This window comes from Benincasa hispida, chromosome 5, assembly GCF_009727055.1.
Source record: "Benincasa hispida cultivar B227 chromosome 5, ASM972705v1, whole genome shotgun sequence".
NCBI lineage: Eukaryota > Viridiplantae > Streptophyta > Magnoliopsida > Cucurbitales > Cucurbitaceae > Benincasa > Benincasa hispida.
In genome coordinates this window covers 50,901,656-50,973,744 of record NC_052353.1, presented here as the reverse complement: position 1 = coordinate 50,973,744, position 72,089 = coordinate 50,901,656, and the positions used below count along the sequence as shown (strand labels likewise).

The following is a 72,089-nucleotide window of genomic DNA, read 5'->3' as shown; positions in this document are numbered from 1 at the left end:
TTTTCAATTAGTTTTTCCAAATTTCCTTCTAGTCGGTTCTACTTAATTTTAAACTTTGTTTAAGTTGGTAGAAATAATTAAAAACTATCACATCATTGTTACAATTATACATTGTTTATAGTACAAATTTGATCCTTATAATTTGGAAAAAAAAATTATAATTTTGTCCCAACCGTTTAAATAATCTTTAGAGTAGAAACTATTTATAAAGAATTTATTAGATTATAGGAACTATTCAAATAAAAAAATAATTATGACTTTTTTTAGATTAATTATAGGGATCAAATTCATTAAAATAGATTTCAAGTCCCATATGTTATAATCCAAAATCAAGTGCAAAATCATTTCACAAACTTGAAAGAAAGTCAAAAAGAGAGAAGTTTGAAACTTTCAAGACTTAATCAAAGAAGCATTACTACGTATTGAATATTTTCCCTTTAACAAACTAAAAATTTTCCTGATGTGGTGGCGTGGGCCAATATGATTCATTCGCTACTCGTATCAGTCCAAAAAATGCTGTCCCTTCTTCCCATTTTACCTTACCTCCCTCAAAAAAGAACCGAACTACGGCCACTTAGCTCACGTCTCGAGGACGATGACGAAAATTTTTTCAATCTTTTTTGCAAAGAGTGCGTGCGGACTGCAGAAATTTGTCAAAACCCATCTTCAAAATCATTTCAAATGGATGAAATCCGCAGGTTTTTGGAGTCCCCTATTTTCATCAGCAACCTATTGCCGTTTTCACGTGTAGCTAAATCCGTATTCCGCAAGTTGGGTCCTCCGTCGGACCCGTATCTGTTCACCCCATTTTGTATGTATGCATTTTCGTCTAATCTGTATTGACTATTATTGATTAGTTTATGTCTTTTCTGTTTTTCCCATTTTCTTAATTTTGTTATTCTGGGAACTATGTGGGTTTTGGGAAATTAGAGGCTTATGTTGATGTGCTTGCCAGCTTGTTATTCCAACGAATGGCTGTGATTGCTTTGGAAAAGTACCCTTTCAGAAGGGCTGCTTGAGTTTCTAGAAGTGTCTTAGTTTGTTGATTCTTCGACGGAGTAGAGTGGTGGAACTGTGACGAAGAAGTGGAAGAATTGCTCTGAGTTGTGCTTCAAAGATCGTTAGTTGATTCTGTTCTTACTTCTTGTTGTTTTGAGTTTTATTTTATGATACCCCTTTTATATATGAAAATCTGGAAAGGATTTTACTGTCTAGTTCTTGTTTGTAGCTTCTTTCTGGGTCGATGAATTTGAAGTCTATGGGGTTGTGTTTCTGGAAATAGAATCATGGGAAGATTTTAGTCCTGTCTCTTTTGTTACTTCGTTTCTGCTGGTGGGTTCCGTGATGAGTAGTAAGTAATGTTGTGATGGTTTTTTGTTGAATTTGGTGGCTGTTGGGCAAGGATTTAGAAAGTCCTCAATTGGGAATTTTATGTTTGGGGATATAGGTGATTGGTTTGGTTAGTGGTAGAAAACAAGAAATTGGAAACAAAGTAGAAAGATGTCCTCAACGTCAACAAATAAGACTGTGTGTTCTAAGACCAGCTGCGACCGGTCAAAACATGGGGCTCATGTGGTTGCACAGACCCCAATTGATGCAAAGCTTCATGTAGACTTTGAAGGTTCCGAAAGGTTCTTTGATTACTCTGCATCGGTTGATTTCAACGCCGCATGTTCCACTAGCAATGTTCATGCCTCCACTGTACAGTCATACCTTCAAAACATTCAGAGAGGAAGTCTAGTTCAACCATTTGGTTGTATGATTTCTGTGGATGGGGAAAACTTGTCTGTCCTTGCATATAGTGAAAATGCCCCCGAAATGTTGGACTTGGCCCCACACGCTGTGCCTAACATCGAGCAGCAAGAAGCTCTAACTTTTGGAACAGATGTACGAACACTTTTTCGTTCCCCTGGAGCTGCAGCTTTACAGAAAGCAGCTGACTTTAAGGAAGTTAATCTTCTCAATCCTATTCTAGTCCATTGTAAAACTTCAGGTAAACCATTTTATGCAATTTTGCATCGAGTAGATGTGGGCCTAATTATAGATCTTGAACCAGTAAACCCGGCTGATGTGCCAGTGACTGCAGCTGGGGCATTGAAATCTTATAAGCTAGCAGCTAAAGCCATCTCAAAATTGCAGTCCTTGCCAAGTGGGAATATATATCTTTTATGTGAGGTATTGGTTAAGGAGGTTAGCGATTTGACAGGTTACGATCGAGTAATGGTGTATAAATTCCACGATGATGAGCATGGAGAAGTTGTAGCTGAGTGCTGTCGATCTGATTTAGAACCATATCTTGGCTTGCACTACCCAGCTACTGACATACCTCAAGCTTCAAGGTTTCTTTTTTTGAAGAATAAAGTTAGAATGATATGTGATTGTTTGGCACCTCCAGTTAAAGTGCTTCAAGACAGGAGATTGACTCAGCCATTAAGTCTGTGTGGGTCTGCATTGAGGGCTCCTCATGGTTGTCATGCTCGGTATATGATGAATATGGGTTCTATTGCATCTCTTGTGATGTCTATTACAATCAATGAGAATGATAGTGAATCAGAGAATGATCAAGAAAAGGATAGAAAGTTGTGGGGTTTAGTAGTTTGCCATCACACAAGCCCTAGGTTTGTTCCATTTCCTTTGCGATATGCTTGTGAATTCTTGATTCAAGTTTTTGGTATACAGATTAACAAAGAGGTGGAGTTGCAAGCTCAGTTGAAGGAAAAACACATATTGCGAATTCAAACAGTTCTTTGTGATATGCTGCTAAGAGATGCTCCGGTAGGGATTGTTACTCAATCTCCCAATATTATGGATCTTGTTAAGTGTGATGGTGCGGCCTTATATTTCAGAAAGAAATTTTGGTTACTTGGAGTCACCCCCACAGAGGCACAAATTAGAAATATAGCTGAATGGCTTCTGAAAGACCATGGTGGAAGCACAGGTTTAAGTACTGATAGCCTTACTGAAGCTGGTTTCTATGGTGCTTCTGCACTTGGTGATGAGGTCTGTGGGATGGCTGCTGTTAGGATTACGTCTAAGGACTTCCTTTTCTGGTTTCGGTCACATATGGCTAAAGAAATCAGGTGGGGTGGTGCAAAACATGATCCTGGTGATGAGGATGATGGAAGAAAGATGCATCCGAGATCATCATTCAAGGCTTTTCTCGAAGTGGTGAAGCGACGTAGTGAACCTTGGGAAGATGTGGAAATGGATGCCATTCATTCACTGCAATTAATATTACGAGGTTCTTTACAAGATGAAATTGAAGAAGAATGCAAGGTGATTACAAATGTCCCACCAGTTGATGAGAAGACACAACAGTTGGATGAATTGCGTGTCATAACAAATGAGATGGTTCGCCTAATTGAGACAGCTGCAGTGCCCATCTTGGCTGTAGATGTCTTTGGCAAGATCAATGGTTGGAACTCCAAAGCCACTGAGCTTACAGGATTGTCTATCCAGCAAGCCATTGGCATGCCCTTAGTTGATTGTCTGGTGAATGATTCTGTTAAGGTGGTAAAGAAAATGCTGTCCTTGGCCATTCAAGGTGAATTTGCATCTTAAGATATTATCTGTTGTTCCATTGATTTAACCGTTAGTTACTTTTGCATTAAGTGTATATATCTTTCTTTTAATACCATAATATGATTTCAATTTGACTCTGGTCAAAGGTTCATTGTGATATATTTGTTGGTCATTTCGTCACAGTAAAAAATAGGATGAGATACAGAAAAGGCAACTAGAATTTGAAGCTAACTCATTAATGATCACGTGTTGGTATAGTTCATTTAGTTATTTGTTTACATGATAAGGAACTAAAGGTTTCACTGTTAAAATGGCATATACAGAGGGAGATTCCCAAAAAGTTAAAAGAGTTTCGGTAAACCCCTCTAATTGGCATGGATGATTAAAAGAGAATAGTCAGTCTAGTACTAATATTCTGCATCCCTCATTTGATGATTTTTTTTGTGGATATTGTCAGGTATCGAAGAGAAGAACATTGAAATCAAACTCAAAACATTTGGAACTGCAGTACAAAATGATCCAGTGATCTTAGAAGTTAACTCGTGTTGTAGCCGGGACCTAAACAATAATGTTGTAGGAGTTTCTTTTATAGGGCAGGATGTTACAAAGCAAAAACTGGTTATGAACCAATACACCCAAATCCAAGGCGATTACACGGGGATTATGCGAAACCCATCTGCACTTATTCCTCCCATTTTTATGACTGATGGCGATGGCCGGTGCTTGGAATGGAATGATGCAATGGAAAAGTTGTCTGGTTTTAGAAGGATAGAGATGACAAATAGGATGCTTCTTGGGGAGGTTTTCACGCTTGAAAACTTTGGCTGCCGTGTGAAAGATCACACATTGACTAAGCTTAGGATAATACTGCATAGAGTAATTTTAGGCCAGGATACAGAGAAATTTTTGTTTAGGTTCCATGATCGTGAAGGAAATTATGTTGAAACGTTGCTCACTGCAAACAAAAGGACTGATGCAGAGGGTAATATCACTGGGGTTTTCTTCTTCTTGCACGTGGCTAGTCCAGAACTTCAATATGCTTTGGAAATGCAACGGATTTCAGAACAAGCTACAGCTGAAAATCTCAATAAATTGGCATATCTACGTCAAGAATTTCGAAAACCCCTTGATGGGATTACATTTATGCAGAATCTAATGAGTTCATCTGACTTAAGCAAAGAGCAAAAGCAGCTACATAAAATGAACACTTTGAGTCGGGAACAACTGCACCAGATTGTTGATGATACTGATATCCAGAGTATTGAGGAGTGGTATGATTATAGATACATCAAAAAGACTTTTCTTTTTCTTTTTTGACTTCAATACATTGTGCTGTCCTCTTGTTGCTATAATCTTTGATTATTTGGGTAATCCCTTGCAGTTACATGGAAACAAACTGTAATGAATTCAACCTTGGCGATGTTCTTGACGTTGTAACGAATCAAAACATGATTTTGAGCCAAGAGCGTGGGGTGAAGATCATTTGTGAATCACCTACTGACGTGGCATCTCTGCACTTATATGGAGATAACATGAGGCTACAGCAAGTGCTCTCTGAGTTCTTGACTAACACACTTCTCTTCACTTGCAAAGAATCATCCATTGTCTTCAAAGCAAATCCAAGGAAGGAGCGCATTGGGAAGGGAATCCACATTGTTCATCTTGAATTGAGGTAAAATCTCATTTTGGTGTATGATCATGCTGTTTATGTTGTTTGATCCTCCTCCTCAACCCACCACCACAATCAACAGCAAGGAATAGTTTTTGCATTATATTAGTGGCATGTTATAGAAGGTAATCTTGGAGATATTTTAGAGACTGTCTTGAAATTTTACATCTTAATAATCCCTAAAATTTCTTAGTTCTCATTGTTTTTTAAAGGTTTAGTCATTTGTAGAATGGTCATGTCCTGTCATGACAGAGAGGTCTTGGAGTTGGCCCCTTCAGGGATAAGTAAAATATTGTCTTCTTTCATGACTGGAAATTTGAAGTTCAAGTTATTCAGACTTATAATGCTTAGATGATAGCACTGAATACGCTAGACGTACCCGAGTTTTGAAAACTGTTTCTGAGTATATGGTCTGATATGCTTCATGATTTTGATGTCAGATCTAGAATAACATCTTAACAATAAATGCATTTTCATGTATACATGTTTACTGAGTACATGGGTTTTGCTTTCTCTACTTGTAAAACATTATCCTTTTTTTGGCGTAGATTTTTTTGGCTTCTTGTTGGAAAATATGGTACCTGAAAAAGAAAAAGAGAATGGCATTCTTGTGTAAACATTAAGATTGAGTATTCTAAGATGAATAGGAGCTAATGTTTATTGAGGTATGGTTGTCATATTATGTAGGATAACCCATCCCACCCCAGGAATTCCTGCACACTTAATCCGAGAGATGTTCGATGACAACAATGATAGCTCGAAGGAAGGTCTTGGCTTATACATAAGCCAGAAGCTTGTGAAGATCATGAATGGCACTGTACAGTATCTTCGAGAGTCCGAAACCTCATCATTCATCATCGTCATAGAATTCCCCTTGGTAGAGCATATTGCTAGATGACGATTGACAATGACAACGACTTTACTCTTCTGCCTTCATTGCGTGATTTACTTAAAGATGCCTTTTTTCTTGATCTCATCCCTCTAGTATAACCATAGGACGAGCCTTGTCGCTACTCCGTATCAGGTTGGGATTGTTTGAGAATATGAGTAGATATTAGAAGGAATGATCAGAGATTATAATAAACGTTCTTGCAGGGAGATTAGTTTCAAGCTTCAAAGAACCAAAAGACATCTTTTTCGACCATTTTTGGGGTGTCACAAATCCGAGAGCTCTTTCGTAGTTCATTCCCGAAATAGTTGACTTAGAAGTTTAGATCAGAAACTCCCAAAATGCAGGGGGATGTTGCAATTTTCAAGTTTAAATGGGATGGGAAGCACCTGAAAATAAGTGAGTAAAATAGAGTTGTAAACTTGTTTGTAATGGATGGGCAAATACCCATCATCTCATCTTCAGCTGAAATAATATGCAGTTTTTGGTTGATTTTCCCACAAAGTTACAATCTCCTCTCTCTCTATGTTTGAAATGTCTTTCTAAGTACTTAAAAACGTAGTTTAAATTAAAAAAAAAAATACGGTTTTTAAGTACTTAGAAAGTCAATTCAAACATATCTTAAAACATTGTCTTTTTCCATTTGAATAGAGAAAAGGGCAGTGATGGAAAATATGATTTAGACACTCTTTTGCCATATAAATGCACAAAGTCTTGAGAGATGGAAATTGAAAGTGTCAAATGGCAATACATGTTTAAGTGGGTTTCTTTCTTTTGCTTCTTTTTCCTTTTCAGATTTGATTTATTTGTAATCATTTAGTTCCCATTTGTTAAGAAATGAAGAAGAAATAGGTTTCATTTTCTCTGTATATTTGTATTGTCTTAGTGGATTTTAACTTTAAAGTTCATGACATGAAGATGAGTTTTAACTTTATAGTTCCAATTTGATTAAATTAAACTTTAGACTGGAGGAGGTGGGGAGGTTACTACCCTTTCAATCCTTTAGTTTAAGAATATATATTTAAAAAATCAAAATCAACTCTAAAAAAAAAGAGAGCATAATATATATATTTTTTTAATTCTTAGTTTGAATTTGGTATTTATTTAGATTATGTTGGGTAATCATTTGGGTTTTGTTTGTTAATTATTTGGTTTTTAGTTTTTGAAAAATGAAACTTATTTCTTCTTAATTTCTTATCATTATTTAGATCTTTCTTAAGTAAAAGGGTTGGACTTTTAGCCAAATCCAATAAACAAAAACTACTTTTTTTTCCTCAAAATTTGGCTTAGTTTTAAAAACACTAGTAAAAAGTAGTTCATAAACTAAGAAATTTACAGGTGGAATGGATGTTTATAGATTTAATTTTCAAAAACTAAAAATCAAATATTTTCTAAATGGGGCTTTAGGTCCCGTTTGGTAACTATTTAGGCCTCGTTTGATAACCACTTTGTTTTTAATTTTTGGTTTTTTAAAAATTAAGTCTATTTTATTCTTATTTCTTATAATGATTTGCATCATTCTTAAGTACAATGGTTGAAAACTTAGTCAAAAACAAAATTTTAAAAGGTTTTTTTAGTTTTCAAATTCTGGCATAGTTTTTTAAACCATTGGGAAAAAATAAATAACAAAGAAGGAGATTTGGAGGTAGAAGTAGTGTCTATAGGCTTAATTTTCAAAAATAAAAAGCCAAAATCCAAATGGTTACCAAACGAGGTTTTAATTTTTAGTTTTTGGTTTTTGAAAATTAAACTTATTTTCTCCCCATTTCTTACAATGATTTGCATATTTCTTAAGTCTAATAGTTGAATTCTTAACCAAATTCAAAAAACAAAAATAAGTTTTCAAAAACTACTATATTTAGTTTTAAAATTTTGATTTGATTTTTTTAAAAAAATATTGGTAAAAAGTAGATAACAAATGAACAAATTTGGAGACGGAAGTAGTGTCTTTGAACTTAATTTTCAAAAACAAAAAACAAAAAACTAAATGGTTATCAAACGAGATCTTAGTTTTTGTTTATGTTTCTTAAAAAAATTAAGCCTATTTTCTCTTAATTTCTTATCATGGTTTTCATTTTTTTTAAGTAAAAGAGTTGAATTCTTAGCCAAATTTCAAAAATAAAAACAAGTTTTTAAAAACTATTTTTTAAGCCATGTTTGGTAACTATTTGGTTTTTAAAAATTAAGTTTGTAAACACTCTTTTCACTTCTAAATTTTTTGCTTTGTTATCTATTATTTACCATTCTTTTCAAAAACTAAGAAAAATTTTAAAAACTAAAAACCCCGTTTTGTAGCTATTTGGTTTTAGGTTTTTTGAAAGCTATGTTTTTTAGTTTTCAAAATTTGACTCGATTTTTTTAAACTATTGGTGAAAAGTAGATAACAAAGGAAAAAAATTGGGGATGGAAACAGTGTCTATATGCTTAATTTTCAAAAACAAAAATAAAAAACAAAATTGTTACTAAAAGGGATTGTAGCTTTTAAAACATTTGTTTTGTTTTTGGTATTTGACTTAGAATTTTCAACTTTTGTACTTAAGAAATATGTAAATCATGGTAAGAAATTGAGAGAAAATATACTTCATTTTTAAAACAAAAAAAAAAAAAAACGAAAAAGTTACCAATGAAGAAAAGTTTTCAAAACTTGACTTGATTTTTTTAAATATTAGTAGAAAATATATAACAAAACGAGAACTTTAGAGGTGGAAGGGACATTTATAGACTTAATTTTCAAAAACTAAAACCCAAATAATAAATGGTTACTAAACGGGCCTTAGTAATTTTAAAAACTAAAAACCAAAGGATAATTGAGAGTTTAAATGGTTTACAAAAGAGACTTGTTTCTTTCATATGTTTCTTCTATTTTTTTTAAAGATATGAATTGAAAATGTCTATTTACTTTTTGAGTTGATGTGGAACACATGTGAATGAAAATTTAATACCTGATTCTATAAGATTTTTGTTCAAATGATCCAATCTTAAGTGTGCTAATGTAGAATGATCGAATCCTAGAAATCAATAAAAACTAATCTTCTGTTTACGTTATAAGACATTTGATAGCCTATAACTTCTTTTTATGATCGTGGCTTCTCGCCCATCACAAAATATTCGAATCCCTAACTCGATTTACATGTGTATCTGGATTTTCTAAAAGATCCCTTCATAGGTCATTTGCAGTCATGGGTGTCCAATCACAGTGAAATTATAGCACAACCCAATCAAGATTTCAATACCAATTGTGATTTCTAAAATTCATTTGTAGTCACGGGTGTCCAACCATCTAAGAATGGATTTCATAAAAATAGCAATTGACATTAAAATTGCAACCAGACTCCACTATAATTTTGCAATGGTTAGGCACTCGTGATTGTGCATGACCAACAAGATCAAGGAGACTTTTTAAAAACACGGGGATTGATGTAGTAGGATTAGGATATTATAGTCAAATCCTTAATTTATTAGGATATTATTAGTTTTTTTTGTTTATTAGAATTAGAATTAATTTCTTTAGTTTATTAGGATTAGAATTATTTTTTTTTTTATTAATGAATAAAAAACTTGTGAAAACAAGAAAACAAGTACTCTATTTATAAATGAAAAGCAAACTATTAATTAATAAAAGAAACTAATCCTAATCCTAATAAATCAAGGATTTGACCATAATATCCTAATCCTACCACATCATTCTATTCCTAAGGGAAAAAACTCGTCATCAATTTTAAAACGAAAATGAAGGTAAAACTAAAAAAGTAAGCCACTTGAATGGAAACAATTTTGAAAAACTAATATCAGCAACGTCCAAATTGCACAAGTTGAGCCAAGATTTATCTTTTGAGACGGAATAAATTTTTCAACAAAATCACCATGAATTAATCCAAGCATTATGTTGTTCAAGAGATCTATTGTCAACATAATCAAGTCGGAAGAAAATCTTAGTTTCAAAGTCTGAAATAAATTTGACTTAGGTTGGGCCATATTTTATTGTAATGGGTTTGAGTATGGGTGGGTCTGAAAGCTCCAATAAAAAAAATGGGCTCTAAATAAAAATTGGTCTAGGGTTGTTTTAGGTTAAAAAATATGGGTAATGGGTCAGTTTGGCAAAAAGAATTTGGGTCGATTTTGCAAAAAAACCCGAGTGGGAAAATTGCAAAATAATTCATCTGGCATTGCTTCATTTTTTTCTCTCTCTCGTGAACAACTGCGAAGGGATGTCAACGGGCCTCCAATGTTCTCCTTCGTTAGCCACGTAATCTTCTTCTTCTTCTTCTTTCTTCATTGGATCTGATAATTCAGCCACCCTAGCCTTGTTGGCAATTTTACCATAATAACCACATTTTTCCGATTCCAAACATGTCATCTCTCACGTTGCTTCACAATCGACTTGAATTAGGTTTTCAAGTTTGTTCAAATAAGTTTGCCCACAGATATTCTCTTCTTCTACCTCTCCCACGACTTCGATTTCAACATCTCTTTTGTTGTGGTGATACTAGAGGGTTGAGTCACTTTCCTCCATTTTCGACATTTATTTCCTTTTCAATTTGAGTCGCATAAGCTCCAATTTGAAAAATAGTTTTGCAGTTGTTGTATTCCTTTTTTTGAAATTATGGTTTGCGAGCTCTTTTGTCCAAGTTTGACTCCCTATTCTCTTCTTCACTGGATAGTTCTTCAAATTATCTTTGTCTCCTCTAATAAGCACTCAATTTTAGTTGTTCTTGAACGTGTATAAGAGGTTTTTGGACGTTCTTGGAAAGATTCAAGGTTGGTAGGTGTTCTATTCTCATTCTTGATCACTAAGATTTCTTTTGACTTCAATTCTTTGGGTGGGATTTACCAAATCTTGAAGTTGTTTCTGCCCTTCAGATAATTGATCCAACTCAAAATAAATTTTCTCTAGTACCTCATGATACCATCGACAGAACCTTCGATCGACTGCAAGCATTTGGTCGTAGTCTTCAGTGGTAGGACGGTGGGTGTCTTTGCTTCTTTGTTTTGGGAAGTTTATGCTGTGGAAGGCTTCTTTCCCTTCATCAAGCCCAATTGATCTTAATGCTCTTATACCAATTTGGTGTATACTAAATGAGAGAATTTTTGTAATGAATCAAAACTTGTGAATATAAGAATACAAGTACTTTATTTATAAATGAAAGGTAAACTAATCCTAATCCTAATTAATAAAAGAAACTAATCCTAATCCTAATAAATAAAAAAAAAACTAATTCTAATCCTAATAAATCAAATAAACTAATCCTATCCTAATAAATTAAGGATTTAACCATAACCATGTTAGGATCCGAATATTTGCATGAGTGAGAAGTCGTGATCGTGAGAAGAAAGTGTAGTTGAGTGCTATATGAAGTAAATAGAAAGTTACTTTTCATTGGTTTGTAGGATTTGATCCTTTCGCATTAGTACATTTAGTATGGGTCACCTGTGCAAAAATTTCGAAGATAATTGATTAAAAGACCCAAATCCCAAGCCAATTTTTGCCCTATTTTTTAAAACTTAAGAATTTTGACATCTTGCTTACATTATTATCAAGTAATTTTACAAAATTACTCTTAGTTTCTTTTTCTCTCTTCTTTCATCTCCCTTCGATTTCTTTTTTTTTTCTTTTTTTTTTTTTTTTCTCTTTCCCTCTTTTCATTTGTTCTTTTGCTTTTCTTCTCTAGCGAGACCACACGACCAGCTTTAGTGAGACCATATGACCAACTCCGGCAAGTCCACGCATTTGTTCTTTGGTCGACTTCTTGTTCTTCGGTCGACTTCTTGTTCTTCTCTCCCTCTTTTTAGTTTGTGTTGTAGAGCGAAACCGAACATTGAAGAGTGAGACTGTGAATGAAGAAAGAGAGCTAGAAAATGAGAGAGTGAGAAAGCCCAATCCACATTCGCGATATTTCATTTTGGTAATTTCATCCCAATTTGATGTGAACAAAAGGTAAAAAAAATCTCATTTTAAAAAAGCGAGACAAATTACCTTCAAAGAAAGAAAAAAAAAAAAGCAAAACATATCTCATTTTCCCCCCTCAAATTTGGCCATTCATTCATCGAACCAATATCTTGAGTCCTACCATTTGTTTATAGAGTAGGGGATTTTTATACGGATCCATAAAGTGCTCGGCTGGTGAAGAGTCAGACAGTGCCTTCTCAATGTTGCAAATGACTTTTGGGTTTAGGCCTATAGGAAAGGTTAAGAGAATGGGAAGTTTTATCCCACATAGATAGATTTAGAATTTCCTAGAGGGTATAAATACCAAGGGATTCTAGATGAGAATCCAAAGTGAGTTGGTGGTGGAAGTATAACCCTTTCATTACACATGTGTCGTTGTAGTTGTTATCCATTTGGTTAGATGGGTGAGTTTGAGTAATTGTGCTTGCACAAAAAAGAATTAAGTTTTTATTACTTATCATTTTATTTATAAATTAAATTTTTATTACTTAATCATTCGAACTATTTACAGTTGGAATTTTGATTTTCGTCTGTTAACAGACCTTTCCTTTCCGTCCTTTGGTGTCCTCCTCTCACACATCATATAATACTATTCAGATCTGTGAGAAAGGACACACAATTGAATTTCATTCCTTCCTCTCCACTCAATTTCTACTGTTCTGAGCAATCTTCTTATCGGTTCTAGTCCTTTTTCCGACGAGTGCACGCTTGAATTTGGAGGTTGTGTTAACCTTAGAGAGAAACCGGCATAAGCAATTAGCACCGAGGTCGCACCATATTTGCTTTTAGGGCAGTGATTCTTCCACGATGCAACAACTTTCATGACATTTGTTTCAACAATCTGAAAGTAAAACACAAATGTCGATCAAGAATGGTAAGGTTCTCCCTGATCTGTCCAAGCTTGAACCACTGGACGAAGCAAATTATCGTCATTGGTCTCAGAAATTATTGATTTTCTTCGAGCAGCTGGAGATTGATTACATCCTCACCACAAAAGTGTCTACCGAAAAGGTGAGCACTGTCTCTGATCTAGAATCTTCTGTCCAACCCATTGATGTCTCTGATCAATCAAAGCAGTCCGCAAATGATCTTGATAAGTACGATAAAGACAACAAAGTAGTCCACAGCCATCTGTTGAATCATATGACAAATTCAATGTTCGATTTATTCGTGGTCCAAAAATCAGCAAAGGTAATTTGGAGTACATTGGAGTCTCGGTATGGAGAAGATGATGCTGGTTGCAAAAAAATACATTGTTGGTAAATGGCTACAATTCCAAATGGCGAACGAGAAACCAGTAGTGGAGCAGATACATGAGTAGGAAAATTTGTGGCGAACGTTCTGGTCGTGGGCATGAAAATGTGTGAGATTCTACAAGCTAATGTGTTACTTGAGAAATTCCCCCATCCTTGAGCAACTACAGAAATCACTTGAAACACAAAAAGAAGGATCTGACACTCCAAAACTTGATCAGTCACATGTGCACCGAAGAAGCCAACAAGCTAAAAGATAAGCTAATTTCTGGAAATCTAAATTCAGTTAATGTTAACTTGGTTGAATCTTCTGTTGTTAACAAAGACAAGTCCAAAAATCATAAGAAGCAATTTGGAAAGAATAATTCTTCTCGGAAAAATGGACATCACAAAACTAATGGTAAGACGATTGAGAAGAAAAAATTGATTCGCTATGTCTATGAAAAACCAGGACATAAATCTTATCAATGCAGTCAAAAGAAAGGAAGGTCAAATCAGCAACCCACACCACAAGCTAATCTTGCTGAACTCATAATTGCTGCTGTTGTGGAAGCAAACCTATGGAAAACAAAATTGACTGGATACTTGATATCGGAGCTTCGAGACATTTCTATTCAAACCGAGAGCTCTTCCATGACTACGAGGACACTGCTGACGGAGAATATGTGTTCATGGGTAACTCGGGCATAACAAGAGTGCTTGGAAAACAGAAGGTTATTTTAAAATTAACCTTTGGAAAAACTTTGTCCTTAAATAATGTATTGTATGTACCTTCTTTACGTAGAAACTTGGTATCTGAGAGTCTGTTGAATCGGGCTGGCCTTAAGATTGTCCTCACAAAGGATGGAGACTTTGTTGGTGAGGGATGTCTAGCTGATAATTTTTTTTGTACTGAATACTATATCCGTTTCAAATATGATAAATACAAGTACTTCCAATTTTGCTTACATAGTTGAGTCTCTTGATATGTGGCATGGTAGACTAGGTCATGTGCATGTTGCATCAGTTAAGAAACTTAAGGATTTAAAATTGATTAATGCATCTAAAACACATGAAACTAGTAAATGTCTTGTTTATATAGAAACAAAGTTTGTCAAGAAACCTTTTAAACTTGTCACATCTAGAATTACAGATTTACTAGAATTGATTCACTCTGATTTGGCTGTTTTAAAAAACACCACAAGTAGAGATGGGAAAAATTACTACATTTCTTTTGTTGATGATTTTTTCTTGATATACTAGAATTTATCTTTTAAAGACAAAAGATGAAGTTGGTAGTATGTTTCTGAAATTTAAAGCGAAGTAGAGAATCAATTAGATAAGAAGATTAAAAGGTTAAGATCAGATAGATATAGTGAATATAGTGATAATACACTGAAAGATTTTTGTGAATCAAATGACATTGTTCATGAATTTATTACTCCTTATTCACCACAACAAAATGGTATAGCAGAAAGTAAAAACAGAACTCTTAAGGAAATGATGAATGTTATGTTGTTAAGTTCTGAATTGTCTGATAACATGTTGGGGGAAGTTGTGTTTTCTGCCTATTTTATTCTTAATAGAGTACCTCACAAGAAACTGGATAAGACATTTTACGAACTTTGAAAAGAATATGTACCTAATCTCTCTTATCTAAAGGTGTAGGGATGTTTGGCTAAGGTTTCATATCCTATGTTCAAGATATCTACGGTAAGATCTAAAACTTTTGATTGTGTGTTTATTGGTTATGCACAAAGTAGCACTGCATACAAATTTATGTGCTTGAATGATAGATTTGTATGTGAATATAGAGATGCAAAATTTTCTGAGCATGTTTTTCCTTTGAAAAAGGGAAACACTGAAACTGCTAGAACAACTAATTCTGAGAATGATTCTGATTCCATGCCTTTCTTGTCTAATAGTATGCATGATATAGCTTCTAGTAATATGTCTGACATTGTAGATGTTAACAACATGGATAGAATGCTTGTTATAGAACTTAGAAGAAGTAAGAGACAGCGAACTGAGAAAAATTTTGGTCCTGATTTTTTAACTACTTTTTTAGTTGAGAGACCAAATGATATTGACTATTAGTTTGCATGTATGTACCTTATAGATGAGGATCCTAAATCTTACCAAGAAGCCTTAAATTCTGTAGACTCTAGCTTATGGAAGGAAGCTATTAAGAGTGAATTGGATTTTCTAATCATGAAATAAACTTGGAACTTAGTAGATCTTCCAAAAAGAAGTAAATCTATTAAGTGTAACTGAATTTTCAAAAGGAAAATGAGGTTAGATGGTTCAATTGAAAGATACAATGGTAGATTGGTAGTAGTAGGGTATACAAAAAACAAGGTGTTGATTATTTTGACACATATTCTCCTGTAACAAAATAACTACTATTAGAGCCTTAACTGTGTTGGCTGCTATCCATGGACTTCTAATTCACCAAATGGATGTAAAAACAACATTTCTCAATGGTGATCTAGAAGAGAAATCTATATGGTACAACCTGAAGGCTATACAGTAGCCGGTAAGGAAAAAAAAGCATGTAAACTAAAAAACCTCTTTATGGTCTTAAACAAGCTCCCAAACAATGGTATGAAAAATTTAATGATACTTTGATAAACAATAATTTAAAGGTAAACTCTTCAGATACGTGTGTTTATTCAAAATTGTTTAGAGTTAAGTGTGTGATTATATGTTTGTATGTTAATGATATGCTCATCTTTAGAACAAACATAGAGATCATATGGAATACCAAATATTTATTATCTTCCCATTTCGAAATGAAAGATTTAGGAGAAGCTGACGTAATAATTGGTAATAAGATAAGAAAAATTGAAAATAGTTTTTCTCTGTGCCAATCACACTACATTGAAATATTACTAAAGAAGTTTAATTGTTTTGATGATCCTCCTGCAAGAACTCCTTATGATGCTAGTATAAGTCTTAAGAAAAATAAAGGTGATTGTAGTCTGAAATGCAAAAATTATAGGTAGCATTATGTTTTTAATGAACTATACTAGACTTGATATTGCATATGTTGTTAGTACATTGAGTAGAAATATACATAATCCTGGAGTGCTCTTTGTCGTCTGTTAAGATATCTTAAGGGAACCGTGAACTATTGTTTACATTTTAACAAATTCCTTGTTGTATTAGAAAGTTATTATGATGCTAACTGGGTATCTGATAATGATGAAGTCAATTTTACAAGTGGTTATGTTTTTTTTTACTCGGAGGAGGAGTAATATCATGGAAGTCAACAAAACAGACTTGCATAGCTAGATCCATTATGGAATCAGAATTTATTGTTCTAAAACTAGCAGGACAAGAGACTGAATGGTTTAGAAGCTTACTAAGGGATGTACCATTGTGGGGGCATCAATACTAGTATCTATGCACTGTGATTCATAGGCTGCCATAGGTGTTGCCAAGAATAGTGTATATAATGCTAAAAGGAGACATATACGTCTTAGACATGGAGCTGTGAAACAATTGTCAAAGGGAGGAATTATTTTCTTGGATTTTGTGAGGTCTGAGCAAAATTTGGCTAACCCTTTGACCAAAGGCCTAATAAGGAAAATAATTTTAGAATCATCAGTAAACATGGGGTTTAAACCCTTATAGGATACTATAGTCCTTTAGCTGGATAGTCTATTGCGATAGACTTGATGGTCCATAGCCCTTCATTTGGTACGGACTTGATAAAAAGAACTAAAACCTTTTAAAATTCCATAGCCTTCTTTTGGGTGGTCCTGATATGGACTTGATGGATGAGTGTAAAATCTTCATAGCTCAGTTTCGAGTGGTTTGTCTTTGAAATATTTGATGAAGTAGGCCCTAGTATGGACTAGAGGTGAAGTCTTCATAGCTCAGTTTTGAGTGGTCTATTATGATAGACTTGATGAAGCAATTAACGTGATTGTGAAAGTGTGACTATCTTCTATGAAAGAGTTTAAAGGTCTCTTTCTAGAGTTTTCACAATGACCCGAAGTTTGTGTGTATGGCCATATTAAGCGCACTTTATATCGTAAAATCGAGAGGACTAGTAGGGGTCTTAACCAGTGTTATTGAAAATTCAAGAGATAACCCATCCTCTCAAACAAGGTTGTTGCCCTACTTCATTATGCATAATTCAAATTGTTAGATATTGATGTTTAAGTCTGATCTCCTTTATTTGCTCAAAACACTTATTTTCAATTAAACTTTTATTTTCAATTAAACTTTTATTTTCTTTACTTGTTAACTTTTTTGTAGTAGTCATTTGTGGGGATTGTTGGAAATGACTTTTGGGCTTAGGCCTATAGGAAAAGTTGAGAGAGTGGGAAGTTTTGTCCCACATTGATAGATTTAAATGCCTAGACTGTGTTAATCTTGGGACTAACCAACTAGCATAAGTGATTAGTACCGAGATCGTGTCGTATTTACTTTCAGGACAGTGATTCTTCTACGACACAACAACTTTCGTAACATCTATTTCAACACTTAATTGTCATCCGAATCAGTTTTCACTCCCTATGTTGGTCAAATATTCAAAAGTGATGATGCAAGGGCATTGGCTGTAGATGCCAGCCGGCTCCCATGGATCGGTGATCAAACCGTGGAAACTTGCATTTACTGCTTTCGTTTCGTAATCCTACTATTATGTCCCGCTGGTTATTCCATACAACAAGACTAGCTGCTTACAGCCATAGCCCTGTTTTCACCTCTCCACGCTCTGCTTCTTCAATTCGACATTCTCACCATTACCCTCTTCTCTTCAATCCCTTTAACAAACCTCGTCCTCCATCTTCAATCCCATTGCAAATCTTAGTTGATCAATACAAGTCATCTCAACTCCACCCCAATCCTGTACAACGTGATGAAAAGATTGAGTCTCTTGCTCAACGGTACCGGTATTCTTGCTGCTCGAAAGATGCAGAAGAGCTTCATTTGCAGGTTTGCAAAAATGGGTTCGTTAATGATTTGTTTTTGTGTAATACCCTTATTAATATTTATGCTAGAGTTGGTGATTTGGGTTCCGCCCGGAAGGTGTTCGACCAAATGCTCCTTAGGAACTTGGTTACTTGGTCTTGCTTGATATCAGGCTATACTCATAACCGTATGCCAAATGAGGCTTGTGAGCTCTTCCGGAGAATGGTTTCTGATGGTTTTATGCCTAATCAATACGCTTTTAGTAGCGCCATCCGAGTTTGCCAAGAGTGTGGCGAGTGCGGCTTGAAATTTGGGATGCAAATTCATGGGTTGATGTCGAAAACTCAGTATGCTACTGATGTTACGACAAGTAATGCTCTGATATCAATGTATGGAAGTGTTCTGGGCATTGTGGATTATGCACGTCGTATTTTTGATAGCATTTGGCCCAGGAATTTGATATCTTGGAACTCTATGATTTCTGTTTATTGCCAAAGGGGAGATGCAGTTTCTGCATTTGATATCTTTTCAACCGTGCAAAAGGAAGTCATGGGAGATGGTCTCAAACCAAATGAGTATACCTTTAGTAGTTTAATATCTACTACCTGTTCTTTGGTTGATTCTGGTTTGGTTTTGCTTGAACAGCTGCTGACCATGGTGGAAAAATCTGGTTTCTCGCATGATTTATATGTAGGTAGTGCTTTGGTTAGTGGTTTTGCGAAGGTTGGGTCAATGAATTATGCCAAATATATTTTTCAGAAGATGAGTTATAGAAATGCAGTATCCTTGAACGGTTTGATAATTGGACTGGTTAGACAGAATAGAGGTGAAGAAGCAGTTGAACTTTTCATGGAAATGAAGGATTCGGTCGAACTAAACCTTAATTCTTATGTGATCATTTTGACTGCCTTTCCTGAGTTCTATGTTTTGGAAGATGGAATACGGAAGGGTAGTGAGGTTCATGCGTACCTCATCCGATCAGGCTTACTCGATGCCATGATTGCAATCGGGAATGGCCTTATAAATATGTATGCTAAATGTGGAGCTATCGATGATGCTTGTGTGGTTTTTAGGCTCATGGATAATAAGGATTCAATTACGTGGAACTCCATGATCACTGGTCTTGACCAAAATGAACACTTTTTAGGTGCGGTTAAAACATTTCAAGAAATGAGAAGAACAGAATTATTTCCTTCAAATTTCACAATGATTAGTGCTTTAAGTTCCTGTGCAAGCTTAGGGTGGATCATTGTTGGAGAACAATTACATTGTGAAGGACTTAAACTGGGGCTTGATTTGGATGTTTCTGTTTCAAATGCTCTTTTAGCTTTGTATGGTGAGTCTGGGTATGTGAAGGAATGCCAGAAAGTTTTTTCCTTGATGCTCGAATACGATCAAGTTTCATGGAACTCTTTGATTGGAGTTTTAGCAGATTCAGAACCATCAATGCTTGAAGCTGTTGAAATTTTCCTCCTTATGATGCAAGCCGGTTGGCATCCTAATAGAGTGACCTTCATTAGCATACTTGCAGCAGTATCTTCTCTTTCACTTCATGAACTAGGCAAGCAGATTCATGCTTTAGTCTTAAAGCATAATGTTCCAGCTGACACTGCTATAGAGAATGCACTTTTGGCTTGCTATGGGAAGTGTGGAGATATGAGTGACTGTGAGAAAATCTTTTCGAGAATGTCCGATAGACAGGACGAAGTGAGTTGGAATTCTATGATTTCGGGTTATATACATAACGAGCTCTTGCCCAAGGCCATGGACATGGTGTGGTTTATGATGCAGAGAGGCCAGAGATTGGATGGTTTCACCTTTGCAACTGTGCTTAGTGCTTGTGCAACCATTGCAACATTAGAGCGTGGCATGGAAGTTCATGGATGCAGTGTAAGAGCTTGTTTAGAATCCGATATTGTCATTGGCAGTGCACTCGTGGACATGTATGCAAAATGTGGAAGGATAGACTATGCTTCAAGATTCTTTGAACTGATGCCAGACAGAAACTTGTATTCCTGGAACTCCATGATTTCAGGGTATGCGCGCCATGGACATGGAAGAAAATCTTTGGATCTTTTCGCCCGAATGAAGTTGCATGGTCCACTCCCAGATCATGTCACTTTTGTTGGAGTTCTGTCAGCATGTAGTCATGTGGGTTTAGTCGATGAAGGCTTCAGGCATTTCAATTCTATGAGTGAAGTATACGGATTAGCTCCTAGAATGGAACACTTTTCATGTATGGTTGATCTTCTCGGCCGTGCGGGGGAACTAAACAAAGTGGAGGATTTTCTCAACAAGATGCCAGTGAAGCCTAATGTTCTAATATGGAGGACTGTTTTAGGGGCTTGTTGCAGAGCCAACGGTCGCAACACAGCGCTTGGGAGGAGAGCAGCCGAAATGCTGCTGGAAATGGAACCAAGGAATGCAGTGAACTATGTTCTTCTCTCAAACATGTATGCTTCAGGCGGAAAGTGGGACGACGTAGCGAAAACGAGGGTGGCAATGAGGAAGGCTTTCGTGAAGAAGGAAGTTGGATGCAGTTGGGTGACAATGAAGGATGGTGTTCATGTGTTTGTTGCAGGAGACAAATCACACCCTGAAAAGGACTTAATATATGAAAAACTAAAGGAACTGAATGCGAAAATGAGGGTAGCCGGGTATGTACCGGAGACGAGATTCGCACTTTTCGACCTTGAAGGGGAGAACAAGGAGGAACTATTGAGCTATCACAGTGAGAAAATTGCAGTTGCTTTTGTTCTTACTCGTCCATCAGAAATGGCTATTAGAATAATGAAAAACCTCAGAGTTTGTGGGGATTGCCACTCTGCTTTCAAATACATTTCAAAGATTGTTGGAAGGCAGATAGTTTTGAGAGATTCAAATAGATTTCACCACTTTGAGAATGGTCAATGTTCATGTGGGGATTTTTGGTAAAACAATAGTTTCTTTTGAAGATATTTATCGCATTCAAATGTGGTATTAATATTATTGCCCATGAAAAATAGTGTTTCATGAGATTCGTACATATGAATATACAATTGCTTCATGTTTTTAAACGGTCTACATTAGTTTTTATTATTTCACTTTTTTTTTAAAAGAAGTTTTTATTATTTCACTTGAGTTCAAGTTTAAATTAGTATTGGTGTTAATGATATAGTGAAAATAAATATCATTGCACTTTTTTTAATGTTACTTTTGTCTAAGTTTATTTTTTTTAGTGCGACAAATGAGTATGAAAGATATGAATCTCTGATTTTTTTTTAAAAAAAGTATATGTCGATTATCGTTAGACCATGCTTTGGCTTAACAAATCTTTCATTTAGGGTTAACTCATTCATATACTACTTTGATGAGAAGCCTATCAAATACCACTATCAAGTATTTTATATGTGATTAATCAACATTTTCACATCAATATTAGTATAGCTCAATTGGTTACGGCACATACACTCAATTGAGGTGGTAGAGATTCAAATATCTACTCCCATATATTCAACCAATAAAAAAGGAGAAATTTTTTCAAGATATATCATCATATCGATATCCCACATAGATGTGGGTGCCACATCATGTTGTGAACCATTGGCAAATGTGGCAAAATAGATCAATAACTGACAAACTTTTTTAGGGTAAATTACAAGTTTAGTTTTTGAACTTTATTTTAAAAAGTGTTAAATATGCAGAAAAACATTAAAAGTGTCTAATATATCTCCCAACTTTCAATCTTGTGTATAGTTGATCCCTGACATATTAAAAAATTCAAGGACTTCTTGGACACAAAATTAAAAGTTTAAAGACCTATTAAGTACTTTTTAAAGTTTAAAGATCTATTGTATTAAAAGAAAAAGTCTAGATTTCCATTAGAAATAAAGTCAAAAGTTTAAGAATTTATTAGATAGTTTTAAAAATTTAGAGATCAAATAGACACAAAGCTAAAAGTTTATGGATTGAACTTGTAATTTAACTTTTTAATTTCATAGAAAAATATCTTTTTGGTCCATAAGTTTTAGGTCTAGTTTTCATTTATTCCCGAGGTTTCAAAATATTGCACTTTTAGTCATTAAGTTTTGAGTTTGATTTTAATTTAGCTTGTAGGTTTCAAAATGTTACAATTTTATCTTTGAGATTTGAGGTTTGTTTCAATTTGTTTTAATTTTTTACCAAATACTTACATTCAATCTTTAATGTTAATATTTATTAATTAATTTAAAAGAATTATAATTAATTAAGTTTCAATCATAATTTTCGCAGATAGAAAATGTCAAACAATTCACAGAAATAACAAAAGAGACACTAATAGATTTCTATCTGCATCTATCACATAGTATATACTTTATTTGTTTATATCACTGATAGACTAAGATTTCTATGAGCCTCTATGACAGAAGATTAAAATTTTCTATTTTGTTTAAATAGTTTCCTTAATTTTTAAAAATTCTTTTTTTTTTTTCTTATTTTTTATTTTATATTTAATTTGAATTCGGAGTTGGACTATTATGTGCGTGATACCGTTACATTAATTGGGCTCCCATTGAGGTAAGAAGACCTTCTCTAATATGACAATTAATTTATTTATATTTTTATATTAATCAATCAAACATATCATAATTGAATAAATAAATACGAAAATGAAAATGGATTTTGTTCAAACCAAAGCTTCAAGCAATGGAGGATGTGTTCACTCAAGGATTCTAAAGGTTAATTTTTTTTTTCTTTTTCAACGGATTTTATCTCGGCAAAAATTCCCTGTTCGATCAGTTTCTTCCTCTTCTTTCTGCTCCGGAATTCCTTTGCTGGAATTTATTGATTCTTGATTCTCTGTAAACTCTGAATTCCTTAAATTTTGCTGCCATTAGTTTGTTTCTCATTTCTGTAATGGTCAAAATTACATTCTGGATGGCTTATTAGTTGCATTTCTGGAGCGTTACCCTTGCTGCCGTTTAGTGGTATTCGAAGTTTTCTTTGTTGCATTTTGTCGAACTGGTGCTGTTCAATGCTCAATTTGGGGATTTTACTGCAATTTGTGTGCATTTTAATCTCTTCTATCAAGTGGGTCTGCTCTGAAAGTTCATATTTACTTTTGCTGTTCGCTCGTTGAATTGAACTCACATGTGGGGTTACTGCCACTTGAACTGAACCTTAATCGTTTCTTTACTCTTCAGATCTTTTGTTGCTTGCCATTTATAGCTAAGCGTTATGTTTTAATAAAAATCAAAATTATATATGTGCATTTATACACATAGATACATTCTTGAAATTGCATTTCCCTTCATCCAGATGCTAAACTTGGAACAAGATAGAGTACTGTAAACAGAAAACCAAAGTGTTTTTAAGATGCATTTGTAAATTTTATTGGGTATTTTCTCTGCCCTTTTCTATTTTTAAATTGGAATGACCTGATTGGAGCTGTTTGGTTTTCTAATCTGCCAGACGTTTGGGTTGAGTTGTTGGATTGGATCAATTGGGTGCTAAGAGAAAAAGAATAAATTCAGGTTTGATTTTATTACTTATTATTTATTAATTAGGTCAAGCTAGCAAAACCTGGTAGAGGTGATGTGAATGTTTTATTGAAGTGGGTTATATTTTCTGCTGTTTGTTGTTCGGTTCTTTTATTATTTCAAGATAAAGCTCCTATTCAGAAATGCATGTGTAATCTTTTTCATTTAAGAGGAGGCCTTTGCTTCTCTATATTTGAATGATAAAATGTAAATCCACATTTCCTTTTTCATATTACCAGCATGAAAGCAGAGCGTGAAGATTGTGTTTTCTCCAGCAATGGCAATGAAGCTACCGTCTAACATTTGGATTCAACGCCAGCAGTGCCCATGTGGAGATTGGAAATGTTATATTAGATACGAAAGTGAAGATCAGGCTTCCGTAAGTGCCTTGATCGTGAAGAGTGAGACAGTGCCATCTCAATTGTCATCAGAATCTGTTTTCACCCCCTATGTTGGTCAAATATTCAAAAGTGATGTTGATGCATTTGAATACTACAGCAACTTTGCTCGGAAGAATGGGTTCTCAATTAGAAAAGCCCGTTCAACAGAAAGCCAAAATCTAGGGGTTTATAGACGAGATTTTGTTTGTTATCGGTCTGGATATAATCAACCAAGGAAGAAGGTCAATGTGGAACACCCTCGGGAGCGGAAATCTGTAAGATGTGGATGTGATGCTAAATTGTATTTGACCAAGGAAATTGTAGATGGTGTTAGTCAATGGTATGTGTCACAGTTTAGTAATGTGCATAATCATGAGTTGTTGGAAGATGACCTGGTGCGTTTACTTCCAGCTTATCGGAAAATACCGGAGGCTGATCAGGAACGCATCCTATTACTCTCCAAAGCTGGATTTCCCGTGAACAGGATTCTGAAGGTGTTGGAGTTAGAAAAGGGTGTACAACCTGGACAGCTGCCCTTTATAGAGAAGGATGTTAGGAACTTTATTAGGACTTGTAAGAAAACTGTTGAAGAGAATGATGCTTTGCTGAATGAGAAAAGAGAGAACGAATTACTGGAACTTCTCGAGATATGCAAGGATATGGCCGAGAGGGATTCAGAATTTGTTTTTGATTATACTAGAGATGAAAATGGTAAGGTTGAAAATATATCATGGGCATATGGTGATCCTATTCGTGCTTACTCCGTGTTCGGTGATGTAGTTTCTTTTGACACTAGCTATCGTTCTATTACCTATGGGTTACTCCTTGGAGTTTGGTTTAGCATGAACAATCATGGAAAGCCAATTATACTCAGCTGCGTGCTGCTGCAGGAAGAAAACTCACACTCATTTTCTTGGGCTCTACAGGTTTGTGGATGCAATTTCTTGTCATCAGTGTGCACCTACCTACACGTGTCTTTTCACAGTTTTCTTATTTTTAACAGAAATTTGTACAATTCATGAGAGGAAAGCATCCACAGACAATTGTAACTGACATAGATTCAGGGCTCAGAGATGCCATATCAAAAGAACTGCCAAATACTAAACATGTTGTATGTATATGGCATATTCTATCTAAACTATCAAGTTGGTTCTCGTTGCCCCTTGGATTGCAATATGCAAACTTTAAAGTTCAGTTTGATATGTTGTGGCATCTGGAGAATATAGCTGATTTTGAGCATCAATGGGATCTCTTGGTTGCACAATTTGGTCTTGCTTCTGATAAGCATATAGCTTTACTATATTTATATCGAGCATCATGGTCGTTTTCCTTTATTAGAGGTTCCTTTCTGGCTCGTACATTGACAGATGATTTCTTTCAATCCTTAGAAGCGTTCTTGAAAAGAATCTTGAGTGCACAGACATGTTTGCAAATATTCTTTGAACAGGTATTGTTTATTGTGCTACTCCTTGTTCTTTCTTGCTGGAATAGTGATTTATACTGGTTACGATACCAAACTATGTTGGTTTTGTTTCATGCAGGTCAGTAATGCTGCGAACTCCGGAATTCAAGCCAAAGAAGGTATGCAGTATTTACATATTAAGACGTGCATGCCTATAGAAGAGCATGCACAGAGTATTCTCACACCTTATGCCTTCAATGTGTTGCAAAATGAAATTGTGCTATCCATGCAATATGTTGCTACAGAAATGGGAAATGGTTCATATCTTTTGCAACATTACGAGAAAATGGATGTTGAGCGTCTTGTTAGTTGGACACAAGATGACAAGCAAGTCCACTGTTCCTGTAAAGAGTTTGAACATTCAGGAATATTGTGCAGGCATTCAATTCGAGTACTTGTCATGAAGAACTACTTTAAACTCCCAGATAAATACCTTTTACTTCGTTGGCGACTACAGAACTCTTTAGGTACTATATACAATGCACATTCTCAAGGCAGAAGCGAAGCTTGCGCCCAAGCCTTTCATTCTCTTGCTGCAACTCTCTTGACAGAGTCCTTGATATCCCATGAGCGTTTTAATTATGTTCATAGAGAACTCTCAGGCCTCCTTGAGCATGTCAGAACCATGCCAGTGGTTGACGAGTTTTCTATGAATATGATGACGGTAAACGAGGTTAACGATCCATAGATATTGTGATCTCACCTCACCTTATGTGTCTATTTAAGTTTTCCATTTCAAGAACTCAAAGATCTCGAGGAAGGAAATTGAGTACAGAATCCAGTGAACTCATCAATTTTCTCATTTCAACACCACCTATCAGAAAAAGTGGGATTCTTTATGAAAATCCCTGAAGCATCTGTTGCTTCGTTAGAGTTGTATTCTTTACAATGACTCTCAAAAATGGATACGCTAAAAGGAAATATTACTCTTTTTTTCTTCTTGTAAAAATTGGAGAAATATTGTAAAAAGTGAACTGGAAAGTTGTCTTTCCTGTTTTATCCATCAATTTGCTTCTAGTTTCAGTTGCCTTTGTATAACTAGCTATGAATAATATCCACAACTCTTGATTCATCATTCTACTTTGATTTGCAACTTGGATGCTGATTTAGTTTCTCTATATGAATGATAATTGATCGGGTAAACTGTGGCAAAGAGGACTTGTAGACACTGATTGGGATGGAAAGTTTCCATCTCAATTCTGAATAATCACTCCATTTGTCTTTTGAAAAACATTCCTTTATAGACTGATGGAAAACATTCTTATTCTTTCTGTCTGTTGTTTGTCATCAACTCGGAAGACCTCATGAATCTGTAGGGTCCATTGGAGGAAGTGGATCAAATACTGCTGAAACTCAGTGTCCCCCCACACTCACAAAGCAGGTATTTGGGTTTGTTTGGTTCCTAAGAAACATTTCATTGTGGAAGCATGGTTTCTTTGTTACCCCCATGTTCTCAAATCATTTTTACAAGTGAATTGTGTGTCTTCCACTGTTGCAAGTGATGCAATGGAGTGGAGAAAATAGTATGGTTGTTGAGCATGCGGCAAATGCATAATATTATTTTGTCAGATTCTCTCATAATAATGTGTTTGATCCTTGTTTGTTTTGTTCTTAAAAAGCAAAAGATGTTTGGTATAATGGGAAGATAATCAGTTCAATTAGAGAATTTTTATTTGATTCCATTTCTTATTTTAATTTTCATAGGTTCAAGAATGATGAGAGGAAAATTATTTTCTTTTATAGATGGTCTCATTCTACTTTGTCTATCTATTCATTCTTTATACTGTTTGTCTGCTAGGTCGTATTAAGGTAGTCTATATTTGTCTTATAGACATGCCACATTATCATTTCAAACTTATAAGAACAAAATAAACACAATCAGACCAGCACCAACAATAGAGCAATCTCAATCCTCTTTCAATGTAGAGGACAACCACCCAGGGAACTGAAAAACCCAAGAACCCCCAATGTGTCCCACAGAAGAAGACCCACACAAAACAACCCAAGTAAGGCGATGCGTAATCGAATTGCTAGAACGATTACAAAAAGAAAAATAAACCTGCCCAAGGCTTTAGGCTAAAACAAAAATATCATTTATGGTTAAGCAGCTTTTATCATTTCAAGGACGTTCAAATCCACCAAAATTACATTTGGCTTCTTCAGATGTAATGTAGAGCACCGTCGAAAACCCTCGTAGATCCTCACAGAGTATCACTCTAAGAAGTATCTGTTTTTAGAAAAATAAACAAATGACCACAATCAGAGTAATTCATTGGCAAATTAGAAACTACATCATTCAATTTTGATTTCAACTACTTTTCTTGAAAAAGTAGTGATAAAGTTCATGCCTTCAAACGTTAGATGAATATTTTGAATCGGCCAATTGAGTCATCAAAGATAGATAAATACTCATAAAATATTATAACCTCAAACTAAATGATAGGATGATTTTGATGAGATCAGCAAAAATATGTGATATGAATGAGAATCGGAATTACATCAGAGGTTGAAATCTTTTTGTTTGCACTACTTTAGTTTTATTTCATCCATGTTCAAGAAAAGGAGGATGATGTGCCAACTCATTATGCTCTCAAAACATGCTCACTTCCCCAACAAATGGTTTTGAGGTTGTCCCTACCTGCCTGCCATTACACCTAAAGCTTCTCACAAACTCACCCTCTTTCATCTATGGTTGAAAAACTAGTCTTTTCTCTTCTAATTTTTCTCTTAAACCCAACCGATTATCAACATGTTTTGGAGTAATTTTAGAATGGTTAAAATCATCTTTGTCGTATTTTAAATCACTATAAAATGCATCTTTAATCACTCAAAATCAATTTAATGTTTAATTTTACACTTTTAAATCCACTTTTCATACTATTAAAATTTATTTTAGATTATTAAAAACATTTTCTGAGTGATTTTGTGAGTGACAAAAGTAATTTTAAGATTATATATCATAAATCTCATCTTGTGAAAGTTTAGGTTTCGTTTGGTAACCATTTAGTTTTAGTTTTTGATTTTTGTATTTTAAGTTTATTTTCTCTAAATTTCTTACTTGGACTTTGAAAATATTGGTTTAAAAAAAAGATAATAAACCAAAAAATTAGAGGTAAAAAGCGTGTTTATAGGCTTAATTTTCAAAAACTAAAAACAAAAATTACATAGTTACTAAGTGGAGCTAAAGTTAACTCATTACACCTAACCATCAGAGCTGCCATTTAAACGTGACATGATGTAGTGTATGAACTTGTGAAAAGGAATTTCATTTGGTGCAATACTTAACACTAACTTTTGTTTTATGAACAATTTGAGAAAACTAACTTTTTTAAAAAAATTGGTTTATTTTACAATGAATCTTTTCCATTAGTTAGCAAATGCTACAAATAAAAGTGAAACTTAAGACTTAGATCCAACCTTACATCAATATATAGTTGAATAATCATTGATAGAACATAGTTGAAAAACCACTAATTGGTTCATCTATAATGACGGTTTGATACGACACGAACATAGTAACTCGACATATTGTGACTTTTATGTCAATGTTCACCAATAGGGTCAATTTTTTTGGCACAAAGAATACTTCATACTTGGAAAATTTAAAACAAAAAGACCTAAAATTTGGAGTCAAGTGATCCTTCCAAAGGAAGCTTCTTGTGGAATGGAAACAGAGAGATTAGGACAAATAATGACAGATAAACAAGGACACATAAACAAGAATACAAAAACAAAATAAGTAGAAAGATAGGGGACCAAAGACCAAACCCAAAAGATGCTGTTGACATCTCTACTTGTAAGAGAATTATAAGAGTGTTGGAACCATTTAAATATTTTATACCCAAATTTTAACATTTTTCTTTGTTTTGTTTATATATATATATACACACATTAACATATATATATATATGTATGTGTATATTTCTTCACCAAACATTGGATGAGGACACTGACTCATTGAGGCTTAACTTTTTCTTTTATCAAACTTATCCCTAAATGTACTGTTTTGTGGATGTTTCCTCATGGACTTGTCGAGGAAGTTAAGGATTAGAAACAAACAAATTCACTTTTTATTTTTTAATAAACAAAAAAATTAATAAAATCAAGAGTGGGTTGGTTTTTTTTTTTTTTTTTTTGGTTTTTGTAACTGTGAGATGTCATGATAAATGTCTTTGAACTAAGCAGTTATTCAATGTCAAAGGAAACATACTATATAAATGTGTTAGAAACTAAGAGGTCTGTAATTCAAATCTTCTTACTCCTATTATATTAAAAAAAAAAATTCTTTTCAATTTTGACTCATGATATTTTAAAAGTTTGAATTAAATATATTAGAATTTTAAAATTCCTTTCCAAAGAATTATAGGTTAACAAATTTTGTTGGAGTACCTAATAAAAATTAGGAAAAAGAACATATATATATTTATAAAAGGGTTGTAATCATTTAAAATCTCAAACTAGTAATTACATTAATTAATGTCATAAAATTTTCATAAGTAAATCAATTTAGATTCTATATTAAGATTTCAATTTTAAACTAATAAGGCATAATCGGCTCAAATTTATACTTCTTTAAATGTAGGGATTAACATAACGTTAGAGAGAAAAATGTTAAAATTAAATGGATAGTAACGGATTTCCTTTAATTTGAGTACTCTTTCATGTTCTAGTCTTCCTTTATTTTCCATATTCCCTCTATTTGTTTATGAAGAATGACACGATAAATTTTCTTGCCACTTTAATAAGATTTTGAGAGAGAGATAATTTATTTTATTAATTATAAATAGAATCAACGAATTATAGTTATAAATATGGTCTAAATTGAGTAAATTACGAAAGTATAGGATTTTACGAGAAAATCGAAACTTCTAAATGTGGAATAGGAACCAATTATATATAGGTTTAAATACTTCCTTAGTCTCTATATTTTGAGTCTTGGTTCATTTTTGTCCTTATCCTTTGAAAATATTCATTTTGGTCTTCATACTTTTAACTTTAGTTCATTTTGGTCCTTACACTATCAAAATGTACATTTTGGTCCTTGTACTTTGAAAAAGTGACCACTTTAGTACTTACATTTTCATTTTTTTAATAATTAAAATTGTCACTTTTTGAAAGTTAAGGACCAAAATGAATCGAAATTGAAAGTACAATGATCAAAATAAATAATCTGAAAGTACATAGACCAACATGAACTAAAATTGAAAGTATAGGGACCAAAATGAATATTTTCAAAATAAAGGAACGAAAATAAACTAAAATCCAAAATATAATGACCAAAGTAGTATTCAAACCTATGTATATACATTAGGTATTTTGTATAATTTATTTGGTTTCAATTTTTTTTTTTTTTGGTAGCAATTTACATTTCAATAAACATTTTCCAAAATCTCATTCACCTTCATATATTCAGAAACATTCCTTTCACAAAACCATTAGCACATCTTTTAAAATTCAAAGACAAAATTATGATAAAATGTGTGCTTTTTATTTATTTTAATTTCATAATTCTCTATCCTAATTATGCCAAAATGAAAGGTAAAAAAATTATTTCTATATCCAACTGAAGAGAAAGTGAAGAACAGAGTAAAAAATTACAAAGTCAGAATTTTTAATCATTTATAAATTCTCAGTTACAAAACAAACACTTGCTGTGATTCAAATTTAATTCCTTCCTTCATTTTTCTAATAAATTCTTCACATTTCTTATTCAATTCTTCGTCAATTTCCTCTTCTTCTTCTTCTTCTTCTTCTTCATAAAAATTGAATCTTTCTTCTTCATCTTCATCCTTTGTAATCAATTCTTCATTTTCTTCTTCTTTTGCAATCAACCCATTTTCCCTTTCTTCTTCAATTTCAACTTTGCTCTCAATTTTTCTGTTCCCATCAGCCATTGCAGCCCCTAGAGCTTCATTTCTGCCACTCTGTTCGTCGCTGGAGTTGCCGATAAGACCGGAATTTCGAACGATGAAGACAAGGAGGCCATTGCAGAGCAAGAACATGTAGTTCTTGTGGATTGTTGTAGAGATATAAAGGTTCAAAGAGTGGAGAAAAGGAAGGAGAGAAGAGTAAAATACCATTGCAGATAGTAAAGAAGCTGAGATCACTAACTTCATTGTGGAAATTTGCAAATTTTGAAGGATTGGATTGAAATTTTGGATCAAGATTTGATGATTTTGGCCAATTGGGTCAACTGGGTGTTTCAATTTTTGTGGAAAAATTGAAACTTTTCAAGGAAAAAAAAAGTTGTTGTGGGTTTGTGTTTTGAAGGAGATTGGTTGGAGTGGAATTGGGTGTGTTTTAAAGAAAAAAAAAACAATCCTTTTGCTCTATTTATAATGGTTGTGAAGCTTAGTGTGAACATATATGAAATGTTTATTTTACAATATTGCCCCTCCCATGTGGGGTGGTGTGCAATGATTTAGGGGTAATTTTGGTAGTGAGTGATGATTCAGTCAGTCAACTTTTTGTTTTGTGTTCATAAATACATATATATTTTTTTAAAACTTTATTCCTTAGATTATTATTATTATTTTTTAATTTTATTTAAGAAGACTTTCATGGGTGACTTTTAAATTTCTTTTGTACCAAAGGAAAAGGGATTTTTTCAAGTGACCTTGTGTTTGAAATTTATGAAGCTTCAATTGAAAATCTTCCATTGTGGTGTTGTTTATCGAAAAATTTACCTTTTTAGTCTTCGAGTTTTTAAAAATTTCATACGTTTGATTTTTATTAATATTTGAAATTTTAGATGGATATATTTAGTCTTAAATTTTTAAAATGTTCTTTTTTTTTTAGTCTTGTCTTTTTAAAATAAATTTATAATAGTATTTTTTATTATTTTAAATTGGAAATTAATTTTAAAAAATGATCTCATATAGTTTAAAATAATAATAATTACTTCAAGGACATTGATTTAAGAAGACTTTGACGGGTGACTTTTAAATTTATTTTGTACCAAAAGACAAAAGGAAAATTTCCAAGTGACCTTGTGTTTGAAAAGTATGAAAGCTTCAATTGAATATCTTCAATTTGTGATGTAATTTATTGAAAAAAAAATTACCTTAGTCTTTTTTATGTTTTAAAATTTTTGTGTATTTAAGGTGTCATAAGAGTGTTAGAGACGTGTCAATCTAGTTGAGATATCTCGATGCACTCCCTAATCCTTCTTGCCTTGTAAATATTGTTCAAAAGAGATTTTGTGTATTTAGTCTCTAATTTTTAAATCATACTTATTTAGTATTCGAGTTTTTAGAATAAGTGCATTTGGTGTTAAGTTTTCAAAATGTTCTTTTTTGGTCGCTGCATTTTTAATATAAATTCAATTAAAAGGCATTTGCAGTAATTTTTTATTATTTTAAATTGGAAAATAATTTTTAAACAATTACCTCATATAATTATATAAAATAATAATAAATAAATACTTTAGGGTCCTTTTAAACCAATTCTAAAAAATTTGGATATTAAAATTTACATTTGAAAACTATTCTAAAAAAATCTGACAACTAAAAAGATATGTTTTAAAAATTTAGAGACCGAACACTTACCTTTACTCTTCGAAATATAGAAACTAAAAAGAATTTTTTTTCCTAGTTTATATTTAGATTATGTTGAAGAGTGAGTTTTAGGAACTTGCATTGAAAAGTTTTAGAAACTTGAATTGAAAGAGTTTTATGGATTTGAAGTCTATAAATAATATGGTTATTTTGATTATAGTTAAATTAGTGGTTGTTAGGATTATAGTTAATCAATATTCAATTTTCAAAAAAATACAAATCATCAAATCATATCATTGGGGTAAGACGCACTTTTGATCTCGAATTTTGAAGTAAATGTCTATTTAGTCCTTGAAATTTCAAAACGAGCACTTCAGTCTCCGAGGATTGAGAAATGATTTTAAATGGTCTCTAAGACTACTTAAACCATTAGTTAACTAATGGTGAAATGAGGTGGATGTTAAATGATGAGTCGATCGGGTTATTTTGAAAATTTTATTAATTTAATATTACTTTTGTATTTTTTTTTTTTTTACACTAACGTGGACTCTCTTTTTCATTTCCGGACTCCATCTTCTTCAACCTCCTCCGGCGCCTCTCTAATTGCCAGCAGTTGTCGCCTAGTGGAAACGATGACATTTTGTGAAATGAGTCTGACGCTTGAAGAAAGTTGTATCAAATTTATGAAGCTGAAGGATGAAAGATTTCCTTAATGTCAAAGCTAGCATTTTCCTCTTTCTTTTTCCCACTTCCTCTCTCTCTCTCTACACTATCACTTCATCTTCCTTCCGATGTAAGAAGAGTCGAGGTTAATTAAGTAATATTCTAGGTTAATTCTCTTTTTATCCCTTCTTGTAATAAAACTCTATAAATAGGAACCGTCCCCCCTTGTATCAAACACATTATTCATTCTAATAAAAGATCCACAATCTTGATTCTTGGAGATAATTCTCCTTTTATCTCATTTAGACTATGTCAATTTGGTATCAGAGCACCCATTTGGGTCACGTTGACTGGCACCGGTGAAGACCAAGAAACTCTTGGTGACACCGATCACAAGAAGGAGCTTCATGAGTTGTATTGGTTGCCAAACAACACACATCTAATTAGGGAGAACCCTTGAAATTACAAAAAAGAAAGAAGAAATAAAAAAAATTTCAAGATTGCAAGAATGGACTATTGTCAATCAAAGATATCCAAGAAAAAATATAGCAGTTGGTGTAGGTAAGAAAATCAAATTTACTTCCAAAAATAATGTTGGAATTCTGACTTAAGTGATTCTGAAGAAGAATTTCAACATATTAATTTTGCCCATGCTCGATTGTCTCAAAGAACCTATCATTATCCACATTGGAAATTTGATTCTGGTGGTTCTAGTGACTTCGATAATGTTTCAAGAGTAGTTTGGGACGGAATAAGAAGGCGACAATATCGAAAAAGAGCCCAACGATCCAATCAAACCTATTTTTCAAGATATCAACAAAAAGATTGGGAGCTAGATGAATTAACGAATCATCAAGAATCAACAAGAATGGTTCTTTATAGCCCAAAAAAACATTTATGACTCAAAATTATCTTTTTGGTTATGAAACACGATCAAGAAACGTTGATTCAAGAGAATCAATAGATGAACCTTATACTCATTATGAGATTAAAGCATATTCAAGAATCCAACAAGATGACTACTTTGATCCCATAGCATTAGAGGAAATAAAGAAAACAACAAAAGAAATCCAACGTTTGGAAAAAATGACTCTACATATTGATCAATTTATTTGCATGAGTTCAAGAATGGATTGATTTCATATATCAAAGAAAAAACAAAGGAAACATGGTTGAAAATTTTTCAAATAGAAAATTTTAAAGATAAAATTGAAGAAAAACAAGAATTTGAAGATATTACTTTGGAAATAATTTCAAGTGAAGAAGAAAAATCCAACGAAGAAGATGGAAAAGAAGTATCGAACACCGAGCAAGAATTGAGCAAGAATAATGACACGTTGATTGGGTTGGAAATGGATCACCGAACTGTCAAAGAACTTGAAGTGAATGATAAAGAAGACGTGATTCTTGAATGATTCTCTCTAGAAGGTGTTTTTTTTTAATGATTGGTTCTTTGAATACGGTTTTGAATGAGCTTGATGGAAACATCTTTTTTGGGTTTATGGTTGATGGAGAAGTTCATCATTTGGTTGCATATTGTTTTTTTTCTTGAATTTATCCTTTTGATCATAATATTTTTGTTCAAAATATAGGAGGTTGGTTTGGTCACACTCCGTTGAACAAGTTTATTCCATTCTTTGTTTGCTACATAAATTTTTTCTTTTTAAAACTTGAAGACTAGTTTTTTCTTTTTTGGAGGGGTAGAATGATGTAAAAAAAAAAAAGGGGTTAATTGGGTAATTAGATAATATTCTAGGTTAATTCCCTTTTTACCTCACCTGTAATAGAATTCTATAAATAGGAACCCTTCCCTCTTGTATCAAACACATTATTCATTCTAATAAAAGAATCCACATTCTTAATTCTTAGATAGAATTCTCCTTTAGGCTACATCACCTTCCTAATCATCCTTCCCCTTATTACTCTTTCTCTCCTCCATTTTCCTTTCACATTTCAAGTTTATCTCTCTCACACAGTTTGTTCCTCCATTTATTAATCCTGTATGCTACTCTAAACCAGAAGGAAAATTTCATAAAATGACCCAGAAACAAAAAACTTTTGGATGACCTATTTCTAAAAGTTTTTCTATGGCCGATCTTTTTACCATGTGAAATACCAGTTTTACCCCAACTTTTAAAATCTTCTCAACCCCCCTACCTTCTTTCTCCTTCAACAATTTCTTCAACCATTGTATTCAATGCAATACTTGTTGGGATTGGTGTCCTAATTCTCCCGGAGTCTCGTTGTTTTATAAAGATACATATTGTTTAATGAATAAAATAATTATTATTTCATTCTGGCATTTACTCATATCCAATAAACAAAGTTCATTGGTTATCTTATATGAACTTACATGTATATGTGATATACAAGTGAATCATGCCTTAAGTGATAACCTAAATATGTCTGTAGTATAAGGATTAAGGTAGGATACCTAATCCTGGTGACACTACGAATACGACCCGCTTTGTAGAGGTTTGCAAGTGTTGCAAACTACTACAGATGGTAGATCCTGACCATTCATGTGGATATGTGCAAGCGGGGGTGTCCTATACAAAGAGTTTGTATAAGACCTAGACCATGAGATGACTAGACTCTGTATATAACGCCGTTGATACTAGAGACTTGCTTCTCACCTAAACGACCATAGGTGACACGACCTCAATCTTGAGTGTTTTGGAAACTCCTGCCTTTGAGGGTGGTCCTTTGATTAGTATGGGTAAGAGTGGTCAGATTGCCAACTTAACATGCCTACCTTTTTGGGATTTGTCTGATCTGGGAGCTGGGAACTCAATCCACAAGATGGAATTCACTCTTTTCCTGAGGCATGGATAAGCAGAGAGATTGTTCCCTTAAGGGTTGATTCTAGAGCTTGAACATAGTGGCCACAGCTTCTCTTTGGAAGAGAGGACTCAGTCATAGTAGGACTATGACTTATGTTCATTAGAGGAATCAGTGATACTTAAGGAGTTAGATGGAACTACAGGGGCATAACAGTTATTGGCCGAGCTGTACTTAAGAGCGATCTGTGAAGGGTTATCGCACTTCTGATTGGTTAAGATGGACACATAATATATCTGGTAAGGAGAGTTCAGCTGTCGGTCTTTAATGAAGTGTCTGGCAGTTAACGGATAGTAGATCCCGTGACTAAAGAGTTTAGTCAGTTATTCACGTACCATTGGAGCTTCGAACTACAGGTTCATAAGGTTCCCTTGGTAGCTCAATGGATTCAGTTGAAGATCAGTTATTGGTGTTGATTTGAAATGTTCAAATTGACAAAAGGTAATTTGATTATATATGATATCATCGGCATAATGTATGAGATACATCTAGTGGAGGATTAATTTAAATGAGATTTACAAAAGGTAATTTGATTATATATGATATCATCGGTATAATGTATGAGATACATCTAGTGGAGGATTAATGTAAATGAGATTTACATTAAGTACCATGAAATAGAAAAAGAACTATGGTTTATATGTTTCATGAGATGAAATATTAAAACTATAAGTTATAAATATAGTATGATAAGTTGGTTATCATTTATATTTATAATAATATCAATTATTGGATAATTAAATCTTTTTCTCTAATAACCAATTGAGTGGGAGGTTATTGGTGGTTCATGGTAACCGTGATATAAAAGGAAAATTAATTTCCTAATTTTATTAAGTTTTTGTCAAAATTGATTTGGAGATTTCTCTCTTAGAAAAAGAATCTCACGGTGCTTGTCAAGTAAATACGGATTTACTAAACGACGGCTTGACAAAAGGTAAACGATTGTGTAGTGTTTGTAGGTGACAGACACGCTACTAAACAATGAGCTAAACGATCGCTTAGCTTTTGCTAGATGATCGCATAGCTTTTGCTAAATGATTGAGCATCGACCTATACGATAGGTTTCAATCATCTCCCACTTGCCCAACGTGTACACGATTGTTGTTTTCTCTATCTTCTGCCTCAATCCAAGTCCATACAGAACCCACCCTCTGGATTCTCACACCAAGAATACCAAGGTAACCTTCTTGGTGATGTCATACTCAACTCGACGCCATCGAGGTTCTGTGGAGGCTGTTCGTGTTTTTGGGTGTTCGTGACTGAGGCGATCGCTGAGATCGAGTGCAAAATGTTCGTGTAGTGTTGCGGTCGTGTTGTTCGAGTGTTCGAGGTTGCTGTGTTTGACGTTCCATGAGAAAGGAGCGTGGGGACGAGTCTAAAAATGTTCGTAGCATTCTCCTTGTTTATTTTTGTACTTTTCATGGTGTAATTTATGTGTTGATTGCATACCACTTGTTTCTTGTTTCGAATTTGTAATTTGTAATGTTCATACATGATTGTAATTTGATGGAAATCCTCGTAATTGATTTCTTCAATTGGTATCAAAGCCAGGTTTGTTCTGATATTTCCCAAATTATAAACTCTGTGTTGAACTTCATTTTTAAGTCATGGTGGGTTTCTTAATCGTTAAGTGGCATTTGTGGATGAGTTGATGAATGTTTCGGGTTTAATTGCCTTTAAATTAAAGCTTTCTGTATTACAAAGTGTTAATTTGTAAGGGTCCCTGTGTTTTTTTGGGCATAATAAACTTTGCAATCGAGTTTGTAATTCAAAGAGTTTGAGTTAGTCGATCGTTCGTGATGAAGAAGACCAAGCGTTGGTCGTATCATGTAGCCTATGGTAAACGATCGTTGGGATTTAACTAAGCGATCGTTTAGATTTTTCTAAAGGATCGTTTTAGCCTAAGGTAAATTTAAAATCGGTTATTAAAAAATAATTTCTAAAATTGAATTGAAAAATGAAAAAATTAATTTGATTTTATTTTTAAAAATATTAATTAATAAAAATTATTAATTAAAAAAATAATTTAATATCAAAATATTAAATTAATCAAACACCTAATTTTTAACCATGAATCTTATTCAGTAATCAATATTTAAATCATATTTGAATATTTTAAACTATCCAATTTCGTTTAATTTCAACAAAATCATGAAGGAAATCGGACTCGAGATTTCCATGAGCAGCGGAAATAAGATTATTCCAAATTACAATCATGAATGAAACATACATTTACAGTCGTATAAAACAAGTGATTATACAATTAATACAGAAATTACAGCACGAAAACTTAAATGAACAAAGAGAATTACTCTACGAACATTTGAAGATGTGTCTCCACGCTCCTTTGCACATGACAGCTCGAACAGCAGCAACCTCGAATGTCTGATCTACACGACCGTAATACAGCACGAACACTTCGTGCTCATCCTCAATGATCGCCTCGGCCACGAACTCCTCAACAACAGCACGAATGGCCTCCACAGCACCTCGACGGTGTCGTGTTGAGTATGACACCACCAATAAGGCTACCTTGGTATTCTCGTTGTGAGAATCCAGAGGGTGGGCTCTGTTCGAACTTGTATGAGGTAGACGAAGGAGGAAACACCGATCGTGTACACGACTGGGCAAGTGGGAGATGGCGAAGTCCTATCGTATAGGTCGATGCCCAATCGTTTAGCTAAAGCTATGCGATCGTCTAGCAAAAGCTATGCGATCGTTTAGCTTATCGTTTAGCTCAGTGTCTGTCGCCTACAAACACTACACGATCGTTTACTCTTCGGACAAGCGATCGTCTAGCAAAAGCTATGCGATCGTTTAGTAAATACTTGTACGATCGTTTAGCTCGCCACTGCACGATCGTTTAGCTCGTCCAGCTGTCGTTTAGTAAATCTATATTTACTTGACAATGCCATGAGTTTCTTTTTGCCGAGAGAAAGCTAAAAAAACTTTTATGAAAAACTTCTAAAAATTAGGAAAACCATTTTCCTTTAAACTCACGGTTACCATAAAAAATATAATAACCCCCACTCAATTGGTTATTAAAGAAAAAGAATTAATTATCCCAATAATTAATATTATGATAAATATAAATGACAACCAACTTATCATACTATATCATAACCTATAGTTTTAATATTTCATCTCATGAAACATATAAACCATAGTTCTTTTTTCTATTCCATAGTACTTAATGCAAATCTCATTTACATCAATAATCCTCCAATTAGATGTATCTTATACATCAAACTGATTATATCATATATAATCAAATTATTCTCTTGTCAATTTGAACATTTCAAATCAAACACCAATCTGATCCTCAACTGAATCCATTGAGCTACCAAGGGGACCTTATGGACCTGTAGCTTGAAGCTCCAACGGTACGTGAATAACTGGCTAAACTCTTTAGCCACAGGATTCACCATCCTTGATTAGCCAGGACATCCACTAAAAACCGACAGCTGAACTCTCCTTACCGTAGATATATTATATATCCATCTTAACCAATCAGAGTGCAACAACCATTTTACAGATCGCTCGTAATGTACAGCTGGGCTCATAACCGTTATGCCCCTATAGTAACATTTGTCTCCTTAAGTACCACTGATCCCTCTAATGAACATAAACTATGACTTGGTCTTCTCTTCCAAAGAGAAGTTGTGGCCACTATGTTCAAGCCCCTAGAATCAGCCCTTAAGGGAGCAATCTCTCTACTTATCCCTGCTTCGCAAAAGTGAATTCCATCTTGTGGATTATTCCCAGCTCCAAATTAGAACAGTCCCCAAAAAGGTAGGCATGTTGAGTTGGCAATCTGGCCACTTCACCCATACTAATCAAAGGACTGCCTTCAAAGGCAGGAGTTCCCAAAACACTTAGGATTGAGGTCGTTCCGGCAATTTAGTTAGGTGAGGCATTGCAAGTCTCTAGTATCAACGATGTTATATACAGATTCTAGTCATCTCGTGGTCCAAGTCTTATACAAACTTTTTGTATAGGACACCCTCGCTCGCACATCTCCACATGAATGGTCAGGATCTACCATCTGTAGTAGTTTACAACACAAACCTCTTCAAGGTGGGCCGAATCCATAGTGTCACAAGGATTAAGTATCCCAACTTAATCCTTATACTACAGACCTATTTAGGTTATCACTTAACACTGATCCACTTATATATCACATATACATGCTTAAGTTCACATAAGATAACCAAAGAGCTTTGTTTATTGGATATGAGTAAATATCAGAATTAAATAACACTTATTTTATTTATTAAACAATGTATATCTTTACAAAAGAACGAGACTCCGGGAGAATTAGGACACCAATCCCAACAAATCAAACGTTAATTATATCGAATATAATCATCCAAACCCTAATTCGAAATTGAATATTTCAAATTCAAACCTTAATTGAAAATTTGAACACTTCAAATTGTAATCCTTAAATTCGATTTGAACATTTCAAATTGAAAGACTTAATTTTTTTTTATTTTGAACATTTCAAAATCACCCAATTCACTAATCCGAGGTGTTAATGTATTACGAGCTAGTAGAGAGACCTTATGGACCTACGGATCATGAGTTCCAACGATCTGAGATTAATTGGCTAAACTTTTTAGACCGAATTAATCAATATTCGTTAACTACTAGTCATACCATTATAGCTTGATAGTTGCACTCTCCTCATTGTAGATATATTTCTATTCACTTAATTTAACCATAACCAGTAAGTCGACCCTTCACAGGTTGTTCGTAATAACGACTGGGACAAATTCTATTTTACCCCTGAAATTACATCTCGTTCCTTAAGTTCCACTGACCCTCTAATGAACAATTGGTTTGTGATCCAATCACTAAATTGAATCCTTCTCAAGCCAATGAGAGAGTGGGGTCCCTTGTTCAAGATCTGGATTTAGTATTTAAGAGAACAACCTTTCTATTAACCCTCAATCGGGTAGATGTGAATTGCATCTTACACCCCATGTCCCTAGCTATCTACCCGGTCTTAACCCTGAAATGGAAGGCTTATTGAGCCAGTGCTGTTGAGTCAACCCCCACCTATGCAAATCTAAGGATAATCCCAAATAAACAAGAGTTCATAGTTAGCTCAGGATTAAGGTCGAGTTACCTAGATCATCTATTCGAAAGTCGGTCTTAAACAGTAAAAAACGTTATAAAGTAAGAGTGACTTATTTATTGGTTCGATCTTATGCAAACTCATTGCGTAGGATGCCCCCACTTCTTATGTTTCCACATGAACGATTTAGGATTACATCGTTTGTACCAACTACAAAGTGGGTTGCATCTGATAGTTTTACCAAAATAAGGTACCCAACCTTATTTATATACTATAGACCGTTTTGGCTATTTACTCAAACTTGATCCATCTTTTTATATCTCCACATAAAGTTCAAGTATTCATGTAATAGTCATGGATCTTAGTTTATTGGATTTAGTCTTTATAAGTGCAATTTACATATTAAACAACTTTATTGAATAAATGTCAATAACATCTTTTATTGATAATAGAATATGTTTAATTTTAAAAACTGCAAGTTTTAGGACATACAACCCAACATAATATTCCACAACATTGTCTTCACTAGATGAGAATATTGAGCCATGTAACCTGGCAGACGATAGAAATGAAGATTTGATTGGTCACAACATCCAATCTAGATATACTCTATAGTTCGATTATAATAATGTATATGGACAATCTTCGAGACCACAAACAATTCTAACACCTTCCATTCACATTCCAATCTAATCTGATCCCATCCTACCAGTTTCGATGCCTTCAGCCCAAATGAATTCCACTATTCCAACCCAACCATTTATAGATATGCCCAAACCATCATAGGGCCCATCGTAATACGGCCTCATCACAAACGACTGTCTATAGGACGATGATATAAAGGTTGGTTAGAATTTTCTTTCGAAATATGACTTATCAGTTAAATTGTCGATTCTTGCAATAAGAAAGAACTTTGACTATCGTGTAAAAAATTCTAAAAAGAGCTTGCTAACTGTACGGTATTCAGTGAAGGAATAAGTGGAGAGTTTGTGGAAAAAATTAGAAAGACGTGATTCCTTCAAAGTGACAGAATATTTGAGCGTCCATATGTGCACTCTTGAGATGAGATTGGGTAATCAACGACAAGCAAAAAGTAGGGTTATTGGATATTTAGTTAAGTTCAAATATGATCAAGTTGGTCAAACATACCACCCAAGGGATATAATCAAAGATGTCCGACAAGATTATAAGGTGAATGTAAGCTACGGAGGGGCTTACTGTGAAAGAGAGTACGGATTGGTGTACGCACAAGGATCGTCGGAAGGATCATATGCTCTTGTTAACGCATATGATGAGGCACAGAAACTTGCAAATTTGGGCACGATCTTTGAGGTTGAAATAGAAGACTAACAATATTTTAAGTACATCTTCATGGCATTCAATTTGTGTATTAAAGGATTTTTGAACTGCATCCACCCTGTAATCATTGTTGATGGCACCCATTTGTATGAGAAATACAAAGGTATATTGTTAATAGCAACGTGTAATGATGGCAATACCAACATTTGTATGAGACCACAACATCCTTGTGACACTACAAATATGTCCTGCTTTGTAGTTGTTACAATTATTGTAAAGTGTTACAAATGATCTGGTCCTAATCATTCATGTGTAAACATGTGAGTAGGGGTATTCTATGCAAAAAGTTTGTATAAGACCGGACCACGAAATCTATAGTCTCTCTATATAATACCATTGATAGATGAGACTTGCATTTCATCATAATGACCATAGGTGACTTGACCCAAATCTTGAATGAGTTGTGAACTTTTGTCTATGAAGGCAGTTCTTTGATTTGTATGGGTGAGAGTGATCAGTTTCACCGACTCAATATGTCTACCATTTTGGGATTCATTTGATTAGGGAGCTGAAAACACTCCTACATAAGAAGGAATTAACTTATTCTCTATAGTTAGAGACTGTAAATCAATTGCTCCCTTAAGAGCTGATTCCGAGGCTTGAACAATGTGGTACCACACCCTCTCCTGGCTCGAGAGGGGTTTGATCATAGTTGGTTTATGATTATATGTATTTTTAATTACATAAAATTTTCATTATGTAATTATATGTATTTTTAATTACATAAAATGTTCATTTTCTTTAATAAATATCCTCATTATTATTTGGAAGATGAAAAGAAAAGTTCTTTCATCTTTCACTTGCACTATTATAAATACTCCAAAATGTGTTGGAGTTGTAAGGTGTTGAAAATATTGAAGTTGTTAAAGGTTTTTTAAAAGTGTTTTTTCTCTAAAAAAAAATCGTTCCCTCTCTAAATTATTCAAAGAAACCCACAAACTCTCTGCGGTTCTCTACCCCAAGAATACTGAGGTCTCCATGTGGTGGTATCTATTGTTTTCGTACACTTGTTTCTGTGTTTTTTATTGTTGGTGTTCAAAGTTTTTGGAGAGGAAATCGTAAAAAGACTAGTCTTTAAAGGTATGTTTTCTGAATCTTTTCTTCTTCTTAATTTCGATATATATGTATTCTTAGTTGATCATGTGTATTCTATTTTCGTCATATATATTCTTTACGCGTTATGTAAAATTAAAATTAGAATATGATCTTTCCCGCAATGGGTATTCGTGTATCCTTTCAAGACTGCCACATTTTTGTTCTCCATTACCACACCATTTGGTTGGATCTTTAAAGAAATTCCTTCTCGCTCCATGAAGGATCTTGTTAAAAGACCGGGCGAAATTATAATTGTTGGCTACCAATAAGAAGTAATTTCAACTACACTAATATGTACCATGAAGCTCGAATCCACCACAATGAACCGATATTGAAAAAGTTCAAGTCTGGAGTGTAGCTTAACCATGTTGGGTTGTATGTCCTAAAACTCGTGGTTTGTAAACATTAAACGTATTCTATTATATATTAAAGTTATTATTGAGGTTATTCAGTAAAAATGTTATTGAATATGTAAATTGCACCTTTTGACTTTAAATCCAATAAACTAAGAACTCATGGCTATAGCATGAATACTTGAACTTTATATGGAGACATAAAAATGAATCAAGTTCGAGTATATAGCCAAAACGGTTTATAGTATAGGGATAAGGCTGGGTTAGCCTAGGGACACTATGGATGCAGCGCACTTTGTACTTGATACAACGATGTGATTCTAAATCATTCATGTGAAGACATGCGAGTGGGGGCATCCTATGCAATTAATTTACATAAGATCGGACCATGAAATATTCACTTTTACTTTATAACGTTATTTATTGTTAAGATTGATTATTTTAATTCGATGACCTAGGTAACTTGATCTTAATCCTGAGCTAGACATGAACTTCTATTTATTCGGGATTATCCTTTAATCTGTATGGGTGAGAGTGGCTAAATATTGCTGACTCGATAAGCCTTCTATTTTAGGAGTAAGACCGGGCAGATAGCTGGGAGACATAGTCCTACAAGATGGAATTCACTCTTACCCGATTCTAGGGATAATAGATATGTTGTTCTTTTAAGTGCCGACTCCAGATCTTGAACAACAGGCCACACCCTCTCATTGTCCTGAGAAGGACTCGGTTTGGTGGTTGAACCATAGACCAATTGTTCATTAGAGGATCGATGGGACTTAAGAAGCAAGATGTACTTATAGGAGTAAAACGATAATTTAGACGCAGTTTTAATTACGAACAACCAATAAAAGATCGACTTACTAATCATGGTTAAATCAAATAGACAAAAATATATGTACAGTGAGGAGAGTGTAGCAACTAGACTTTAGTGGAGTGTCTCAATAGTTAACAAATGTTGGTTAATTATGTTAAAGAGTTTAGTCTGTTAGTCTTAGATCATTGGAGCTTATAATCTATAGGTCCATTAGGTCCCCCAACTAGCTCATATCAGACTAAACCTTAGAACAGTGTGATGAGGAAATTTAAAACATTCAAATTCAATTAGGAAATTATTGTTAATTATATGCGATATAATTAACGTTTAATTGTTGAAATTGTTGAATTAAACAAAATTGGAGAGTTGTAAATATTTAAAATTAATTTAAATATTGTACACGTGAATGGAGATTTATGTTCGAGATTGGTGTTTTATTAGTTTAATATTTGATATTAAATTAATTTGATTAATTAAATAGTTTAATTATTTATTTGAATTAATTTATTTAAAATTATTTTTAAAGAAACTGATTTCATTTAAATTTGATTATTTGAATTAATTTTATTTAAAATTAAACTTCATTTTAAATTGAATTTTGTGAAATTCTATTTTAAAACTGAAATTAGAGTTAGTGGAAAAATCTAAAATTTCCCACTTTGATTACCACCTCAAATCCCACTATGGTTAATTTGGTGTCAACATTAGGTGCAATATGATTGTATGTATTTCCTCTCTAAATTGAGTAAAAATTGTTGAGGAAAAACTTCATGCAAGTTGATAATTTGAAGAAGAAATTGTTCTTCCAAATTTCTACACTAAAACCATTCTCAAGCTCAAAATTCCCTTCATTCGAACTGGTCATATATTTCTCTTTATAGAGAAATTGAAGAGGCTATACAAGGATTTTGTTGAGCCTAAGAGCACTAAAATCAGTAGAGACACTGGAATCAAATATTTAGATGAAGTGATTTTCGTAGCAGCCCCAGCAAGATAATGATTACATCACAAATTGGATCCCACAATTCATTCTAAGGTCGGAGAGTAGCGAAGAAGACTCTAATAGTGGTCCACAAAGTGTTCCTGATCAGAATTCGTCCAGGGATTGCACCAATTTGGAGGTTCTTCAAAGATTGTCTATTAAAACCCTATTTCTCTAAGTTATGAACATGCATGCTTTAATCTTAAAATTAATGTAGTTAGAGTGCTTAGAATCCTGATTGCTTCCGCATGTACATTGTTAACTCTTATAAACCGATAATATCATTGTAAGCGATCAAGTATAAAACCATAGACGATCGTTTATCTATTCCTTAACAATCATTTAGATAATCATAAATGATTGTTTCACTAACCATAATGAGGGTTTAGATAATCATAAATGATCGTTAATCTAATTATAAGCAATCGTTTAGATAATCATAAACGCCTTAAGATAATCATAAATGATCGTTTAGTTAATCATAAGCGATCGTTTAGCTAATCATAAGTGATCATTTACCTAATCCCAAACGATCATATATATAAAACTTCGACGATCAAATAAAAGAATTTAGAATTACTCATACCCCCAATCACCCATGTGTTCTTCTCAAATGTTTTGAAGAAATCTTTGGTTTGGAAGGTATACCCCACCGTTTGCTCCTCATTCTTTGTTTTTGGATTGCCCCTCCATTTTTTATATACCGACCAAAAAATATTTGGGACTAGGAACAACAAGTCATAGATCTAACGAGCTTATGGAAATGTCGAGGATAGAGACCAATGTGTTAGGTTTATCACCCTTGTGGTGGTTTCAGTTCTCTCACAGGTGGTCGAGGTTCATCTATAAGTTGTTAAGAACCTCTAGGTTCATCCTCTTCTTCTATAGACTCGCTCTTTTTATTTAAAACTTTTTTTTTTGTCCTTTTGAACTCTTTTGGTGAAAATTTGGTTGCCTTCTTTCTTTTCCAATGATCAGGGCAATCAATTTTCTCCTGCATTTAAATTCTAAAACAATGAATATAATGTTAAAATCAATTATGCATAAATGGTTGTACCTCATTCTCACCGATATCCTTTTGAATTACACTTCTACTGACTTTGGCTTGTAATTCATCTACGGAATTGGAGTCGAAATGGCTTCTCAAATTGAATGGTTGCGAGGGAGTTGCTATACTTCAGCTGATAGTTGCACGGGGAGTTGTTCATCGATGGGTGGATCAACTGACGGCTCCATGACAATTTGATCATTAACTTGATCATCGAATTCCGTTCTTCAATGGCTTATCATCCATCTCTAAATCCACCAAACCATGTTAAGATGTTGGCTAATCATGTTGGGGGGTTCTTCTAACATCACCCCCTTCTTCATCCACCTGCATGTATTAAGATATTGGTGGATCATGGTGAAGGCTCTTCTAACATCACTCCTGCTTCATCCACTTGATGCTCATCCTCACCATCTCTTTAGTTATGCTTATCATCATCATCACCATCATGTTTCTCATGATTAGCCACTTCTTGTTGATCAAACCATCCATCCTAAATACACGAAAGACTTGTTTAGGAATAGTTAACATTAATCTAAACAATCACTTAGGACTAGCTAAAAGATCTCTAAAGGATTGTCAAGACATACTAAACAATTGTATATCAATGCATAAAATACATACCAGACGTTGAACTAACAACTTTATTTCATTCAGTTATTGGGTAATGTGTTCACCCATTAGACTGATTATAACTATCAATTTTGCTAGATCCTTGCAAAATTATGATATTTTCCCTTTCAAGATCTTATAAGACCTTGTGCTTGTGTCTTCCTAAGGATTTAGAGTTCTTGTCTGAAGAATCATGCCTCTTTTTTCCTTTATGACGATTAGTCATGTCCCTCATGTGTTGATCTGACTCTATATTTGGTTGTAATGAATGCTCAATCACAGGCTGCACAAATGGATGTGACTGAGGAGTTTCATGCTCATGAGTATATTCATCGAATAGTTCATGACCCCTAGACGTCTCCTGACGGTCAGCATGGGTATCGAGGAGTGTTGATTAGTGCTATCATCATGTCTTATTTGGTCGTCCGCTTGCATCAGTTCCACCTCTATTAGTCAATATTCCTTGTACCTCATCTCATCTAATGTTGGTATAAGTCTCGACACAACAATATTCTGCATGTAAATGATGTAAACAAGTCAGTACATATGAAATAAACTACTAATTACTAAACGATCGATCATGAATTTTCTAAATGATCATTTAGTCAAATTTAAGCAATCGTTTAAATAACTTCTAAACAAACGCTCATATTAATCTAAACGACTGTTTAGTCAAATTTAAGCGATCGTTTAGATAATTTTTGAACGATCATTTAGATTAATGTGAGCGATCGTTTAGAACTATGAGAATAATGTTTAGTGTGATTTATATGATCGTTTACTACAATATGGGCAATCTTTTAATTAACTATACGTGATCGTTTAAAATTTGTAATAGATGCTTACTTTTTTAGGTTGAAATACATTCCTATCCAACAATTTATACGATGAAGCCTAAGAACACATCCACCTAAGAATTCGTGGTTTTGCCTTCTTACTCACTTTGTGGCTATAAACTTACTAGATGTTGACAGTTTGTCGTAAGCCCAAACCTACAATATGGAAGAAAACATTTGATAAACATACATAATTTATCACAAACCCATTGAATACATATTAAATTCAAGTGGAAAAGCAGTTACGCACCTGGAATGCAAGTAAAAATTCCTTTATACGGTAATATGTGACGTGTTTTTGATTTCTGCTTTCTTTATATCGTGCGACTCCTTCTTCCCACATAAAACGCACTCCATACTATTCAGCAAACGTTAGAATATGACAGTCAACTAGTCATAATGCCTGAAGACTTCAGTGTCATCAACAATCCCAAATATCTTAATGTCAAATTGTGTTTTTTTTTATCTTTTTCCATCATCACAACTCGATGTATAATGCCAATGCAACCTTCACGACATCTTCACCGTTTGTAAATCTGAATTTTTTGAAGGTGGACTCAACATCCTTTCAAAGTTTTTCCTTATTCTCATTTGGGTTTTTCGATCCAAACAATATATGTGGTATTCTCTCACCGCTTTCATCTATTTCAATTGTTTCATTGATTGGTCACAACTCATCTATCAGATTAAAATCATCTTAGGTGAATGTTACTTTCTTCCCTAGTAGGTTGAAGCTTATAACATCTGGGTTCTGATCTCTAACCTCTTTTAACAAAAAAAAAAAAAATAGTGGAATAGTTGCCCATTAAACACAAGGTCCACGTCCAGCTATGGACTAAAACACATTTTTCTAAACATCACCATTTGCTTTGTGGTGAGTTTTTTCTTAATCAGGTCATTCATTTTATGGACCATACAAGAGATGGTAGTAGGATATTTCTCATCAGGGATAGCCATCTTAGTAACTGTAACAAACATATGCATTGCAGTAATAAGTAGAAGATCACTTAATAAAACCTAAACGATCACTTGCACAAAAAGTAAACGATCGTTTATCCTAAGTTGGGCGATCGTTTAGCCTAAGTTGGGCTATCGTTTACCTAAGTTAGAATATTGTTTGACCTAAGTTCGACGATCTTTTAACCTAAATTGGGCAATCGTTTAACCTAAGTTGGGTATTTGTTTAACCAGTTGGGCAATTAATTTCGTTAAACTAAGCGAACTAACCATTTTGTATGGGTGAACAGAAAAATCAACATGCATTGAAGGAAAAGAGTAAAATACCTTAGAAATCACTAAAATGGTGGTGGAAAATGTGTAGAAATGATCGACAAGCAGTGAAAATTTGAAATCGAAGATGATGACGACGTCGAACACGAAGGAGAGTTGAGAGAAACTGAGAGAAAATCGAGAATAATGAGAACAAAGATGTGTCGTTTGGTATTTCACATGTACTCACGCATATCCTTTGGTTTTAAAAAGTTGGGGTAAAAGTGGTATTTCACATTAGAAAAAGGTTCGTCATAGAAATTTTTTAGAAGGAGATTGTCCGTAGAAAAGTTTTTTGTTTTTGAGTTATTTTATGAAATTTTACAAATTTGAAATAGAGCACATTTTGTGTGAGAGAGTGATCACATTTAGGAGACGTTTGGATTAAGGTTTTGTAGATACCTAAGAATAAAAGAATAAAGGATGTCTGGAAATAGAATGTATGGGAATAAGATGTCTGGACTCAAATATGACTATATTTAGTTATGTATAAGAATGTGAATAGGATGTCTGGGAATATGTTATACTTTTCTATGTAATTCTAAAGTATAAAAATAATAATAATTAATTTCAATGTTAATATAAAGTATAAAAATTAATTTCAATGTTAATTTTTGTTTGTTAATTTATTTTTATTACATTAAGTTACTAAATCAATTTTCAGCCATTAAAATTTAACTAAATTTACTCACTAACCATCCAATTTAATATATTTATTATCAATTAAATTTTTTATATTGCACGTTTATAGTATTAATTTTTATTAAAAAATATTGATAATTAATTTAAATATCTATTTTCTTTTTTTCTGTTATTGATTGAAGAGTTAATAAACTAATTATTTAATGTCAATTATAAGCAATATATAAACAAAAGAAGTTGATATAAACTAATTGATTTTAAATCATCAAACAATATTTTTAATTTAAAAAAACTATGATTATAGATTAAAACTAGAAGTACAAGTGTACAAGATTTTTTAATTGAAAAAATTAACTTATTTTATTCGTAATTGATTAATAAATATTTTTTAAAGACTAATTAATATTTTATTAAATAATTTATGATATTAATATATATTACCAATAAAAATGGATTTAAGTAATTATAATCATAGTTATTCATATTTTTTTAAGAAAGATTATGGTTTTTCATATTAATTCATAATAATACAATAAATTATTATATTAATATTATTATTAATAAAATTAATTATATATGTCAGTTATAAATTTAACTTAAACATACTTATAAAAATTAAACATATTAACTACTATCAACAAAAAAGAATAACCAATAGAATGAATAGATAAAAAGTAAGAGAAAGAGAAAAATCATTAGAAATGGAGAAAATCTTAATTTATTCTAAAAAATTTGTATCAAAGACGGTGATAGAATATCATTTTTTATTCCCACCTCTTATTCTCGGGAATCAAACGGACCATAAAGGCTTTAAAGGAATCTCCATTCTCTTCTTTTCATTCCTCTGGTTTAATCTTTATGGTGGCTGCCTCATTTCTCTCTAAACATCATAAACAAACCAACAAGGGCTGTTTCTTCACAATCTTCCTCTTCCATTGACATTAAGAACTGGTGGTTCATCGACTGAAAGGTAAAAATTTCCTGATCCATCTTCTTTTTTCGATAATGGGGTTTCTGATTTCCGATCCCTAAATTTCATATTGTTGATAAATACATCAATTATTACTACTCAAGAACAGAGAAAAATTTTCTGCCGCTCTTAGTTTCATTGATGTGACTCTGGCTCTTTCTCCTTGCCTTGAACTCAAAGCTTGGGCTCTCCTCTGACTTCGTCGCATTAAGATGTTGTCTATATGCTTCGAGATTTATTTCTAGTTTCAAGATCGCCGGCGAGGATTCCGCCGGCTTCGATGGGTCCTCACACCAACTCTCCAGAGACCGAGTTAAGCTTTGTGGATCGTCTGAGTCGCACGGATGCGACTTGTCGTTGGGAAAATTGTTAAGAGAGTTGGGAAATTTTTTAGAGATTTCAAACAACCTTAGATCTAAAGCTCATTCTTCTTCGTCGTTTACCTGCGATGGTCATCGTCGTTTCCACTGGGCGGCCACTGCAACAATCAGAAATTCGCCGGAGGAGGTAGAAGAAGATGGAGACGATGAAAAGAAAAGAGAGTCCACGTCATTAAAGAAACTAATATTAAATTAATAAAATTTTCCACATAAACCAATTCATCATTTAACGTCCACCTCATTTCACTTTTAGTCAATTAACGATTTAACTAATCTTCGAGACCATTTAGAATCATTTCTTAAATCTCGGAGACTAAATTGTTCGATTTGAAACTTAAGAGACTAAACAGACATCTACTTCAAATCTCGTTGACCAAAAATCTATTTTGCCCATATTATTATTACTATTTTTTTTAATAATATGTGGAGTGAGAGATTGAACTACAAATTTTAAGGTTAATAGTACAAGTTCATGTTAGTTGAGTCATGCTCAGATTGACGATGATATTAATTTTTACATTACAATTGTTTTAAAAACGTATTAATATATGAGCATAACAAGTATATTTCCTCGATCAGGTATTTATAAGTGGGGAAATCAAACTTCTAATGGTAATTTAAATATTATGTGAGTTAAACTATACTTATTTCGACTTCTGAGATATTAAAGACTCAAATCTCTTATTCTACCCATCATCAATAAAAAATATTGTAAAAGTTTGGAGGGAATGTATTGGTTATTTTAAATCAGTTTACTTATTGTGAAGTTATTTTTTCTTTTCCTTTTTTTCTTTTTTTTGGACAAAACAATCCTCAATAAATCTTTTGTGTAGTTATTTCTTAAATTTAATGATTTGTGTAAATAGATTATAGAACTTAGAAAATACATGATAAAAATTAGAAATAAACCAAATAAAATGAAATTGATTGAAGCGTAATCACAAAATATTTTCCTAAATAACTTATGGGAAATAAAAATATAGAATAATGACCTAGATAGAAATATAGCAAAATCACTCGAATAATTCTTTTTTTTAAAAAAATTATTTCAAATGATAAAATTGTTGAAAATATTAATAAGATATAGTAAAATTTCAGTGTCTCACGAATAAACATTAATAGAAGTCTATTCAATCTAGATGCTGTTAGATATGAATAGTTCTAAAATTTTGCTATATTTTGTAAATATTTTGGTTCAATTTTTTTATATTTAAAAACAACTCATTTATATTGCAAAAGGAATATAAATTATATTCGAAACTTCAAAAAATAAAAAAATATTATTAATCAATGGTTTATTTATAACAATTCAAGATTTTTTTCCGCTTTTAGTTTCCTCTTGACTTCGGGTGGACTTGGAATAATAAAATATATAAAGCTAAGGTGGACTACAAATGTGAACGAAGTGATAGAAAACATTAAAAAACAACTCTTTTTTTATGTTCACATTTTGTTAGGTATATTACTATTATCCATTAATGGAAATAATTAAGGCCCATTTAGAAATATTTAGTTTTTTCTTTATTTTTGAAAAATTAAGCCTATTTTCTCTCCACTTTTCTATAATGATTTGCATTTATCTTAAGTACAATGATTAAATTCTTAGCCAAATTTCAAAAATAAAAAACATTTTTTTAAAAGTTTTTTTTTTTTTTTTTAGTTTTCAAATTTTGGTTTGGTTTTTTAAATCATTGATAAAAAGTAGATAATAAAGAAAAATAAAGTAGTATTTATTGACTTAATTTTTAAAAACAAAAACAAAAAACAAAATGGTTACATTAGCCTAAGATATTGTTGGATAATCATTTGATTTTTTTTCTAAAAATTTAAGTCTATTAAAACTCATTTAACCTTTAAATTTTTTTTATTTGCTATCTACTTTTAATTCATGTTTTCAAAAATCAAGTCAAATTTTAAAAAATTTAAAAAAAAAAAAACAGATTTTAGAATTTGGCTGATAATTCAATTTATATATTTAAGAAATATGTAAATCATTATAAGAAATTGAAAGGAAATGAACTTAATTTTTAAAAATAAAAAATAAATAACGAAATAGTTATCAAACAAGGTCTAAGAGATCGATCAATTCGTTAAAATATTATATCATTTATCCAAAAGTTAAAAGTTGAAGTTAGAATTCTCACTTTAGGTAGAATTCAAAAGATATCTACATCCAAAACTTTTTGATCCATTTAGGAAGTTTATTCAAACATTCCTTATTTATTTATTAACAAATCCTTATTAATGGCTAATGGTAAATAAATATGGATTTGTTTGAATTAATTTCCTAAATAAGGTAAAAAAAAAAAAAATTATTTTGTCCCATTGACTAATAAATAAAAGTTACTTTTGAAATAATCAAAATGGTTTAGATTTATGATCTATCACTAAAAAGTTTATTATTAGAAAAGTGATTCTAAAGTGATTAATAATACTTCACTTAAAATCCTTTTGAATTGTTTGAAGGCATCGAGTTGAATTCTGAAGTCTAGAGTTGGTATGTCTTTGAAGATAGGAAGCTTATATTTGAGGTGCATAGTTATTAGAAAATAAGTGTTTTAGATACATAGTTGAATTATTAAGTCAGAAGTATCTAGTACAGCTTTCTGTAATCGTGGTTATTTTTGTTTGCTTAACTTTTTATTTAACCTTCAATTCTACGCATATTTTTCTAAATTTTTAACCTTCAATTTTTACAATTTTTATATGTATGAGTTGTGTAGTGATTTCACTTCTCCCAACTAACTCACAAGTTTTATAATTCAATGTCTCCTAAAATTAAACATATGTGACACTTGAATTTGAAGAATGATACCCTTTTTGTGTTGTAACTTGTAAGGTGATCATTGGAGACTAATAGACATAGACATACATATATAGTTTAAGAAACTAGAGGAGATTATACTAACCTTTTTTTTCACATTTATTGGTCTCATTTCCATATGATTCTTGGTCTCCTCTGATTTGATATATTTTTAGTTATAGATTGGATGGATGCCTCGAGTTGTCGAAGCGAGTGTTAGGATAAATCTCTCATTACTATCACAAAAATAAACTTAAAAAAAAAAAACAAAAAAATTAAAAGAAAGTAATAAAGCTGAAAACATAAGAATAAACGTGAAAAACACTAAACCAAATAAAAAATCGAGGATAAAAAAAATTTCACGATATGAATAATTATCATAATCACACACAAATCTCTTCTGATCTTAATTACAAGAACACTCTTTTAAGCGCTTCAAATTGGGATGGATCTGAAATCAAAGACATAAATTCCTTTTAGGGGTTATTTGATTGGCACATGCATCCAAATCTCATATTTGTTTCACAATTTTTTTTTTTTTTTATCATTTTTCTAGGACTAAGCTATTCCGAGGTATCCTCATTTTCCTTTCTATCTCTCCAAATGTTTTTCATGTTATACATAATTTCACTTTGATTATATTTATTTAATTAATTAACATTAATTTAACAAAAATAATATAAATATTTATTTTAATAAATCAATAATAATCTATTAAAATATTTACTTAACTTATTTTTACATATAAATTATTAATTTATTAGTCAACAATATCCTAAATATATTTAATTAGTACATTAGGATGAGTTAAATTTAGTTAATACAAAAATTCATTTTTTAATAATAATTATTTATTACTTTATTTTTTTAATAATCAAGGTAATTATTTATTGAGATTAATTTTAATTTAACCATCCATTACGAACATATAATTATTATTGATTATTTATAATCAGGTAAATATTTATTATGATAATTTTTATTACTTAATTTAAATTAGCATATCATATTTACAAAACTTTTTTAAATTTTTTTTACTAATACATCATATTTTTATATAATATATTATTTATTAAATAATTATAAAAATAAAATTACTAATGTTGAGCTTAATTAATTATAAAAATGATCGAGTATTAGATTATAATTAGTATGACGTTCATTAAATACATTAATTGATTAACTTTATTTATTAATTACTCAATTTTCAAATACTTATAATTAAAATTATTATTTATTCATAATTAATTATTTTTTATTGATATATTTAATGTTTTTTATTATTTAATTTATTAATTTATTATAATTATATAAGATTTTCATGCTTAATTTCATAAATTAAATGCAAACATAATTTTTTATTTATGGAATTTTGATATCATTCTCATGTACAACCAAACACAATCATCTTTGATTCCCAAACATCCTATTCTCAGACATTTATAAAACCTCAAAACCAAATAATCTCGAGGTTGTTTGATTTAAGGTTTTATAGACGCTTGAGAATAAAGGATGTCTAGGAATAGGATCCTACAAATGAGATGTCTGAAAATCAAAGATGACCATGTTTGGTTATGTATGAGAAAAGTTATCAGAATTTTATGAATAAAAATTTGTTTGTACTTAATTTATGAAATTAAGTTTGAAAATCTTATATAACTTTAATATATAATCAATTAAACAATAAATATTATTCAATATATTGATAAAAATTAATTAATTAAGAATAATAATACTTTTAATTATAAATATTTAAAAATGGAGTAACTTATAATTAAACTTAACCAATTGATATATTTAAGAAACATCATATAATTATAATTTAATATTTAATCATTTTTATAATTAATTAAATTCAATATTAGTAATTTCGATTTTATTAAATAATATAAGAAAATATATTTTAATAAATAATATATTATATGAACAGTGAAAAAATGAGACAAAAATATGATATATTAATAAAGAATACGAAAAAAATATTTTATAAATATGATATGTTAATCATGAATGAAATAATATAAATTAATCGTAATAAGTAATTAACTTATTATAATAATCAATAATGATTAAATGTCTATAATGAATGATTAAATTAAAATTAATCTCAAGTGAAAGAAGCAATATCAATTAATCCTAATAAATAATTAATTGATTATGAATAATCGATAGTAATTATATTTTCATAGTAAATGATCAAATTAAAATTAATCTCAACAAATAATTTCTTGATTATTAAAAATTAATAAAGTAGTGAATTATTCTTATTGAAAAATAAATTTCATACTAATTAAATTTAGCTAATCTTACTTTACTAATTAAACATATCTAAGATATTATTAGTTAATTAATTAATAATATAGGTAAAAAAGTAGTTGCATTCCTTTAATATATATATTTTTTTTATTCTGAAGGTAAGTTAAGTAAATATTCTAAAATATTATTATTGATTTATTAAAACAACTATTTATATTAATTAATTAATTATGTTGAATCAGATAGAGGGGAAAAAGAGAGAATAGTTCTTGAAGGGAATAGAAAACGTGGAAAATGAGGATGTCTGGAATAACTTATTCCGAGAAATATGTTTGAAAACTGTGAAACAAATATGGGATTTAGATGTTTATGTCAATTCCCAGGTAGAAAACTCTCCAATCAAACGATCGCTTTCTTAAATGTTTCTGATGTGAGACAACTACTCTTTTAATATCTTATCAAAATCCGAACAACCACAAAGAGATTCTTTATAAGTTTTGGGATATTAAAGAATAAATTGAACAAAATTGAAGTTGGGCTTCAACCAGGTTTTAGACAGAACCAATAAGGAGATTATTCCTTACCTTCTTTGGGATGTGTATGGGCCCTTTTATCAAAATTAAGAAAGAGCATGGAATAGGAGTATGACTTGCACTCAAACTAAAACTATCTATCTGCCAACGTTTAAAATATAGATGATGCCTACGAAAATATCGAGATTTTAATTTTATAATAGTTTTGATGAACTATCGATAAAACTTCAATTTCGATGAATATTTCGGGAAAAAATTTATAAAAACAAATTTAAATTAGTAAATACGCATTTGATGATTTTTAAACAAGTTAAAATATCTATTATTTGTATTATATTTACATTTATGATATTTTTTTGCTTAATTATTATGTTTCGTGGATTTTTACTAATTTAATCTTATTTCTTCAATCACATGCACATGTAGTAAACTTAGTATTTTTGTCTTGTACAATAATTTGAGCAAGGTGTAGAGGGAAAAAGAAGTCAACAATGGTGGATGAATGTTTTATTTAATATCTAGTCATTTATCGTCGTCCATTATTATTATTACTATTATTTTAGAATAATAAATGGAGGTAAGGAGATTCAAATCCCCAGCTTAATGAAGGTTGGTCATCGTCATCAATTATTGATATATAGTTCCTATAAATCAAATAATTATATTTTTGTCCCCTTGATTTAGGATTACTTTGATAATTCAAACTATATATGATTAATGAGTTGGACTATTCTTCCTTAAAAAACTTGGCAATTCAAATAGTTCAAACATTAATCTTGAGATTGCTTTTATGAAGTTCATTTTTCAAAAAAAAAAAAATAAAATAAAATAAAAGGAAAAGAAAAGAAAATGGTAATTTTACACACACCTTAAGAAATATAGCTTTTTCATTATCACTTCCCATCCTAATTAATTTAAAAGAATTTACGGGTTAATTCAACTTATTTCTCAAATTTTTTTCCTTTTCAAAAAATTCTTATATTCTGATTCAACCAAATATTTTAGCAATTTTTTTGTTTAGCAAAGCCAATCTAGAGATCTTTACACATAACAAAACTATAAGACCACCAAATCATCATCAAAACTAATGATGAAAATAATCGTCAACATGTCTATATATTCGTCGATATATCTATAAATCGAAGAATTCAATATCGATATTAAATATCCATAGATATCTCCTACATCTTTTATAAATTTTCGTGTTCATGTCATCTATTTAGTCCAATATGAATAGGAATACTAATAACATATGCATAACTCAATTTGAGTAAAAACAACTTTATTATTCATCTAAATAAATTCTACAAATTTCATGACATACAGAAATATCTGTGGGTATCGATATTTTATCGATATATCCATCTATACATCTATAAAATTGAAATATCAATATCGATATCGACATCTATATTTTAATTTTTTATCAAAGCTAATGGTTTCTATTTTCTCCTTTATTTATCATTTTTAGGTGGGGCATATATATATTAATAATACGTAAAGAGTTGACCTCGATATATTACAATAATGTGGATAAAGATGTATAGTGTGAACAGAGAAAATTTGTACTACATAAATATTTTTGAAGAAAATCCTAATTCAAATTCTTTCCTCTGAATATTTAATGAAATATTCATTCATTAAAAAATTAGCCTTAGTTTTCAAGGTCATCCTAATTTTTTTTAGTTTAGGAATCGGGAGAGTTGAGATTGAACCATCCATCTTTAGTATGATAATTGATGTATTTATCCACTAACTTTATTTAGATTTATCGTGTCTCTCCAAATTTTGCAAAATCTTATTTTTGGTTAATAATTAATTAACATAACATTTTTTCCCTACTTTAAGATTCACCAATCCTACTCCTTTTATATTCATTTGTCTAATTTTAGTATATTATTTTTAATAAACCTTAAATTTAGTCCATCAAGTAGCAGTGTTCAAATGACCCGACAACCCGAACAATCCGTACTATCCAACCCAAAATGTAAGGGTTGGATTGGGTTAATTTTAATTTTGGGTTGGATTAAGTTGAATTTTTATGTTTTTTGGGTTGGGTTGGGTTCGGTTACATTTTTAAAAATTTGGGTTGACCCAACTCAACCCGAGTTTCTAATATTATNATATTATTAAAAATATATATATATATTATAACTCATATATATTTTTATGATTTTTGTATGAAGTTTGTGATAGATATCTTAGATTTTGATATTTAACATTTGAGTTTTATGAAATTTTAATTATTAGTATGTGTTGTACACAAATTTAAGTATTTTAAATTAATAAAAAATGTAATAAAAAAATAAAAAAAAATAAAAAACCCGATAACCCAATCCAGTCCAACCCAAATTTTAAGGGTTTGGTTGGAGACCTTATTCCAATCATTCGAGTTGACAATCCGACCGACTTGAATTTTCGGGTTGGTCCAAAAAATCCTCCAATCCCATGTACAACCTACCATCAAGTAAATTTCTGTCAAAATTATAATAACCATGTGAACTCTCATATTAAAATTAAAGACTCTGTCTTTGGTTGATACCATATGTCACCTTCTTACATCACTCAGAATACCTTTGTAGATGCGTAAAGAAATGAAGAAACTTTGTATATAATATATATATAAATTAAGAAAACACCATAATCTTAAATGATTAGTTTAAATAATACTATGATTATTATACTTTTTGTTTTAGTTCATTTGGATCTATATACTTCCAAGATGTTCATTTTAGTTTATAACTTTAGTTCATTTTGATCTCTATATATTTTTTTTATATATATGTGAGTGTCTCGCATACCTTAACTAATTTCACGAGACAATCTCTCTGATCCTACAATATTTGGGTGTCAAAGAAACTTGTAGGATATTAAATCAGGTAGGTGATCACCATGGATTGAACCATGACTTCTTAGTTTTTTATCAAGGTTATCCCCCTCTATTTACCACTTGACCAACCCATTTTGGTCATTGTATTTTTAACTTTGGTTCATTTTAGTTCTCACATCATTTTTAAATAAACAAAATGGTCAATGGTTGAAAGTTTAAGAAACAAAATGAAGAGCAAAATTAACATTTTAAAAGTATAACGACCAAAATGAACTAAAGTTAAAGATGCAGAGACCAAAATGAATATTTTAAAAGTATGTCGATAAAAATGAATCGAAGTGAAAAATACAAGGAAGAATGTAGTATTCAAAGTTAAATAATTCATATTAGTCAAAAACATGAAATTGACCAATATGATAGTATTTTCCCCCACCTAGTTTGTACAAAGCTGAAAATTTTGAATAAAAGTACTTTAGTTACCAAGACTTTCAAACCATATTAGCTATAATTTTCCACGTCAAGTGAATACTCAGCTCTTTAAAAATCAACTTGCCTTTACAAATCCAAAAACTTCAGAACTTTCCCTTATATACCAACAACAAGATGGAAGATATCAATTACCATTACACCACCATGAAAATGAACCCATCATTTTGCTCTCTGATTTTCTTGCTATCCATCATCTTCTCTTCAACTCATTGCTCACCAGCAGCTTCATGCCAAACTTCAGAAAGGTCTGCCCTGTTACAGTTCAAGAACACCTTCATTGCTGATTCATCTTGCTCAGATTCTCTTCCAATGGTTGCTTCTTGGGGAGTTGACGGTGAAACAGATGATTGCTGTTCATGGGTCGGCGTCGAATGCAGCAACCAGACCGGAAATGTCGTCGGGATCAACCTTGCCGGCGGATGTCTCTATGGTTCCATTGACTCTAACAGCAGCCTCTTTAGACTTGTTCATCTTCAAACACTTGTTCTTTCTGACAACAACTTCAGTTTCTCCCAAATCCCTTCAGGTATTGGACAACTTTCTGATTTGAGGCATTTGGATCTTGGTAATTCTGGGTTTTCTGGACAAATTCCTTTAGCAATTTCGAGGTTATCTAAGTTAGAGACTCTTCGTCTTAGTAGTGTTAATTTATCTTCTGCTGTTCCAGATTTTCTTGCAAATATGTCTTCTCTGATGTCTCTGAGCTTAGGAAGTTGTGGGTTGACTGGAATTTTTCCTCAGAAAATCTTTCACTTACCAAATTTGCAACAACTTGTTCTTCCATACAATCCAAATCTCTCTGGTACTTTCCCTGAGTTTAACTTTAACAGTTCTATTCAGAGGATATGGCTTGAACAAAGTGCATTTCATGGTGAAATACCTTCTTCCATTGAAAATCTTAAGTCCTTGACTTCTTTAAAGTTAGGAGACTGTAGTTTTTCTGGGATAGTTCCTGCTTCACTTGGTAATATTACTGGACTACAGGAGTTGGAACTTCATTCAAACAACTTTACTGGTCGAATCCCTTCGTCATTTGAACGCCTAACCGAGCTGAATCGTTTATTTCTTAGCTATAATGAGTTTAGTTATGCAACTTTGTCTTGGGTTGGTAAGCAGAACAAGCTTGTTTTCTTGGGTCTTTCTGGGATTGGTTTAAGTGGTACCCTTATGCCTTCTCTTGGAAATTTGACCAACATTGTTCAGCTACTTTTGGGTGAAAATCGATTAACTGGTGAGATTCCATCTTGGATAGGAAATTTTGCACAGTTAACTGATCTTCATTTGTATGGAAACAAATTGAATGGTTCAATTCCAAAGTCTTTTTCTCAACTTACCAAACTGAAGCACCTTTATCTTCAGTATAATCACTTGAATGGAATTGTGGAATTAAGCATGTTTTTGAAACTTGAGAACCTTACTGAACTTCACTTAACTGCCAATGATTTAACGGTTCTTGACGATCAAGTCAGTAGTCGAAATGTAACTCTTCCAAAGTTCAATCTTTTAGGACTTGGGTCCTGCAATTTAACTCAGATTCCAACATTTCTTGAAAATCAGAATGAGTTAGAGGTGTTAGAACTTGGACAGAACAATATTCAAGGCCAAATACCCACATGGATGTGGAGCATGAGCAGAGAAAGTTTGAAGGTTTTGAACTTGAGTCACAATGCCCTAACCGGCGTAGAAGAACCTCGAAATGCTTTTCCCTGGGTTAATCTTTATGTCTTAGATCTCTCTAATAACAGGTTAAGAGAATCGTTTCCAATTCTACCAGCCATATGTAAACTAAGCTCACTTGTAGCCCTTGATTTGTCAAGTAATCTAATGAGTGGTATGCTTCCACCATGTATTGGAAATTTCAGTTCTTTGGATATTATGAATTTCAGAGAGAACTTGCTTAATGGAACTATTCCTGATAGCTTCAGAAATGGGAGCAAACTAAGGTTCCTTGATTTCAGTCAGAATCAGTTGGAAGGTCAAGTACCAAGATCCTTAGCCAATTGCAAGATTTTGGAGATCATTGACTTGAGTGACAATCAGTTTACTGATGTTTTTCCCTTTTGGATTGGAACTCTTCCAATGTTAAGACTTCTAATACTTCGATCGAATCACTTCCATGGACAAATCGAAGAACCTGAGACCAATATGGAGTTCCCCATGTTGCGAATTGTCGATTTCTCCTACAATAACTTTTCGGGTAATCTCCCTTTGAAGTACATAACTAATTCAAAAGGAATGGAGATTTTCAACACGACTGCATCTACATATCGAAACACATTTGTTACTTTCGCATTCGACTATGTTTGGGCTCTTGAATTCTTCTACTCCACCACAATAACCATCAAAGGTTATCAGAGAGACTACTCAAGGATCCAAGATGTTTTTACGAGTATCGATCTCTCGAGCAATAGATTTGAAGGCGAAATACCAAATCTTGTCGAGAATCTAAAAGGTCTTCAATCTCTCAACCTTTCCCACAACATGCTTACTGGCCCCATCCCACCATTGATGGGGAATATGGTTCGACTTGAATCTTTGGACCTTTCACACAACCAACTCTCAGGACAGATACCGCAACAACTCTCACGGCTTAATTTCCTTGCAATATTTGACGTCTCTTACAACAACCTCTCCGGTCCAATACCTCAAGGGAACCAATTTAACAATGTCGACAACAGTTCATATGTTGGGAACGTGGGATTATGTGGAGATCCATTGTCAAAGAGATGTGGAGATTCCAAGCCACCTTCGTCAGGCTCTGATGAGGGAGAAGATGAAGGATCTGATTTCCACATTGGATGGAGGACAGTGTTGATTGGATATGGATGTGGAATGTTGGTTGGAATGATTGGGGGGAACTACATACTTACAAGGAAGCAAGATTGGTTTGCAAAGACCTTCAAAATTTCAACACTCAAAAAGTGGGACGACTCAAGGTGAAGGAGAGACGGAATTGGCAAGATAATTGAAGAACAGACTGCTGCTTTATCCAACCTTTTTTTTCCCTGTTTACTCGCATAAAGATATAGTATTCTTGATGTAACACATAAAATAGCATAGGGAACTTTGGTTTATTACACTTGTAGAAATAGTACCATAATACATCTGTACTACATGTATATTTAAAATAGGATTTATGATTCAATGACATCTTAGGAGGCGTACCTCTACATGTACATCAAACTTTGACCGAGGTGAAGAATATGGTTGATGAAAGATCTACCTCTAAAGTTGTATCACTTTTTACTTCAGAAATTTCACCTTCATCAAATTGTATCCAAATTTAGATAGTTGTTGTAAGGAAAAAACAAAGAGCATTTTTATGTTTATTATGAATTATATGTGGCTAGTACAGGATTGATCAAACTTTCCAGAGTAGGAATGCTCGTTGTTTTGCATCTCCATTTTTTTCCATACCTTTGAAACACATGGCCTTGAAAACTCATGTCATGTAACGGTAACAACGAAGTTCAATGAGCAACCGGGGTTGACATTTTGAATGAAGATCTTGATTCTACATATAAAACAGAAGCAACTTAGCTTTACTTCCACATCCCCAAGTTTGGAATTCCCTTCAGCTTAGATCATGGAGATATCACCATCTTTTTCTTCCTCCTATGTGGTTTTAGTGTCAGCTTTGTTTTTTTGCTATAACTCATTGCCTTTCCTCTACTCATCCATTGTGCCATGATGAAGAAAGGAATGCCCTTCTGCTGTTTAAGGCAAGTTTTCAGTTTGACAAGTCTTCTAATTGTTCTCACGCTTTAGCAAAGACAGGTTCTTGGTGAGTCGATGGTGGGCGTAGCGATGATTGTTGTTTGTGGCGTGGCGTGGAGTGTGATGAGACAACGGGTCATGTGGTTGGCCTTGACCTCAGCAGTGATTGCCTCTATGGTTCCCTTAACTCCAACAGCAGCCTCTTTCAACTTGTTCATCTTCAAAAGCTTAACCTTGCACTCAATAACCAATTTCTCTGAGATTCCTACTAATATCCAAAAATTTTCTTAGTTGATGATTCTCAACCTCTGTGGTTCTACATTTTCAGGACAAATTCCTGCTGAAATCTCTAAGTTATCCAACTTGTTGGTTTTAGATCTGTCTTAAAACATGGATGTCTCTTCAGGAGAAGAGTTGTTGGAACTTAGAAATCCTGATTTCTATAGTTTTGTGGCAAACTTCACCAAACTTGAACATCTTAGTCTTAGTAAGGTTGATATTTCATCCACAGTCCCAGATTTCTTGGCAAATTTATCTTCTTTAGAATCCTTTCGCTTGACTGATAGTGGGCTGCAAGGTCGTTTTCCCTTCGAAATATTTTGGCTTCCGAAACTAAAGATACTCGAAATACCATTCAATTCAGAGCTCGTCGGTTATCTGTCTGAATTCAACTCGAGCAATTCACTTGAGGAATTATGTCTCAAAATCTCGGGAATTACCAGCAAAATACCACATTCAATTGGAAATCTGCATTCCTTGACTGTGTTTGATATATCAGGATGCAACTTTTCAGGAACTGTTCCTTCTTCACTTGGAAACCTCACTCATCTCAAGATATTGGTCCTTCATTCAAACAAGTTCAATGGACAAATTCCTGCTTCCTTCAAAGACCTTACTCAGTCAAACTTTCTTCATCTCAGCTCCAATTATTTCACTGATGCAACCCTGTCTTGGGTTGGTATGCAGACCAAACTTACATATCAGCCAAATAAAAAATGAAACGATGTATAGTGTTCCATCTTCACTTTGCAACTTGAGTTCTCTTATTCACCTTGACATTTCTGACAACTCCTTTGGTGGTTTGCTTCCTGGTTGTATGGGGAATTTCAGTTCTTTGGAAGTTCTGAAACTGAGTGATAACATGCTCCATGGAAGCATTCCTGACACGTTCATTGGCGAAAGCAATCTACAAGACATTGATTTCAGGCAAAACCAATTTCAGGGTCAAGTTCCAAGGTCTTTAGCAAAACTGTCAAATGATGGAAAATATAGACCTCAGTCACAATCAACTGACTGATGTTTTCCCCTCTTGTTTGGGAGCTCTTCCAGAGTTGAGGCTCCTCATGTTGCCATCCATTCGATTCTACGGGATTATCTAAGAGCCAAAACCGGACAATGACTTCCCAAGATTGCACATTATTGATCTTCCTTATAATAACTTCTCAGGTAACCTACCACTCAAAAGCATCAGTAATTGGAATGCCATGAAGATTATTACCCCAACTACAAAATCAACATATATGAAAGCAAACAGTACATGCTTCTTTTTTGCAAATTATGCTTGGGCACTTGAATATTATTACTCAATCACCATAATCAATAAATGAAAGAAGCTTCTCCAAGATTCAAGAGGCTTTCACTAGTATGGATCTCTCAAGCAAAAGATTCGAAGGCGAAATTCCGGATCTAATCGGGGAATTAAAGGGCCTACATTCTCTCAATCTGTTTCACAACATTCTCAGCGGTCGAATCCCACTGTCATTAGGGAACATAACACAGCTTGAATCTTTGGATCTTTCAAACAGCAAGCTTTTGGGAAGATTCCTGAAACACTGGCTCAACTCACTTTCCTAGCAACTTTTAGTGTCTCTCAAAACAACCTCTCAGGTCTAATACCAGAAGGAAACTAGCTTAACAACATTGAAAGAAGTTCATATGAGGGAAAGGTAGGATTGTGTGGGAAGCCATTGGGGAAGAAATGTGGGGAATCTGAAGCTAAGGAACCATTTTCTTCAACCTCAGGAGACGATGACGAAGCCGAAGCGTCGTTGATGTTTGATTTCGGTGGGAAAATAGTGTTGATTGGGATATAGTTGTGGGGTAGTGTTTGGAATGGTAGCTGAGGATTATGTAATCAAGAGGAAGGAAGCATGGTTTCTGAGGATTTACAGAGTTGCACAACCAAAGAGAAAGGAGAAAAGAAGAACAAACCATTGAAAGAGATGCTAAAGTTCTAGTTTTTCAAATTGCAGAATCAAAGTGAGTTTTATGATAATTTCTAGAATGGTAAAAAGTGCTTTTTAGCACACTGCACAGCACAGAGGTAGTCACAATAAGCATTGAATGACACTTCTTCTAAAAGTATTTATACAAATGTTTCACTTAAAAGAACATATTAAAGGCATCTCAAATTCACTATAAGCATAAATCTCCAAAAGACTGGATTGAGTGTCAGTACCATTTGTATTTTGTTGCCCTCCATAGCCATGTCCAGGCAGCCATCAATCCAGAAGAACTTACTTGTGCCAAAGAAAGAGAAAACACTTATCAATAAAAATAAAGTTTAAATATTAATCTCGTCCTTATACTTTTCATTTTTATTTATTTTAATCTGTATATTTTTTAACGTAAATCTTAGTCTCTATTAGTTTCAATATTTGTTCATTTTGGTATTTATACTTTCATAACTATCTGTTTTGAGTCCTCGTACTTTTAAAGAGTGACCATTTTTGTTCTTCATTTTCATTTCCATCTCAATTCTTTCTAAGGTAAATTATAAAAATTACCATTGAAGTATGGTGGTTATAACAATTGCACCCCTAAACTTCCAATTGTAAAACTAAATCCCGAAACTTCTAAAATGGTTAAAATTATACCCCTAAACTTTTAGATGCAAAAATTAATTAAACCAATCTATAATCAATATAAAAATTAAACCCTTAAACTAATTTTGTAAATTTGAAAATTAAATTCATTTTTCTGAATTTCTCGATAATGTCTCCCTCTCCTTCTTCCTCTCTTCATACCTTTGACATCTTTGCCTCTTAGGTCACTCTCTTACACTTCAATCTGTACTTTTATATATATATATATATATATATATATAGTACTTGGAGAACTTCGTGAAAGGATATCGATTAGTTTGTGCCAATTAAATTTTAAAAGTAGAGATAAAAATAAAATGGTCACTTTTTAAGAATACTGAATCAAAGCAGACCATATTTTTAAAAAGTAAATAAACTAGAATGAATAAAGGTTGAAACCTTGGATGAATGGAAACCAAAATAAACCGACTACAAAGTATTTGAACCTAAAAATAAAGAAAGAAAGAAGTAAAGAACAAATTACTAAGCTCATGCCAACCAGAGTTTAGCTCCACCAACATGTATATGTGCTAAAGACCAAGAGGTCCGTGGTTTAAATCTCTCACTCCAAATTGTACTAAATAATAATAATAAAATACTAAGGTCCTACTTGGTAATAGCGTGTGAACGTGATTTTCGATATCTTAAATGAATTAAAAATACAAAAACTAGACTTGAATCGATAATCTTCTCCTTGAAGGAACACTCTGTTCGCACGAGGTTTCCGGAGAAACCTAATTCGTGGAATTTGAACTTTGTATTTGTATTGGTTTCAATATAGCAAGTACAATCTCTAATATAATAATCCTTTGATGCGTTCAAAATATTTTGATTTGTTTATCTTCTTGGATGATTGGCCTTTGGGAAGGACTTTAGTCGAATTCTCTTTGGGCTCTCTGGAGTGTAGAATTGCCGACCTCCACAAATAAGGAGAGCTCCTCTATTTATAGAGTTCTTTGTTGGGTCTCGTGGACTTGGGCTTGGTTGGTCCATGAGCCTGATTAGTTGGACTTGGGCTTGGTTGGTACATGGGTCTGACCTTTAGCTTAATTAGTTGGATTTGAGCTTGATTTGATATTTTGGTCCAATTCAACTCATTTTTGGGTTTAGTTGGACTTTAACCCAAATATTAATATCAAATTGAGTAAAATTAATCTTATTTGATTCAACGGTCATGATGAAACCACGTGGTGTCATCGTAATTTGTCTTCAACCTCAATTTGGGATACATGTCAACTCTCGATTGGTCCCAAATTTGATTATTTAGAATTTCTTCATGAATGATGTGACAATTTGTGATTGGTCCAAAATTTCTTATTCAACACACTCCTCTAACATTTGGAAATTCTCTACAAAATGACTATAAAGATGTTGACTATAGAAGTGAGTTTCGAGTCCTATTTGTATATCATTTAATATCTCATATTAAAAGATTTAAAAGATTTAAATCATATTTAAATATCTTCCACAGATTTTCTTTAATTTGAATCATTCAAATTAAATAATTAATTATTTGAATCATATTCAAATAAATTAATTCTCCATATTGTAAAGTTATAATTTGAATCTCATTAAAAAAAAACTTTATAATAAATCATATAATTAATTATATCCCACATATTTTCCTCATAAATTTGAACATTTCAAAATTTCTTTCAACATATTTGATCCTTGTCGATCCGTGGTGAGTTAGTAAGGGGACCTTATGGATCTAAAGATTATAAGCTCCAATGATTTCATTAACTATAGGCAACTACTATAGACCCTGCAGAGTCTACAACGCATATACAAAAGCAATTCGGATCTTAAGCACTCTAACTACATTAATTTTAGGATAAAGCATGCATATTCAAAATAGGAAAATAGGGTTTGAGAATACAACCTTTGTAGAAACTCAAAATTGATGCAACTCCTTGATTAATTCTGATCAAGAACACGTTGTGGACCACCACTAGAGTCTTCCCTACTATTCTCCGACCTTAGAACGGATTGTGGGATCCAAATTGTAGTGAGATTGAAGAAAATTTAGAGAGTTGGAAGAGCTTTTGAGTGAAGAAATTTGGGAGAACAATTCTCCTTCAAATTTTTGATTGTATGAACCTTTTTTCAAATTAAATTTCTTCCATTTATAAAAGAAATCATGCACAAGAAGATTAACCTCCAAATGACACCAAAACAACATGCAATTTAAGTGGGATAGGTGTTTAATTAGTGAAAATTGTGGGATAAACCCACTAACCAAAAATTCCATTTAAATTTTGATTTTCCAAAAATCAAATTAAAAAGAATTTTAATTTTAAATAAAATTAATTCAAATGATTAACTTTAAATAACTAATTCATTTTATAACACTTATTACATAGTCATTCTCCATAACATACCTCATACATTTCATAATTTAATATAGTAACTTATATTAAAATTTATGAAAACCAACATGCATATTATATATTATCACACTTATAACATACTCTCAATGCATGCAACATACTTTTTTATGGTGGGATTTTAAATTTACATGATATACTTTATGCACAAACAAGATTTAATTTAATTAAACATACATTTATAATTCATATTAATTAAACACACCTGAAGTGGACCGGTTTTGGCATCCTAAGCAAGCAAATAGCTAAATTATTACAATAATAATTCAAAACTGCTCCAAACTGCTTCTAAACACTTCAAACTAGCTGAAAAACCCTTGAATTGGACCTCCAAGGCACCAAACCAAGCTAAATTGGATCGGAATGAGCTAAACTGGGCCAAGTCGGTCAAGTTGGACTGCTAATCTTCGTGTGCACATGTTTCTGCAAATGCTGAAGAATAGCGTCACTATGCTGCCATGATTTTGAGCTCGCTAAAGAACAACTTCGTGGCGTTGTTAAAGGAGTGTCGCGGTGCCGCTTGACAGAAGCAGCTTCCAATTGTATTTCTTATTGCACCGTGCTCCAAAAATTTTCAATTACAACTTAATTTCAACTCTAATGACTCTAGCAAATTTACAGACATTTTTTCACACATTAAAGCCCATAAACAAGCGGTTAATTACAACAGAATTGAAGGTAAATCTAGATACCAAAATTGTAATGTATCCACTTTAGCCACCACAACATTCATCACATAATTAACACTCATCAAGCTAAAATTAATGCAAATTGAGTGCTTAAATCATGCTCTGATACCAATTATAGGAGTTTACAATGCATAATGAAGCAATTAGGATATTAAGTATTCTAACTACATTAATTTTAGGATTAAAGCGTGCATGTTCATAATAGGAAAATAGGGTTTGAGATTATAACCTTTGTAGAAACTCAAAATTGATGCAACTCCTTGGTTAATTCTGATGACGAACACGTAGTGGACCACCGCTAGAGTCTTTCTCATCATTCTCCAACCTTAGAATGAATTGTGGGATCCAAATTATGGAGAGGTTGAAGGGAATTTAGAGAGTTGGAAAAACTTCTGAGTGAAGAAATTTGGGAGAACAATTCTCCTTCAAATTTCAGATTGCATGAACCTTTTTTTAGATTAAGTTTCTTCCATTTATAAAAGAAAAGAGGATTAACCTCCAAATTACACCAAAACTACATGCAATTTAAGTAAGATAGGTGTTTAATTAGTGAAAATTGTGGGATAAACCCACTAACCAAAAATTTCATTTAAATTTTGATTTTCCAAAAATCAAATTAAAAAGATTTTTAATTTTAAACAAAATTAATTCAAATGATTAATTTTAAATAAAATTTCTTAAAATCAATTTTAAATAAAATTAATGTTAAATAATTAATCAAAAAATTAATTAATTAAAATAATTTGATATAAATATTAAATTAATTAAAACACCAATCCCGAGCATGAATCCCTATTCACATGTATAATATTTATTTCAAATTTAAATATTTACAACTCTCCAATTTCATTTAATTCAACAATTAAACTATTTAATTATGTTAATTACATCGTATATGATTAACTATAATTCCCTAAGTCGAATTTGAACGTTTCAAATTCTCTCAGTAGGGGGCCTAATAGATCTACAAATCATGATCTCCGACGATCCGAGATTAACCTGCTAAACTCTTTAACCTAACTAACCAACATTCGTTAACTACCGAGACACTTCAATCAAGTTCAGTAGCTACACTCTCCTCACTGTAGATATATTTTTGTCCACTTGATTTAACCATGATTAGTAAGTCGATCATTCACAGGTTATTCGTAATTATAGCTAGGTTAAAATTACTGTTTTATCCTTATAACTACATCTTGCTTCTTAAGTCTCATTGGTCGGCTAATGAACAATTGGTTTATGGTTCAACCAACAAATTGATTCCCTCTCAAGCCAATGAGAGGGTGGGGCCCCTTATTCAAGACCCGAAGTCAGCACTTAAGAGAAAAACCTATCTACTATCCTAGAATCGGGTAGGAGCAAATTCTATCTTGCAAGAATATGTCCCCAACTATCTACTGGTCTTACCCCTAAAATGGAAGGCTTATTGAGTCCACGATGTTGAGCCATTCTCACCCATGCAAATTAAAGGATAATCCTGAATAAAAAGAAGTTCATAGTTAGCTCAGGATTAAGATCGAGTTACCTATGTCATTGAATTAAAATAGTCAGTCTTA

General features: G+C 32.7%; 5 protein-coding genes and 1 long non-coding RNA gene across 10 annotated transcripts; 5 read left to right on the top strand and 1 right to left on the bottom strand.

The window, feature by feature from the left end:
* Positions 1 to 492: 492 nt before the first annotated feature.
* On the top strand, positions 493 to 6,584 carry LOC120077494 (phytochrome C). Of its 2 annotated transcripts, none has more exons than XM_039031399.1 (5): positions 493 to 811; positions 956 to 3,544; positions 3,980 to 4,793; positions 4,904 to 5,194; positions 5,879 to 6,584. In XM_039031399.1, exons 2-5 carry the CDS (start codon positions 1,501 to 1,503, stop codon positions 6,087 to 6,089), a joined length of 3,360 nt encoding a protein of 1,119 aa, XP_038887327.1. In that variant the 5' UTR covers positions 493 to 811; positions 956 to 1,500; the 3' UTR covers positions 6,090 to 6,584. The 2 variants fall into 2 exon arrangements, with proteins under 2 accessions (XP_038887327.1, XP_038887328.1); XM_039031400.1 differs by having other exon boundaries at positions 493 to 815.
* An 11,170-nt stretch (positions 6,585 to 17,754) lies between these two features.
* Positions 17,755 to 21,205, top strand: LOC120077520 (putative pentatricopeptide repeat-containing protein At5g09950). Its single transcript, XM_039031431.1, has one exon. It carries the CDS (start codon positions 17,913 to 17,915, stop codon positions 21,114 to 21,116), a length of 3,204 nt encoding a protein of 1,067 aa, XP_038887359.1. The 5' UTR covers positions 17,755 to 17,912; the 3' UTR covers positions 21,117 to 21,205.
* Positions 21,206 to 22,788: 1,583 nt separating this feature from the next.
* On the top strand, positions 22,789 to 26,602 carry LOC120078585 (putative protein FAR1-RELATED SEQUENCE 10). Of its 4 annotated transcripts, XM_039032870.1 has the most exons (6): positions 22,789 to 22,879; positions 23,613 to 23,674; positions 23,920 to 24,986; positions 25,064 to 25,507; positions 25,602 to 25,641; positions 25,768 to 26,602. In XM_039032870.1, the coding sequence occupies exons 3-6, from the start codon at positions 23,958 to 23,960 to the stop codon at positions 26,208 to 26,210; spliced, it is 1,956 nt and encodes a 651-aa protein (XP_038888798.1). In that variant the 5' UTR covers positions 22,789 to 22,879; positions 23,613 to 23,674; positions 23,920 to 23,957; the 3' UTR covers positions 26,211 to 26,602. The 4 variants fall into 4 exon arrangements, with proteins under 4 accessions (XP_038888798.1, XP_038888795.1, XP_038888797.1 ...); XM_039032867.1 differs by having other exon boundaries at positions 25,602 to 26,602; XM_039032868.1 differs by lacking the exon at positions 22,789 to 22,879 and adding an exon at positions 22,909 to 23,128 and having other exon boundaries at positions 25,602 to 26,602.
* Positions 26,603 to 31,109: 4,507 nt separating this feature from the next.
* On the bottom strand, positions 31,110 to 31,818 carry LOC120078263 (histone H3.v1-like). Its single transcript, XM_039032487.1, has one exon. It carries the CDS (start codon positions 31,636 to 31,638, stop codon positions 31,156 to 31,158), a length of 483 nt encoding a protein of 160 aa, XP_038888415.1. The 5' UTR covers positions 31,639 to 31,818; the 3' UTR covers positions 31,110 to 31,155.
* Positions 31,819 to 51,327: 19,509 nt separating this feature from the next.
* LOC120078310 lies at positions 51,328 to 52,190 on the top strand. The gene is made up of 2 exons (XR_005481982.1): positions 51,328 to 51,585; positions 51,695 to 52,190. It is a non-coding gene; the product is annotated as an uncharacterized LOC120078310 (long non-coding RNA).
* Positions 52,191 to 60,935: 8,745 nt separating this feature from the next.
* LOC120077914 (receptor-like protein 50) lies at positions 60,936 to 64,380 on the top strand. The gene has a single exon (XM_039032015.1). It carries the CDS (start codon positions 60,991 to 60,993, stop codon positions 63,814 to 63,816), a length of 2,826 nt encoding a protein of 941 aa, XP_038887943.1. The 5' UTR covers positions 60,936 to 60,990; the 3' UTR covers positions 63,817 to 64,380.
* The last annotated feature ends 7,709 nt before the right edge of the window (positions 64,381 to 72,089 follow it).

Bases quoted from the DNA above. Each gene is read 5' to 3' on its own strand.
- LOC120077494 (XM_039031399.1), top strand. From the start codon at position 1,501: ATGTCCTCAACGTCAACAAATAAGACTGTGTGTTCTAAGACCAGCTGC. The intron at 4,794-4,903 runs GTATGATTATAG...AATCCCTTGCAG, and splicing joins ATCCAGAGTATTGAGGAGTG to TTACATGGAAACAAACTGTA. The intron at 5,195-5,878 runs GTAAAATCTCAT...CATATTATGTAG, and splicing joins ATTGTTCATCTTGAATTGAG to GATAACCCATCCCACCCCAG.
- LOC120077520 (XM_039031431.1), top strand. From the start codon at position 17,913: ATGTCCCGCTGGTTATTCCATACAACAAGACTAGCTGCTTACAGCCAT.
- LOC120078585 (XM_039032869.1), top strand. From the start codon at position 23,958: ATGGCAATGAAGCTACCGTCTAACATTTGGATTCAACGCCAGCAGTGC. The intron at 24,987-25,063 runs GTTTGTGGATGC...TATTTTTAACAG, and splicing joins CATTTTCTTGGGCTCTACAG to AAATTTGTACAATTCATGAG. The intron at 25,508-25,601 runs GTATTGTTTATT...TGTTTCATGCAG, and splicing joins TGCAAATATTCTTTGAACAG to GTCAGTAATGCTGCGAACTC.
- LOC120078263 (XM_039032487.1), bottom strand. From the start codon at position 31,638: ATGAAGTTAGTGATCTCAGCTTCTTTACTATCTGCAATGGTATTTTAC.
- LOC120077914 (XM_039032015.1), top strand. From the start codon at position 60,991: ATGGAAGATATCAATTACCATTACACCACCATGAAAATGAACCCATCA.